At 41.5% G+C, this 72,089-nt stretch overlaps 1 protein-coding gene, 1 long non-coding RNA gene and 1 pseudogene across 2 annotated transcripts; 2 read left to right on the top strand and 1 right to left on the bottom strand.

The window, feature by feature from the left end:
- Window positions 1-18,479: 18,479 nt before the first annotated feature.
- Window positions 18,480-20,695, top strand: LOC108384365 (lysine-specific demethylase 4D-like). Its single transcript, XM_037021379.2, has one exon. It carries the CDS (start codon window positions 18,628-18,630, stop codon window positions 20,197-20,199), a length of 1,572 nt encoding a protein of 523 aa, XP_036877274.2. The 5' UTR covers window positions 18,480-18,627; the 3' UTR covers window positions 20,200-20,695.
- Window positions 20,696-30,196: 9,501 nt separating this feature from the next.
- Window positions 30,197-31,712, top strand: LOC140850116 (uncharacterized). The gene is made up of 3 exons (XR_012132871.1): window positions 30,197-30,362; window positions 30,824-30,927; window positions 31,266-31,712. It is a non-coding gene; the product is annotated as an uncharacterized lncRNA (long non-coding RNA).
- A 20,842-nt stretch (window positions 31,713-52,554) lies between these two features.
- Window positions 52,555-60,702, bottom strand: LOC140850263 (matrilysin-like; annotated as a pseudogene).
- Between the last annotated feature and the right edge of the window lie 11,387 nt (window positions 60,703-72,089).

Raw genomic sequence — 72,089 nt, 5'->3', positions numbered from 1 at the left:
TCCATTATTACTAAGACAATTAAAAATAAGCTTGTTAGAAAAACAGTTAAAATAAAAGAACTAAAATATAGAAAATAAAGGTATAGAAAAAGATGTATCAGGGAAATACTAAAAAACAACAAAAAACTTTGTATAGAAAATTAATTATCAAAAGTATTCTTTGAGTAGCATTAACAAGGACATTTGTGGGGCATCTTATTGCATTCCAAAGAAAAATCTAGGAAAACATTAAATCATGAACATGTTTGTAACTAATTGCATGGTCTGGAAATTTTGAAACAATAATAAAGAATTAAAAGGTAAAACTGACAAATCTGTAATGGTGGGAATTTTTTTTAATGGCAGTCTCTCCCAGATTAAACAAATTAACAACATTGATGCATTATGTGCATAGATACATATGCTTACTGTATTTATATTTGCATATATATTTATATGTCGCATTTATGTATGTATATAAAATCCTTCAATGAAAACAAAAGAAATATACATTCTTTTAAAAAAATGTTGGACATTCATAAAATTAACTGTAAAGCCCTCAAATAAACTTCAGTAAATGCCTGTGTACTCATTTCTAAATGATATATAGTCTTTCTAATTTTTGAACTTTATATAAATGTTAAAAATGTTTATGTAAATGAATCATGTAAAATGTTCAAAATGTTTATGTAAATCATATGCTTTCTTTTATGTTTTACTTTTATATAGCTGTTGTATACTTTATAGAATTTAATTGGGTAAAAGTACACAGTATACTGAGCTGTTTATACTCTGCACCCTGATTCCCAACCCCAAGCTACCCCCATGAGGACATCTGGGCCCAACAGCTTGGGAGGAAGAATGATTATTTATTAATTTAAAAAGTTATTTCCAGTTTATTCCATAGTTGTTACTTTTTTCAATGATGTCAATTAAAATATTTTAAAATTATTTAGCTTCCTTTTAATATCATGTATTTTCCTAAAATATTATGTTACTGTGCCTTTTTTCTTATTCCTACTTTTTCACTTATTCCTACCTCATATGCTTTTTTCCCCTCTTGACTAGCTTTACTTTTGCAGAGGTCTATCTTTTTGGATCTATTTATCATTAACCTTTTACAAATACTAACCAATTCATTAATTTCTAATATTAATGTCATTTATTACTTCCACCAGCTTTTCTTAGATTTATATTATTTGTTCTTCTTTCTAATTCTACAATAAAGTGCTCAATTAAAAAATACACAGTATAATTTATTCTAATAATTATGTTTCCAGTATTGTGATATTACAAATAATGCCACTATGTACATTTTTGTAAATGTGTAGAGGTGCGTGGGTATACATTTCATTTATATACCCCATCAGCAGGTTGAGTTCTCCTTGTCCTGTAATCTCACCACACTTGATATTGTCCAACTTTTCAATTCTAGGTAATCTGGTAGGTTTATAGTGATATCTTATGGAAGTCTTAATTTGCTTTTCCTTCATTGCTAATCACTTTACTTATGTTTATTGTTCACTTGACTTTCTTCTTTTGTGGGATATCTGTTTAAGTCTTTCTACTGAATTATCTTCTTTTTAGATTGATTTGTATGAGTTCTTAATATGTTGAGCACCAGTTCTCTGTCACTTATTTGTTCTACATATATATTTTCCACTTCTTCTCTTTTCTTTTTGGTATATTTTGATCTACAAAACCATTAATATTAGGGTAATTCAGTTCATCAGTCTTTTCCTTTTTGCTTAGCGCATGGTATTTCTTAAGAAATTCTTCCCTACTTTGAGGTTACATTGGTATTGTCAGATACTATCTTCTGAAGGGTTTATAGTCATGCCTTTCACAGATGCATCAGAAATTCATTCTATGTGTTGTGTGCTAGAGGCTCTTGAAATAATCCTGTGAAGCAAGCCTGGCCTTGTCCCTCTGCTCTGAGTGCTGGGCTGTTCTTGGCCCTTTGTATTTAAATATAAAATCTTAAATGTAATGTTTTACAAAATTCCTTTTGGGATAACTGAATCTCAAGAAGAAATTAACAGTTCTACAATATTGAGTCTAAATCTGTTAACAGGTTATGTCTTTCCATTTATTTAGGTCTTCTTTAATTGCTTCTAAGTAAATTTATATTATTGTTTCCATAGCAATCTTGTAAATATTTGTTAGCTTTAGCCTTAGGTGCTGCTCAATTTTTAATACTTTAATAAGTGGCCTCTTTCATAATTCGTCCAATTGTTTGTTGCTGGTATATGTAAGTATAATTGCTTTTTATATATTGTACTTTAAATGTAGAGACCTTGCTAAACCCTCTTATTAATTAAAATAGTTAACTCATAACTCTTTGGGATTTTTTATGTAGACAGTCATATCTATGAATAAGGATAGCTCTGTCTCTCCTTCCCAGTCTTTTTCCAACTCCTTTTTTCCCCCTGCTGCCTTATGTCAGGTCGGACATCCAGTGAGATCATAGGCTTCCTTGTCTTCTTCCTGATCTTAACGGGAAAGCTCTCAAATTTTCATTGTTAAGGATGATTTTTACTGAAGGTTTTGGGTCAGTGCATTTTATTCAATTAAAATTTCCCCCCACAAATTTTAGTTTGCTAAATGGATAATGAATTTTATCAAACACTTGCTGGCATCTAATGAGATGTATTAGTATATTAATTTATTTAACTGTCAACTAACCTTTCATTCCTGAAATAAACCCATCTTGATCATGATGAATATTTTGCAGGAATCTGTTTACTCAGATTCTATTTAGGACTTTTGCACCTATGTTCCTAACTGAGATTGGCCCATTATTTTCCTTTCTCATAGTATCTTTATTTGAGACTTCTTTAATAACGTTTATATTATAGAACATGTTGGAAAATACTTTCTCTTCTATGGGAAAATTTGTCTAAGCTTGGAAGTACTTCTTCCTTGAATGTTTGGTAAAATTTTCTGGGCCTAGGTTTTTTTGTTTAAAGAGTTTTGACTAGCACTTCAGTTTCTTTGATGTTTATAGATATAGTCAGTGTTCTGTTTTTTCATTTGTCAATTTTGCTGTTATTTTTCCCAAGAATTTCTTTCACCTGAACTTTAAAATATATTCGGTTAAACTTGTCACAATATACTTACTAAATTTTTGTTTACATGTGCAGCATCCGTAGTGATGACTGCTTTATCTTTTCTGGTATTGGTGTGACTTTGATCTCTGGTCTTCCCCATTTTCACCAGAAGTTTGTCAATTTTCACTTTTCAAAAAGCCAACTTTTACTTTTGTTTCTCTATTTCATCAATCCTGGTATTATTTTTATTGTTTTCTTTCTTCTACTTTCTTTGCTGTATTCTTTTTCTAACTTCCAGAGGCATTAGATGCTTAGCTCATTTAATTTTCCAGCCTCCTATCTTTTCTTAGATATTTATTTAAGCCTATAAATCTCCCATTTACTATTGCATACCAACATCTCACAGGTTTCATAACAGAATATTCACTCTCATTTAAAGTATTTCCTAATTTCCATTTTTACTTGTTTCTAGTTAAAGTTTTATTTAAAATGCATTTTTAATATTATAAAATTGGGGATTTTTCTAGTTATCTTTTTAAAAGTAATTTATAACTTTATTTTATGGTCAGAGAACCTGCTTTCTATCCTCTTTCATTTGTTAAAACTTGTTTTATGGCCACAGTTTTATAGTCAATTTTGTGAAATTTATGAAGTACATGAAAAAAATTCAATACTGCAGTTTGGGAGTACAGAAGTTCAATCTATGCCCATTCGGTCAATTTTTAGGTTGCATTGCTCAAATATTCTATGTTGTTTTTGAACTACTTGATTAGTTAGTAGAGTCCTGATTTATGTCTGAATTCCACTGGTCCCTTTTAGTCTCAAAAGTGTGTCTTAAGGTGATAATTGATAGGATATAACTTAATGTTAAAGTTTAGAGTCACTCTTGTTTAAGTCTGAAATGAGGGTATAATTTCTAAGTCAACATTCAACATTTTACTGGAGATTGTATCTAATTATATAAGACTGCCATTCCTGCCCAGCTACAAAAAAAGAAAGAAAGAAAGAATGAAAGAAAAAGAATAAGAGATATGACTATTGGAAAAGAAGAGGTAATAATTTTTGTATTTTTTTCAGAAAATACCATGTGTATGAAAAACTTTAGAATCATGGTCAAGCTAGCAAACTAATAGGAGATAAGTATAAGGTTTGAAAAGAGATATAAGATCAATAAATAAGAAAAATTAAAAGAAAATTGTCCATTTACAAAGCACTCAAAAATTATAAAATTCCTAAGAATGTATCTAAAGAAAAATACATTATCATTAGGGTAAAATTCTGAAACTTTATAAATACATATAAGATCTGAATAAATGGAGGACTATACCAATTAATTGATGGGAATGCCCAATATGGGAGCTATGTCCACCACCAAATTTATTTTAACTTCATGCAAATTCAGTTTAGATCAATAGGATTTTTATGGAACTTGAGAAGCTTATTCTAAAATGAATACTGCCGTTTAGCTCTAGTAATTTTAAAGATGAATAAAGACATGGGGACTTGCCTTACCAAGTATCAATACTAAGTGTAAAGCTACTTAATTAAATTAAAACTATAGTTTTGGCAAAGAAATGGGCAAATTAGTGGATTTAAATGGAGAGTCTACAAAGAGATCCATGCTTATATTTGAACTTGGAATATAAGACTGGAGTATTCCAACTTGGTGGGGAAAATGGTGGTAGACAATTAGATTTCTACCAAAAATCCTAACAATAACCATACAGATCCCTACCTCCCAACAACAACACAATTCTAAATGGGTGAAACAAAGATGAAAAACAAAGAAAACTATGAAAATGAATCTTTGTGACTTCATGGAAGAATGGATTACTTAAACAGTAAGGGAACAAACCACAATGGAAAAGATCAATAAATGATTATGCTTAATTTTCAAAATAATTAAGACACCATAAATTCAAGTGAAGATAGCGGTGTCAGATGATATATTTGCTACAATACAATAGATAGAGAATCAGTATCCCAAATATTTAGAAAATTTTATAAATCAGAAAAAAAACTATTTAACTGAAAAAATGAAGTATATAACCAATAATTTACAAAACTGAAACCCACAAAAGGCCATTAAATCTATGAAAATGCACATCACCAAGAAACAGGCAACATACTAATATAAAGAGAGATAAATTATTTTGCCAATCAAATCACCAACAACTAAATATTTGACATCAAGTACATCTGGGGGTGTGGAGAAAGAAACTCTCCTTCTCTCTTAGTGAATGTGTTAATTAGGAAAATCAGTAGGTAAATCAACTTGACATTGCATAACAATATACAAAATGTTACTTGTATTATTTCTACACTACCTAAAACTACGGTGGTATAATTTCTATGCCATATAAAAATAACACTTAGGAAGATCTACCCTAGGTAAATTATCACATATAATTACAAGGACACATATTAAAGGTTTTTAATGCAGCATTGTTATAGCAAAACACTGGAACTAATCCAAATGCTACCCAATAGAGAAATACATCAATAAAATATATTCTTATGAGAGACTACATATGTAGGTATATATAGATACATATAAATATATCTTGAATCTGTTAGTGTTGAATTTAAAAATTGCAGAAGTGTTAGCATATTTGGTATAAAATCATTTATATAAAATAAAAATAGATGCACAAAACAATACTCTGGATTAGTATATAATGCACATGCACACACAAAAACATCCACAGAAAATGCACTAAATCCACGATGCTAGGGAGGAGAAAGAAATTACGATTTGGGGTTTGAATCTGAAAGGGACTTCTTCACTTGAAGTATTTATTTCTTCTATTTAGAAGTACTTGCTGCAGGGACAAGACCCTTCAGGATGTCTGTTCTCACTAGTTCTATTAAGCATTACACTGGAGCTTCTAGTCAGGGCTGTTAGGCAACAAAAAGAAATAAAAGGCATCCAAATTAGAAGGATAAAACTATACTGATACATGAAATGATTTTATGTAGAGAAAATCTTAAGGAACCACAAACAAACTACTAGACCTAATAAACAAGTTCAGTAAGGTTGCAGGATACAAGATCATTATTCAAAAATCAATTGCTTTCTATACACAATGAAAATTCTGCAAAGTTAATTCCATTCACAATAGCATCAAAAAGAATAGGAATAAACAAAAAAATATAACACTTCTGTAGAAATTATGAAACATTGTTAAAGAAGAGCTAAATGAATGGGAAAGCATTCCATATTCATGGATCAGAAGACTTAATATTGTTAAGATGTCAATACTCACCAAATTGATCTATGGATTTGTGTAATCTCTATGTTTCCTCTGACTCTCCACCCCTAACCTCCAGAAATTAAAAGCTGATCTTAAATTGATATGTAAACATAAAGGACCCAGAATAACCATAACAGTCTTGAAAAAGAATTTTTAAATGTGGATGACTCACACTTCTCCATTTCAAAACTTTAATATGCAAAACTATACAAAGCTATAATAAGACACTGGTATAAGGATAGCTATGTAGTTGAATGGAATAAAATTGAGTCTCTATCCATTTCCTGCTCCTCACAGCCCTGCAGCAGCTCGGGGAGTGGACTGTCTCAGGGGAATTTATTGCCTACAATTTTTTTTTTTTAGAGAAGGATGCAAACATGTTTCTCCTTAAAATGAAAAAAAAAAAAATTGAGAGTCTCAAATAAACCCTTATATTTGTGGTCAATTGATTTTAACAAAGGTTTCAAGACAACAGTGAAATAACAGTCTTTTCAATGAATGTTGCTGTAACAATGGATATCTACCTACAGAAGAAGGAACATGGATCTCTACCTCATGCCATTCACAAAAATGAAGCCAAAATTGGTTATAGACCCAAATGTAAGCTAAAACCAGAAAACTCTTAGAAGAAAACACAGGAGTATATCTCCATGACCTTGAGCTAGGCAATAATTTCTTAGATAAAACACCAATCTTGGTGTTTTTCTCTCCCAAATATATGCACAAGCAATAAAGAAAATTGATAAATTGGACTTCACCAAAATTTAAAACTTGTGCATTGCAAAAGACATAAGAAAGTGAAAAGATTACCCACAGACTGAGAGAAAATATTTGCACATTATATATTCAACAGAGGACTTGTAACCAGGACATATAAACACTTCTTGCAACTCAAAAAGTTGAACAAAGTATTGGAATAGAAATTTCTTCAAAAAATATATATAGCTAATAAACATAGGGAAAAATGCTCAGCCTCATTAGTCATTAAGGAAATGCAAATCAAAACCATGAGATAAGACTTCATGCTGACTAGAAGTGCTATTAAAAAAAAAGACAAAAGACAAGTGTTCGTGAGGACATTGAGAAATTGGAACCCTCATATATATTTGCTGGTGGAAATTTAAAACATTGCAGGCACTTTGGGAAAATGCATAACAGTTTCTCAAAACATTAACATAGGGCTGCTAAATAACACAATTCCATTCCTAGGTATCTACACAGGAAAAATAAATGTCCACTTAGAGATTTGTACATGAATGTTCATAACAGCATCATTCATAATAGCCAAAAGATTGAAACAAACCAAATATTATCAGCTGATGGGTGCATAAATAAAATGTGACCTATTCATAAAAATGAAAAATTATTCAACCACAAAAAGAAACAAAATGCTGATATATGCTACAATATGGATGAACTCCAAAACATGCTGAGTGAAATAAACAGACACAAAAGACTGTATATTGTATGATCCCTTTTATATGAACTGTCCAGAATAGGCAAATCAAGACAAAGTAGATTAATGGTTGTCTGGAGCTGAGAATGGAAATGGACTGTGACTGCAAATGGCATGAGGTTTCTTTTTGGAATGATGAAAATGTTCTAAAATTAGGTAATGGTGATGGTTGCACAACTCTAAATATACCAAAAATTACTGAATTGTACACTTAAAGTGGGTGATATTCTTGTTATATAAGTTACATTTCAATAAAGCTATTTTTAAAAACCATTAACCAGATGTTAATTCTGGGCTGGTTGGAATGCAGGTTTTTGCTATATATTCTATTTTCTCTATTTTTAGTGTATCTGAAGAACAAGAAATTAAGACAGCATAAATTCCTGGGCCCTAATTTCAAATGATACAGATGTATAAATTTAAAGTCTTTTTTATTATACTCTTCCCTCTAAATACTGACAGTTGCCCCCAGCCACAAAAGAAATGACTGGCTCCTTGTCAGAGCTCTCTCTCTGTGAAGCCTACCAGTCTTACATAGGAAACGCAACTCTATAATGCTTGACTCTTAAACACACACTAAGAATAACTAGACATATGAGGAAAACATTTAACATAAAAGAAAACAAAATATCCTGGAAGGGTAGATTCAGAGGAAACAGACACAACATAGAGCACAAATGAATCTTTTTTAAAAATCCCTAAAATTTACACATCTAGAGAGAGAGAAAAAAAAAGCTGCAGCCATGGGAAAATGTCAGAAATCTATAATAAAAGGAATATCCAGAGAACAAAAGAATTTCTGGAAATGAACTGCTAGAAAGCTTGGAAAATAAAATATAATGAACAAAAAGATGGAAAATAGAGCAAAGATAACAAAATTAGATGATCAGTCAAAGAGGTTTAATATCCAAATGTATTTCCACAGAGCAAGAACTGAAAATAGTGAAAAGGAATATACAAAAAAATTATTTAAGAAAATTTCTCAGCCATGAAGAACATGAGTTTCTGCATCAGAAGTTCTAGAACAATTGTTGACAAATAGGACCAATCATCTTGATTGAATCTGAGAAAATAAAGAGCAAAAGAATATCCTAAATGTATGCAGAGAGTAAAAGTGTGTTGCACAAAAAGGATCAGAAAACAAATTGGTTTTGGATTTTAGGAGCTAGAATTCAGTGAAACAATGTCATCAAAATCCCAAAAGAAAAGTGTAAAATTAGAACAAAGACACTTCAGAGATGCAAACTTTGCTAGAGAGTGGTTATACTTGTGACCAGCCAATAACTCTGAATTCCCTTTTTATATTGGGAAATCCCCACATTATGACCCTTGCCTTGACAAGGTTGAAGCCAGAACTCAATTGTCCAGCATCTATTGCAGCAAATATGTAGGCATGTGACCTGGGCTCCTCCAGTCAGATACTTCTATGGAGACCTCAATTGGAGGAAATGTGAGGGAATTGATTTTATACAGGATCTGTTCCTGGAGAGGGTGGTGAGAGATTGGGCTTTTAGAGGCAATAGTGGCATAAGTTCCAGTTGGTAGTGTCCCTTGCTCAAGGTCTTTGGTGCCTTAGCCCACAGGAGGTATAGGAATACCTTAATATAGATTGTTGGATAATTTGGATATTGTTTCTGGAAGCAGTCTCAAAACCCTATTCCCCCATCCTCTTGGAGATTCTGTGAGCTACTTCATAATCTCTAATGAAGCTTCCGAAGATGCATCTGGTGGATGTGCTCACTGACACAAGGGCATAAACTAGGGAAGAAGAGAGATGGGTGGAATCAAGGATCTAACATACTATTGAGGGAAAGGGAATCCCCAGGATTATGGTTAACAAACCCCAGGATGCAGGCTCTGCAACAGTCTAAAGACTAGCCAATCCAGGTTTAAGAAAGCATATGGAAAGCTCCAGGCAGAACATTTTTAAAAGAGAAATCTGATTTAGTATCTGGTGTGGTTTATGTAGTTAGAAGAGGTGTACACTAGAGGAAATGAATTTGGGAATGAGTTAATGTGTATTAAGCCAAGCAAATGACATAATAAGAAAATTATTAACTATAGGATAGATACAATTTTGTACATGAAAGGCAGTGTAATCATAGCTCACTACATGAGTCAGCTGAGACTAATTTTACATGGTAAAAATTCAGACTTGATTTAACCAAAAAGTTTTTGTACCTACATGACAGGCTGGGGCAGGGGAAGTCTCTGTGTTAGGATGAAACATAAGAGAACTTAACCCATGCCTTTTGTGGTACGAATGCCCACAATCTCTAAAACTGAAAAGTCTACAAATACTAGAAAAACGAAAGAAACAGCTAAAATATGTAAGAGTGATTTAGGAATGGGAATGAGGGAGACAGTGTATTGGTCAGGATTCTTTAGTTGCATACTATAGAATTCACTACTTTAAGGCAAAGAAGTTTTTTTTTAAGCATTAAAGTAATTTACATAATCTCTTGGAGAATCAAAGAACGAGGCTTATGTGCTACTCAAGCAATGTCTTCAAAATGTATTGACAATTCAAAGAAGCATATATTAGATGTTGCCTCCAAACTCAATAGCATGGCTGTGTCTTGGCGATAAGGGGCTCAGGAAGGCTTCTGGCTCCTGCTGCTCTCTGCTCCAGGTACCACTGTGACTGCTAAGTGCCCCTGTAACAGAGGAAAGCAAATAGAGAAGACTAATGAGGTTCATATTACCATGCTCAACTTACTTCATGTCACAATGAAGTCATAATGTGATATTTAAGTTGCTAATTTAAAGGATATGTCCTCCTGGCAAGTAAAAATAGAGGTCAAGTTCCTATCTTTGTCATGATTTAATCTGTGCTCTTCCAACTATGTCACAATTTAGTCTATGCTGTTCATACCTGATACTTCCTGCCAGGAGTGTTTATATCTACATTCCTGGATGTTCCTAAATAGGAAATCTACACCAAATATTGGACTTTGGGGAACAAAGTATACAGAAAAAGTCACATTTTCATCTTAACTTTTCCATGTAGCTTATCAAGAAGGGAATATGGAAGCTTGTGAGGCAGAAACATGAAACTATTTTGGAGAGAGAGAAGCAGGCACATCTCATGGAAGGAATTTATTACTTTTAATAAGTGCCCATTAGAGATGAAAGGAATATTCTGTAGAGCTCCCACCTCAGCAATTTGTATTAAGCACCAAATAAATGGCCCAAGCAAATAGTACTCATGGAATGTGGAAGACAGAATCCTCACTAAGGTCTAGGATAGGTAGGGAAGGGTCCCTTAAGTAGGACCTATATCAGGAAGGCAGGGGTTATAACTTAGAAAAGAGAAGTGAGAGAGAGAGAGAGCATTGAGTCAGAGACAATGGCTAGGAGCATTTGCAGCCAAGGGTTTGTGGAAGGAGATTTTGAGAGATACATTTGGGAAAACAAAGAGAAAAAGATGGTGACATAATCATTTACTTTGCTCCCCCCAAACTCCACTGAAGTGACAGTACTAGGATCTAGATAGTAGTAAAATTTGAAAACAGATGGACACATAGAAACCGATTTCTCAAACCCGAGAAAGTTGAATCTTAAACTGGCAGTGAGAAAAGCTAAGCAGGAACACAACTGGCCACAGACTCCAAAAGGCTTGGGATTTCCCGGCACTGGCTTCCTCTGGATGTGGACGGAGGCTAAGGAAGATTCGCTGAAAGTCTATGAAGTAGCTGGAGCCTCAGACTCCCTCGCATTCTCTGGTAGCAGGATAAACTCCTCTCTCATCTTGATGGAAAACCAAGTTTCATTTTCCAGAGCAAGTGGAAAAGGTAGTCTCTGAACTGAGAACTTCCAGGAACCATCGGCAGTGTAGTTATCATCGGGAAAACAAATTGATTTGGTGACCTTGACAAGTTGGGTATTGGAAATTTCAGGATCTTTTTCCATGTAGTGGGGAAGCAGGCCTGTCCCTCCCAGGAAGAAGATTGGAAGAGCCTTCACTGTTGCATATGACCAGCTCTTAGAGATGCCGGTGTCAGAGCTTCACCCAGACCCAGCCCCGCCAGATCACCATTCAGGGAAGCACAATCACCAAACCTATCCATACACCCAGTTTTGAATCAGGTTCTTCTTGTGCTATACTCATATATGAGCCAACTACTAAGGATCATCAGACATTTGAGGAAAGCCTTACACCTGAAAGATAGAAAACAAAACAAAAAAAATGTAAAAAGAAATTTCAAAGAAACAGACCATGCATGGGGAAAAAAACACTTCAAAGCCATTGACATTTTAGTATTTTCAGAGAGATTGAGGAAGAGCACCTGTGACACAAGAACAGGACAATAAGGCTGGTGGGGGAAGGGTGGGGAAGGTACATATACACACAAAAACTAAGGGATCAGAAATGACCTGTTGGAAATTAAAATTTTGATAGGGGAAATGAAAAAGACACAATTGAAGGAGTTTGGGGAGGTAAAGATGAAGGGATTTTTCAAAAGAGAGTATAGTGATAAAGGGATAGAAAAGTGGGAGAAGAAAAGATACAAAAATTAAGGTCCAATCCATGAGGTCCAATATCCAAATAACAGGAGTTAGAGTTAATGTGCATAGGAAAAATGTAGAGGAAGTCATCAAAGAAATAACTTTAAAAATGTCTTAAAACCAAAGCACCTGAATTTTGAGATTGAAAGAATTTAAGAACACTGGGACAGTGAAAAACTTCTATAAACAGAGGAAACACACAGCAAACAGGTCATATATAGGGGCCTGTGGACCAGTTCCATCTTCCTTATTCCTCACACCATACACACAAGACAATAAAATAAACCAGTTAGAATGAAAGGTATAATTAAAATCAGAATTAAAGGTAAAATTGATTTACAAAAAGGAAAAAACCATGAGGTAATACTTATCTGCCTCTGGACAGGGAAGTAACTCACTGAATATAAAAGACATGAAAGACATTACAAAGGAAAAGATAAACAGCACCATAAGACATTGAAATGTATGTCAAAAACACTTTAAGTGAAATACAATTCAAGTTATAAACTAAGTGGCAAACTGGGAAAAACCTATGAGCATACATAACAAAGGGCTTATTTTAATATGTAAAATATTCATATGAGCAATATTTAAATTGTTAATTATGTAAAATAATATGTGAAATATGCATATAAGTAATATGTAAAATGTTAGTATAAGTAGATGAGAAAAAAAGCACTAGAAGCCTATTAGAGAAAAATGGGTAAACCATATGAACCAATGCATATGATGGAATCCGATGACTGATAATCATGAAAGAAAAAATAGTATCCTTCATGGTATCCCAAGAAAGGTAAATTAAAACTTGAGCTACACTTTTTCACTTACCAAATTAGCAAAGCTTTTTTGTTTTTCCTCTAAGTGAAGTTACTCAGTGGTTAGAATATGAAATGACATATTCTTTCTGAAAAGTTTTGGCAATATGTGTTAGGATCTTAAAATATTTAAATACTAAAATTCAGTAATTCCATTCCTAATAGCTAGTCTAAGGAATTTCATTCATTCAACCAATATTTTACTGTATATACTGTTTTAGGTACTGAAATATTGAGCCATTTGCCTTAATAAAATAGAATTTATTCAGCCATCAAATATTATGGGTATAAATTATTTTCAATCAATGGTTAAGTAGATTCTCTAACTCAAGAAGAAAGTTTTTCTTGAACACACTTTAGATAATGTCAGCAGAAACAGTGGCCAATGCCTGAGGCATTTTGTCAAACAGTCCCCATTTGAGATAACAGCTTTGAAATATGTATGCTGCTATCCTGAAATTGGTGTGCAATCTGGACACTGGCTGAAGTGAAAGGGACTTTTAAATTTACTCATTTCACTCCTCACCTTCTCTAGCTGAAAACACACACATACACACACACACACATGTACACTCCCACACACACATACATACACATACACCCACCACCATGGACACATACACATACACCCCCCCACACACACACATACACACAAGGAAAGGTTGGAGGAGTTATTTTTAAAAGACACAGAGGAAAGACTAAGTAATTTCCAGAGATCCATTAAGTTTAAGAGACCAGGTATTATTTTTTAATCATTCTGATAAGACAATACCTTTCCTCCATTCTAAGAACTGTCAAGTTTCCTTAGATAAAGAATTTCTGTGTTACTGTGGATACCATGGATAAGGATATAATGTGTATCTGAAGTGAAAGTGTATTTATTTATTCTCAACCAGTACCTGTAGCCCAGCTTGAAAGAAGCAAGCAGGCAGTCTCATGGTTACAGCGAGCAGCTGAGATCATAGAGAAGTGAAGCATTTGCCTGGAATACTGAAGGATTACTGTCTTTGCACTTGGCAAATTCTGAGCAATTTTGTTTTGAGTGCAGTTATATTATTATATATAATATATACTTATATATGTTATATATACTAGCTATTATATATATATTTATATTATAACACAAAATATTATTACCTTTTGTTGCTCAATAGCTGAGACTAATATTTATAAATATATACACACACATATAATAGATATGACAGCCCTGCCTCATTCTTCCTAGAATCCTTAGAAATGCACAAAGGAAATAATTTAGTTTATAAAACAGATACAAAGTGCTCAACTCAAAGATTTTTTCAATTGTATAGTCGATATTTCAATAAGAAATGAGGGTCTTGTGTAATATTCATAGCAGCATTTATTATTTCTTAAAGGAAAGGCCCTTAGCATGGTGTTTAAGCTTTTGATATTTATTTCTTCTAAATTGTTCATTTTTCCCATTTCCTTAGAGCAAGTTTTCAAATAGAATGGAAAATTTGATTATATGTTCCCAAGAAATATTTAAAGAATTTATAAAACATCATTATAAAAGAATTTTAAGATTGTAAAATTAGGATGAGTAGGGAGCCTATGCCATGATACTATCACAAGGCGATCCTGGCGCAAAGCAGCCAAGGCCTGGCTTGGCTGGTGACAGTAAGTAGGAGAGGAAAGCAAACTGGGCCCTTGGGATCTTATACAGGGAAGGAAAGGAGAGCACAGAAGCCTCCCTGTGCTGTGAGAGTGTTCTTGGGGGTCTCCCAGTAGACACTCATGGGATCCCCTGACAACTACTGCCTATAGGCTGGGCAGGGAGATGTAATGGTTGATGAAGGTGAGTAGGATAACTGTTTTACCATTTGTAGAAATAAAGACATCTAAAGGAGGAAATTAGTTTCAGAAGAAAGATGATCAATTTGTACTAAAGTTAATTTCAGAGGCTTAGTGGACCTACCTAAGATAAAGAAGGAACGCAGAAGCTTAGGAGAAAGTCAGTATTAAGGAAAGCAGTAACAACAAATAATACTTGTAAAGAGAGAAAGTGCAGTACTAAAGAAAGCTATCAACATAAATAGGAAATTTAAAGGGAGAAAGAAAAAGAATTCAGAAGAGTGATGTTCCTTGAGCTTCGGGATAAGTTTGCATCTGTGTGTGGCAGGGAAAGGAAGTGGAACTAAGGAGGAAGAGGAAGAACCAGGAAGTTAAGGGCAGCATCAGGGAGGTCAGAGACCCTTTAGGAGCAAGAAGGTGTCTGTGAACCAGACAGAGATAAAGTGTAACCCCTGGAGCGGCATTTGGGAGGGAACAGCTTGATCTGTACCCATCAGTTTCAGCAGAGAAGTGGGGGCAGAACCAGAAGGTGAAAGAGGGGAGGAAATGCGTTTGTGGATGCAAACTATTTTCATGTATGTTTTCAACATGTTAGGTATTGAAATGAAGGTGAGAGTGAAGATGGTAGCTTAAGTCAGGAAAGAGACTGATAACTGATGATTTAAGAGAGACAAAGATGACTGTGATATTTAATTGACTGTGTCCTGGAATAAGGGGGAGGTGTTGATTTAAGGAATTTAACAGAAGAGATAACCATGGAGAGAACAGAAGAAGTTCTAGAGTTGGAGACACAAGCTGTTGAACTAAATATACACTTTTCTACATTTCATTTTCTACTCCACTGATTTGGGGTAATAATAGTGCCAACTTCATAAACAAGCTGTGAGGTTTCAATGAGATATTATATAGAAAGTGCTTAATAAAGGGCCTGGCAAAGTGAAGTGCTAAGTAAAGGTGACTCTTGCTGTTCGTATTATATAAGGTATAAATTATAAGTGCTAAACAAGAACTACAAGAGGTGTAAGAAGAGATGGTGCTTTGTGGGTCAGTAAGGGAAGATATGGGATCAAGTTGATGTACTTGAGAAAGGATGGAATTTAAGGACAAAGACGGAAGGGAAATATGGGAGAAATAATGGTGGAAGAGGAGGGCAGTTTAAAGTTGAATAACATAAAGTAAAAGGGAAAATTTGAAGACATCAATAAGATAGTTAAAAAATATCCTGAGTTAAAAAATCTGTTTCAAGCATCCCATTCTCTTTCTAGCTTACATTTCCGATTATTTGACCTAATGGAGAAATTCAGCCCACAAATCAAAGACTCTTTCATTCTCTATCTCTACCCTCATGTTCTCATTTTCCTTTTTACCCAGGATAAATTTAATTATCCATGCTTATGATCACCATTTTATCCCTCCATCCAATCATCAGTACTCTTGTTTCTCTCTCCCTGAAATATACCTGCCTGGAAAAACCCTAACTCTTCTGGAAGCTTATTATTTAAATGCTCCTACTCTATGGGGAATAATTCTGTCATTGCTCCTTGTGGAATTGCCAATACTTGTGCAAAGTATAAGAATAAATACCTCAAAGTTATATAGTATGAGTTAAGGACTTAATACACTTGTAAGAGTGTGTCAAAACAAGGCACACAGTCTTCCCATTTCTTCAGAATTCCACAGAGAGGTATCCCTTTTTTTGGGAAGAATCCTGGGTGTGTCTTGGGTTTTGTTCTAAGGGAGGGACCCCTTCCCCCATTGCTCCTCCTTCATATAGGGCTTTGATGACAGCAACTTTATCAGGAAAGAGACATACAGACTTGGGGAATCAAGCAGCCTAGAAGTCATGCCAACCACATACAGGAGCTGTCTGGGAAGGCCAGCAGCCCTCTGCTTTAGGAGGCATTTGGGGACCTCAAGTTCCTTTGGACAGTACAGTCCCCAGCCATGGGAAGGAAGCCACTGTTCCCACAGGAATCTGAACTTGAGCATTTTCCATCCAGCTGGGGGAATACCTAGGGTCATTTTTGGACAAGCTGCCCCTTTATAACAACCTATCCCCAAGCTCTGAGTGTTCATTAGGTATATCTGGAATAGGAAGAGGGAGATGTTGTTCTTTAGAGTCTAAATAAATAGCATTTTTCATACTCCCTAAGAATGAGCCAGATTGTCATCAACTCCCCCCACCCCCATTTATTACAATATGTCCTACATAGCCCTGGAGATAGTTTCACCAGCTGGACCCTCCTTCCGTCCTCTGATGTTCAAGTTGGAAAAGGAGAAGAGTGTATTGATCCTCCTTATCCCACTTTTTGCAGATTCTTTGGTGCATGAGGGTCCAGCTAAGGCAGGTGTCACTTACTGCTCACTTCAAGGGTCCCTGCCATTTGTATTTATGTCTGCAGCAAACACTAGTTTGACACACACTTACAAAAGCCACCAGCAGCTGTCGCAGAGAGAAAGTCCTTCCCTTGCTATATTTGCCCCAAATCTAGACCCAAAGGAAGAAGGGATTATATTTAGTCAGAGAAGCCAAAAATGGCAACCCCCCTGGGGGAGGTAGTAGTAGTGGAATGGGCCCCAGCCCCAGCTTCCCCTTATCTGAATGGACCTCCAATAAGGAAAGACAGATGCTTGGGGACCAAAGGAGGTATAGGGAGTGTTACTATTTTACACTGTGGCAGGCAAGCTGATCTTTTGAAGTCTTATTGGGGACACTACAGGGTGAGGAAGATTAAACGCCTGGACCTCATGTTCCCACTCACAACCTCTATTTCTCAATGGTAGCCACTGCTCTGACTTCTAACATAGATTACTTTACCTCCTTCTTTATATATAGTTATAGAAAAAGATGAAATTTTATGTAAAATTGGAATAATGGATTTGATATTCTTTTAGGTTTGGATAATATTGCCCTGTATTATGTTTGCAAAATTATCCCTATATGTTCACGTAATTTTCAGTGCTCTATTGTATTCCATTGTAGGACTGTACCACAATGTATTTGTCCATTCTACTGTTGATGGACATTTGGGTTGTCTCCAGTATTTGCTACTAGAAATAATATTGTTATGAGCATTATTGGAGGTGACTTTCCATGAACAGCTGTAAAGATTACCTAGACAGGTGGTAACAGTTGAATAATAGCACATGCATATGTCCAGTCTTACACATGCAAAAGTACAATTTTAGTAGATACTGTCCAAATAGTTTCCCAAAGTATGATTTCCATTCCCTCTATGAGGGCATGAGAATTCCCATTGTTCTACATCAACACCACATCCTATATTGTCAATCTTATAAAATTTTAGCCTTTCTTTGAGTGTGGGATAATATCCCATGGTAGGATCCCACGGTATTTTATTTGTAGCTCCTGAATAAATTTCTCCAAACATTAATGTTCAAGTTTTTGTATTCTTTCTTCTAGGTTTTGTTTTAAACACTGTCCTGGAGACACTGTATTTGGAACACCGTACACCCAGGACTGAGTGAGTCAGGAGGCCTCAGAGAACAAACCCCAGTGCCAGCTGAGGAACATCACAGAGTTGCACGTTCAGTCTCCTGTATCAGCTTCTGCCCAGAGGGCCGTCTCCTGGTGAATCAGCAAGCCCCAAAACATCATCTCATTTGCATCAGAGTCCACGGGTGGTTCCTGCTGACTCAAAGACACTCAAACCAATTTTGGAATAATAGCATTTTCCACCATGCTCAATTATCCAGACCACACCTGAAGACTTGAGGGTTTGTTCTTCGTTATGGAAGCCATGATGTCTCAGGCAAACTGTACCCAGAACCCAAGTTGTAGAATCATGACCTTCTACCCAACTGAAGAAGAGTTTAAAGATTTTGAGAAATATATTATTTACATGGAATCTCAAGGTGCACACCGAGCAGGTGTGGCCAAGATAATCCCCCCCAAGGGGTGGGAAGCCAGGAAGACCTATGATGACATCAGTGACATCCTAATCCCCACTCCCCTCCAGCAGGCTGTCTCAGGCAGGGCTGGTGTGTTCACTCAGTACTCCAAGAAAAAGAAGGCCATGACGGTCGGGGAGTATCATCACCTGGCGAACAGTGCTAAATATCGGACACCACTGCACTCAGATGTAGATGATTTGGAGCGAAAATTCTGGAAAACCCGGCTCTATAGTTCACCAATCTATGGCGCTGATGTCAACGGCTCCTTATTTGATGAGAACACCAAGCAGTGGAACCTCAGACACCTGGGAACCATTCAGGATCTGCTGGAGCAGGAGTGTGGGGTGGTCATCGAAGGCGTCAACACACCCTACCTGTACTTTGGTATGTGGAAGACCACGTTCGCATGGCACACGGAGGACATGGACTTGTACAGTATCAACTATGTGCACTTCGGGGAGCCCAAAACGTGGTACGCGGTGCCCCCAGAGTATGGCTGGCGCCTGGAACACCTGGCAAAGGAGCTCTTCCCGGCCAGTGCCTATGGCTGCGGAGCCTTCCTGCGGCACAAGGTGGCCCTCATGTCTCCCAGTGTCCTCAGAGACAACGGGATCCCCTTCAGTCGGGTCACGCAGGAGGCTGGCGAGTTCATAGTGACATTTCCGTACGGGTACCACGCTGGCTTCAACCACGGCTTCAACTGCGCGGAGGCCATCAACTTCGCCATGCCGCGCTGGATCGACTATGGCAAAGTGGCCTCTCAGTGCAGCTGCGGAGAGGCCAGGGTCAGCTTTCCCATTGATGTCTTCGTGCGCACCCTGCAGCCCGAGCGCTATGAGCTCTGGAAGCGCGGGCAGGACCGTGAGGCAGTGAACCACGTGGTGCCTGTGGCCATGGGTAGCCAGGAGCTGGGTGCCTGGAAGGAGGTGTGGGCCACCAGGAGAGCTGCTCTGGGCCTCCGGGACCTGCCTCCCCGCCGCTCACTGAGCCCTGCCAGGCAGGTGGCCATGGGGCAAGGGGGCCACCGCCGTGTCCCTAGGCTGCCCGTGTCTCAGCACCACTTGCGGGCCTCTGCTCCTGCCTCTGCGGCTCAGGGCAGGGTCACCTCTTCTCAGTCTCCAGAACACAGCTCAGCCCTGCTGACAACTGAGGGCCCATCTGACCTGGTTCTCCACCCAACTGGCAGGCGTGGTCCTGGCCGTCGTCCTCGGGAGCAGGGGACTCAGGAGCTGACTGACCAGGCCCCGGCCAAGAGGCGCCTCTTGCTCAGCACTTCATGCGCAGCTCAGGATCCTGATGCTCAGGCCCTTTCTTTGGATGGACCCTCACTGGACAACACTGCACCGCCGAGGCCTGCGTCCCCGCATTCTGCTAAGGCTTCTGGGTGCTGCAGTGTCCCTGCACCCTAAGCCCAGGGGACGTTTTGGTAGCCCGCCTCTCTTACACGTGGAGGCTCCCTAAGACTGGGCACATGTACACCTCAGAGCCTTCACAACATGCGGTGCTGCCATGGGACCTGCTGAGTCCACATTATTTTCAACCTACAGCTTATTCTTCCTTCCAGACACCATTACCTCTTTTGACACTGCTGATTTCTCTGTTACCTATGAGGTTTCATCCACTGGATGCTGGTCTCTGCAAATGAGGCCCCACAGACATTGCCAAAGCCTGACTGCACCTAAACCCCCATTCCCTCGGCCAGCTCTGGGTGCTGCTGCGATTTGGATGAATCCTGGACTTTGGTTCCCCTCTGATCTCTTCCCTTCCCTCTTTCCCTCTCCTCCCCACTTTCTTAGAAGACCAGGCCCTTTTGATCAGTTAGGTCTATAGAGGCTCAGAAAATAATTATGTTTCTGAGTCATTGGTGCCTTTAAAATGTATCACCAGTAATTTTTTCAAAAATATATTAAAGGTAACCAAAATGTTGAAATCTGATTTTATTTCTAATGTCGTCCATTCAGCCAATTGAAAAATGAGGGTTATTCTTTTCTGCACTCTTCTTAATAGTTATATCAAAACATTTCAAACAAAATTTATTTTTACGGGCTGGTTATATTGTGTGATATTGTTGAATGACTTGGGGGGATGCCTGTTGGGTTCTGGCTGGAGGGGGGGTTTGCTTTGCCAGCCATATCTAAGGATGACTTGGTGGAAACCACCTGGGAAACTGTGTACCTGGCCGGGCAGTGCACCCCAAGTTGCCGGGAGAGATGAGCAAGCACAGAACAGAAGAGCCATTGTCTTGCTGAGTCTCCACTTCCTTTTCAACACTATATATTTCACATGGTTAATTCATTGATTCATCCCAATAAGCAAGTCCACTACTAAATGAATATGACAACACCAATGGCAACATGGGCTGTGAAGAAGTAAAGGGGATGGGACGATAGAGCAGAACGGGCAGGCTGGCCTGTAGGTGGCCCGGGAAAGCGTCCTGGAGCAGGAGGCCTTCCTGAGACCCAGTCGGCGAGAAGGAAGGTCTGGAGCTGACTCTCACTTAAAGGAAACAGCAAGTATAATAGACCTAATGTGAGACTTGATGGTTTTGTTTCCAATGGAATAGAAAGGAAGCTCATTCGTGTCAGGGGCAAAGGAAGAGGGAGGGAGGCAGGGTCTGAGGCATTTAGGCGCTTGTGGTTCATGTGAAATATTTGAAAAGCATAAACTAGCCCCACCCTTAGGCTTCTGGCTGGTTTCATTCATACTGAAACCCGTGGGACCAGACCCACACAGTGGGTCCCTGGGACCAGGAGTGCAAGTAGAATCTGGAGGGGCTTGCTACTGCACTTTCCTTGGGCATCTCTGAGAACTGGGCTGCTGCCCACCTGACCAAGGGGAAAGGCCATGTTGAGAAACAGACAGACATGGACGAGTCCAGAAGGCCCCGGGACCCAAGGACTCACCTGCGTGTCAGTGCAGGGAGGAGCTTGATATCCAGCCCATGGTGGTCCTGCAGCTCCTGAGGAGGCAGGTCCCTCAGGTTTGGTCTGGTCCCCAGGATTCCATGGGGGGAGGATCGCTTTCAAACAATGACAAGGCTGAGTGCATTGTTTTGGGAGGAGAGAGCAGACCTCGGCAACCAGGGAACCAAGAAGCCTCTCATGGCAAGGAGTCCTGGAGGAAGGGACAGGGAAAGGGCAAAGGGTGAGGCCTGCCAGGCCTTCATGGGAACCAGAGATGGACACTTCTGTCTCTCCAGGGTAAGAGTTTGCAGGCCAGAGAAGTCCTTCAGGCTGGACATGGGAGGTCTAACTGGGAAGGTGCGTGTGTGCATGTGTGTAGGTGTCTGTAAGCGGGGGTGTGGGGGAGTGGGCAAAGATGGGCTTTGCTCCTGAGGAATTTACCGTCTGGTCTGAGGGGTCATCCAGAAAGAGAACAATAAGCCCACAGGCCTGTGGGGTGCTTCTGGATGGGACAGGCAGGGGTGGTCAGGTGCGTGGCTGGCATAACCACCCGTAAGGGTGGCCACCTGTGTTAGGGACCTCTCAGGGTCAAGGATTTCACTTGCCCAGAAATGCACCTGCATCCTGTCTGAGAGTGGCAGCTGGGCTCTCACCCAGAGCTCAGGATGACTGCTGAATCCTGTGCCCCTTGGCCTGTGGCCGCCTTTTCCTGCCCTCAGCGCAGCCCTCTCTGTGCCCTCAGGCAGGCCTGGTGCTCCTGTCTGGGGAGGAGGATGCCCCTGATGCTTGGCACATGCCCAGAGCCTTAGTGTACCCTTAGTCCGGTGGGCAGGTATGCCCTCAGGCTTTGCTCCATGACCCCCTGGTCATCCTCCCCCCTGGCTTTCTCTCCGCTCCTGAGCTCAAGGTCTTGGTCCATGCTTTGGGGTACTTGGTAGTGAACCTGGGAGTAAATACTTCCCAACAGCCCAGCCCAGATGAGGTGTGGCCCTGGGGCAGGGGTGGGGAGCCTGGATCTGTGAGAGGCCCCCTAGGTTCCTGGGGCTATGCTCACTCTGCTCTGCACTGTAATGCTTGAGGGACAGATTCTCACCATTTCCCGGGGAAGCAGATTCTAATTTCAGTGTGAGAGTGTGCCTCCTTTCAGTAAGTCAATCAATATCTGTCTTCCTGAGTCTGCCAACAGTTGGCTATTTTTCTGTCTCCTGGAGTCCCACAGAAAAAAAAATTGCTGCTCCTCCCAGGGACCCTGGAGGAGGACCATATAAAGCTTGGGCTCAGGGCTCAAGGTGCTCCCATTTCTTGCCCACCCTGGCCAGGCAGTCTGCTCTGACCCCAACCCAGCCCCCAGCCTTCCCTCACCTACTGCGGGTCACTAGCCCTGCACCTCATTAGCTTCTTCCTCCGGAGTAGATGGCAGTTGTCAGAGGTGATGTCTGCAGGTGGCAGAGAAGGCTTTGGTTCAAGGGCTGCCAGGGCCTCACCAGAAGGTTTTCAGTTCACCTGGCCCTCTGATGAGAGCAGAAGACTCTTATTCCCCAGGGCTTCTGAGATGCCAGTGCTCAGGAAAGCAGCTTGGTGCCAACCTTAGCCAGCCAGGAGTCCACTCCAAGCAAATGGCACTGCCCTGGTGCCTTCTGGCATCCCACCCCTGGGATGGTGGGAGGGAGAATGCCTCTGGTCCTTCCCTCTGCAGGCTGCCCACAGTGTCTTCCCAGAAACTGATGCCTCAGGCAGGGGAGTGGGCCTGGGTGAAAGGGCAGGAGGAAGGGCAAGGGCAGCTCTTCTGGCTCTCTCCTTCCAGGGCTGGCCCCAAGCTGCCTCTCTGCACATGCGGTGCCGGGAGGGAGGGAGTGCGCGGGCCAAGTCGGTGCAGATCCTTGGCAGGGAGGAGCCCCAGGACAGCAAGGTGCTGCCGAGAGTCCTTGTCATCTTCCCACACAAGCGTCTGCCTGGTCCTCTGCTGCCAGCCAGTCCCTGCCTATATCCCCTCTTCATGCCCCCACCCCCCCACCCACCACACACCCCAGAAGAATAAGGATGCCCTTGCAGGCCTGGGTGCATATTAATATTAGGGAGAATGCCATAGCAACTCAAAGGCAACAAAACCAGTTTGTGACAGAGGCTCTGGGAAGCCCCCACCCCCACCCCCACCGTGGGAGTGTGTTTGAACCTGGTAGATGGCGGGACCCCATGAGACAGTGGTGGGGCCCCAAGGAGGGTAAAACAGAACTGCAGCTGGCAGATGAGCAGATTGGGAATCTTTTACTCCATCCTGCTTCTGAGTTGTATATTCTTTGGAAACGTCCCCTGTTCTCTGAGGTTAAAGGCAAAGAGGGCAGTAACACACGTGCATAGAGACTGATCAACAGTGTGCTCTGCATTTCTAAGGGGGAGGCTGGGGGCACTAGGTGGTATCAGCCCCCATGATGGCTTTAGTTGGAGATGGGCTTCCTGCTCGGTATTTGCTAGTGAACAGGAACCTGGCATAGGAGACTAGAGGCCTAGGGTCTGACCTGACTCCCTCTGAAGTCAGATGGCCTTGGGTTTGCACCTGCTGATGTGACTTGTCCTCTTTGGACCATAAGTGAAATGAGGGATAGTAGCACCTGCCTCAGGAGGCTGGGTAGGACACAGGCTCTGGGTTCAACCTAAGACTGCACTGTTTTCTGTGATGCAATTTGGGGCACATACTCTCATCTCTCTGTGCCTGGGTTCCTGTTCCTACCTTACAGGACAGATGTGAGGATGAAATGATATTACAAGTTTAGCACTAAGGACTTGTTAGGTCTAGAGTGTATATCTGATCGATGCCAGTTGTGAAGAGCAACTTGAAGGCTTGTGTGAGGATTCAGTACACATAAGAAGTGCTGGGTGATGAATGGCTGTTCGTGGTAGTAGCACTTGTATAGTTGTGGGCTGTACAGGAACCTTCTGACCTTCAATTCCCCATATATAAAATGGGGGCAGCATCTCACACCCCTCTCTTGTCTCTCAGGCACGATGTAAATATATGCCCATCCAAAAGTGTGTATATGTTTTTGGGAAAAGCAATCCCAGAGACATAAGATATTTCTGGTAATAGGCATCTGCCCTCCACAAAATTAATAGCAAATCTTTCAAACATATTTAAATAAGGCATAATTTTTATTCTGCCTCCAGGAGAGGAATGTAAAGAAGAAGGAAAACATGCCAAGAATGCTTCCCCATTTGGAGGAAATCAGGTATTTTTAAGAATGAAGAAGGAATGGTTGAAGGGAGAGCTAGGTCCAAGTACAGAGCACCCACCCCCCAGGGCTCCTGGGCTTCAGGGATGCCTGGTCATGAAGCCCTTGTCTCCCCAGAAATACTCTGTCCAGACAGCAGAATCGTAAAATGGGACTCCACCACCATCTGGTCTCCAGTGTACAAAGGGCTTGAATTTTGGTGCTGGACAAACTTGAACTCAACTCTCAATTCAGCTTCTTGCTATTTGTGTGACTTGGGGAAGTTGGTTCCTCGTTTTGTTATGTAAATTGGGTAAGTGATACCCCATCCTGTGGGTCATTGTAAGGTTTAGAAGCAAGGCATGGGAGGAACCCTCCCCATGCTCACCTCTTCACTCCACTCTTTTCCCAGAACTTGATTAATGTTCTGGACTGAATGTTGTATCTCCCCAAATTCATACGTTGACATCCTAGTCCCCAGAGTGATGCCCGGAAGGTGGGGCCTTGGGAGATGAGAGGTCATGAGGGTAGGGCCCCAAGGGAGTTAGTACCTAGCAAAAGAGACAGAGATGATCTCTCTCTGCCCAGTAAGGACACAGCAACAAGATGCCATCTGCAAACCTGCGAAAGAGCTCCTTCTAGACACTGAATCTGCCAGCACCCCTGTCGCGACCCTTCAGGGGCCGAGGCAACACGCCCAAGGTCTTGATTCTTCTCTAGGCTTTATTGTCTAATCTCTCGTGGCAGTTACAGCAGTTGTCGGGAAGCTCTTTCTCCCTCCCAGCGGGGTCCCTTATATTCAGTCACCCAACCAATCCGGGACAGTATCATGCGTGACCTTTAAGCGGATAGGTGTCACGCACCACTCTAAGCGGGCAGCATGAGCTGTGCATGGGTACAGAAGTCTGCTGGGCCAATCCCCAACAGGGAAGAGGGGAAAGGGTGGTGAGCAGGAAGCAGGCGCCATCTTTAGGGCGTTGTCCAGCTAGAGTGGGGCTCAGCCTCGGCCGGCCGTAGGCCGGGCCCCCACAACCCTGAGTGCAGATGCCCAGCCTTCAGATCTGTGAGAAATGAATGTCTGTTTTTTAAGCCCCCAGCCCATGGTGTTCTGTTATAGCAGCCTGCGCTGATTGAGGCAATTGATATGTAAATAAAATTGCCTGGAAGCATTTTGGGCACTTACCATCTGCAGCTCATTCCCAGGGACGGTCCTTGTCTGCCCCACTTACCTCAGTGGACACTGAGAATAGTGATAGGCTGGGAGGTGCAGAGAACATAATTCGAAAGATGAAAATCTGGACAACCTCTAAGGGATTGCCAGTTTCTGGCCCCATTTCATTTCCTTAACCTAATGCAGATTTGCCCAGAAACATCTAACACTTTCCTAAAATGTATTTTCTATTCTTCTTCCAATCCAACCATCCCATCCCCATCCTGCAAAAACCAAAGCAAACCAAACAAACTCGAGTGCAGAAGGAAATGCCCACTGGCCCCTGATGGTGAGGCTGGATGGAAGCACTTAGCTCGAGCGCCTGGCCCTGAGCAGGAGCCAAAGCAAAATGAGCCAAGGGCATTTTCATTCCTGCTTTCAGCTCCACACTGGGTGCAGAACACCAAGTGGACGAAGACTATCAATACATGCCAGGCTGTGAGGGAAAGTGCAACTCACTTAGCTGCCTGAACATTGATTTTCACCTGCTTTTGTTGACGAAGCTGCGTTCGTAAGTAGTGATAAATCCATTAGACAAACATGACGCTTCATTATTCACAGAGTCTGCAGTGGTCAGGCCTGGGCACTGGACAGGCTGACATGACAAGGCCCTGCCTGCAGCTGGGGAGCTGGCTGAGCTGGCATGAGGATGAATGGACAGAGCCTGCCTGGGGCTGGTTAGTGAGGGGAGAGGAGGGGACCCAGGGCTCCTGCTGACCCCACATTGCACATGCCTGGGCATGGCCAGCAGGTCTTGATTTGAATCTCAGGTCTTCTATTCAACTTTGGGACGTCAGACAAGGTGTTTGTCTTTAAGGCTTAGGGGTTCAGGAATGCAGAGCAAATTTTCTGCTTAGTGAACCTCTCCTCAAAGCCCCACTGAGGTGGACAGGATGGCAAGCCCTCCCCTTGTATAGACAGGGAACTCGCATTCAGAGATGTTAAGTGACTTGTATAAGGCCTCACCAAAGCGTCAGAGTCAGCACTAGAACCTAAGAACACAGACCCACTCCTTCGGGTTCCAGGACTCCGCTTGCACAGCATGCTGCCTCTCTGCTCCTGTGTTGTGAGAATAATACTGTCATTTCATCACAAATTGGAATAGGAACCTGGCTGAGAAGCTTATGGGTCCCAGAAAACACAGAGGGGCAGTAGTTTGGGGTTGACCTGAGACACAAATGCAGGTCACAGAGTTCCATGACCCCAGAGATGGGTGTAGAGGTTGGCGGGCCCATAGGCAGGTGACCCCAACTCAGACAAATCTTTAGTGAGTTTGAGACAGGTGGTAAGATGCAGGCAGATAAAGCTCAGGACCTTGTAAGTTTCAAAAAGCCCCAATCCAACTCAGCCACTTAGCTGGACCTCCGCTGCTCTGATTGGTTGTACCCTATGGCAGATAAAACTCAGCCATTCAAAAGTTCACTTAGTTAGATAGGCCTAAACTGCTCTGATTGGTTGTGCCCTGTGCAAATGAAGCACTGTACTTTCAGCTAATCAGAAGTGAGTTGTGATTCATTAGTTCAGTTCTCTATTAGGTCTGGGTGGGGGTGAGACTTCCTCCTCTCAGGAGGCAATGGAAGCCTCAGATACCACAGCCTGACAGCATCCTCCTTAGTCCCTCCTGGCTGGAAGGAGTTCTTGCTTTCTCTTTTCAGTCATTAAAAGAGCTTTGCTGGTTGCTCCATGCTCTTGTCTGCTGGCTTCATCCTTCATTGCCTATGAGACATGATCCTGGGAAAAAGCAGCATTCTAGCCAGTAATATGGTGGTGTTGGGTTTCCAATGAGGAGCATGACAGAGTGGTGGGACACCAATAGAGGACTGACTCTGGGATGGCCCTGGGTCAGACAGACAGAACAGTAGTGCAAAGGTCCCCAAGAGCAGGTGCTGGGTGCTGCAGGCACCTCTACAGCCCTGGTGACATCCCATCTCTCCATCTGGGGACCTGAGTTCAGATATTCACACAGCTGTCTGGACAGAGTGGAACAGGAACCTAGTGCTCCCCAACTTCCACACCCTGCCTGGGGGCAGAGGGACAGGGGGCCAAGCAGGTGATTCTAACCCTTCTCCTGCTGGGTCCTGGTGGAAGGATCCAGAAAGCTGAGCAGCTGGTCCACAGCTGCCTTCCAGGCTCAGAAGCAGGGTGGGTGCTGGGTAGGAGTCAGGGACATCTCTGGACCCAGCAGTGAGGCCCACGGAAGCTCGGACCCAGGGAGGGCTGAGCTTGCTGGGCAAGGCCCTGCCTCCAGGAAGCCCCTCCTGGCTCACTCGGTGTCCCAGTTGCTCATGTCCCTGCAGCGCTGTGGGCACACACTGCGTCACACTGACCTGAGTTTTCTCCATGTGCCCTTTCTCCTTAGCTTGAGAGTTAGCATTTCAGGGTACAAAGCCTGGGCTACACCTCCATCCCCTGCCTCTGTCCAGCTGTGCCTGTGCTTCAGGGCTGGTGGCTGCCCTCCCCACCTGGAGGGGATCTTAACCCTGCATCTAACAGGAATTGCAAGCAGCACCTCCACACAATGAAGAAAACGGTACAGGTAGGAGAGCACATTCTGGTGGTGACATGGACATTCCTTCCCTGCTTTCACAAATCCTCAGTGATGATGGATCATCACAGCCTAGCTCTGAGGAATATCTGGAACTCACCAATGTCTGACTTCCTTCCTCCCTGACCATACAGGAGACCAGCTTCCCACCTTCTTGCAGATGGGCAGGGCCACTTGTCTGGTTCTGCCCAGTGAAATGCTTTGCAGAGGTGAGGCATCTGGCTGGGCTAAGTCCATGGGAAACTGTGGCTTTGCTCCAGCCTGTGTCTTCTCTGGCCACAGCAAATGTAGAGCCTTATGTGGGGAGGGAAGGAGTACCCTCACCTGGCACAGCATGGATCGTTGAGCCACTGCATGGGGAAGCTGCCCTGGAGAGCAGCTCAGATGCATGGTGGCTCTGCTGTAAGTGAGAACCACATGTTTGCTGCACTGAGCCTCTGAGGCTTTGGAGCTGTGTAAAGGCAGCATTGTCTGGCCTGCCCTAACTAGTACTGGTGTACACAACTGACTTTACAGTGAAGGAGGTTGAAGCTTGGTGAGGCTGAGTAGCGTGCCCAAAGTCACAGAGCTCAGGAGTCCAAGCACCAAATCCTGAACCCATATCTTCTGACTCAGGCATGGGCCCCAGTCCTGAGCTGTTTCTCAGGACCTCCAAGCCAGGCCGTTTCTAGTAGAGAACAGCATGACTACCCGGGGAGCGATGTGCCCTCCAGGGTCCCCCAGACCTTCCAGCCCATCTTGGAAGTCACAGTACATGCCAGGTGGGGAGCTCCCAGCCTTGCCAAGCCCCCAGTCCACACAGAGAAGACACCCTTGGAGGTGGAGGGCCTGCCTGTACATCAGGTGAGACCTGGTGAGGGAATGCCAAAGCTCCTGCCTTCCACAGACCCAGAAACTAGGCCGAGGTTTACCTGGCCAGGTCCTACTTCACACAAGGTAATTACGACCTGAGAAGCCTGCGTGCTAATTGCTTTTGCTATTTCTGGCCCCTGCCCCCTCCTGATCTGTCCTCCTGCAAGAGACAGAAATAACCTGGCACTTGGAGGGTAATTACCGAGGAGCACTTCCGGTGTCAGCAGACTCTCGGCAGCACCGAGCAGGGCGCTGACTCAGCATGTGGGTCTTGGCCTGGGACCACGAGGAGGTGCCCGTTAGCTGGCTGGGGGAGCTGCCTGCTCCCCTCCGTCCTGGCAGGAGTGGGACCTGCTGGAGCCCTCCTTCCCAGCCCTCCTTGCCTCACTCCCACGTCATCCTTCTCCACGTCCTCACCTTAGGGAAAGGAACGTGAGCATGATAATGGCCCACCAACAGTTTCCACGTCTAGTTCCCCCTAGCAGTTGATTCCCAATTGTGTCTCTTTTTTCTTTCTCTTAGTCCCTACCACCGGTGGAAAGGAAATAGAAAAAGTCAGAATAATGTGGTTAATATTTGCAAGTATGCCTCTAATGTTAAGAACAGAAGAATGACCGAGTTAGTGGCCGGAGAGGAAGCCCTGGGTGTTTGGGAAGTGGGGGGAGCCTCCTGACTGCACTCAGGAGCAAACAGCTAGAGCAAAGCTAGTGTTTGGGCCTGTCCAGAGACTGCCTCTGTCTTCAAGAATGCTAATCAGGGACAATTTTTATCCAGGTGCTTTCCCAAGACTGCTCTGCTCCCAAGACCAGGATTAAGGAAGGCACAGTGAATGAACACTGTTGTTAAGTGTTAGAAGGTAAGGCTTCTGAACTCATTTCTGCCACTTCTGTTTGTGGAATTCAAGTCACGAATTTATAGACCCAATTTCCTTGTGGTAAAAGAGGGAGGACTCGTTTGACAAAGAAGTTTCTAATGTCACATTCAGTTGCTAAAAACAATTGCCACATGGAACCAAACCAGACGCACAAGTCTGAGGCCAGGTAAGAGCAGAGAGCATACAAGGTCACCGCCCAGATGTGTCTTTGAAAATCAGTGCCACCCTTCCTAGTCTAGCTTGCACCCAGGCTCCCTTAGCCTCCATCCCAGTCAGAGAGCTGTTCCCTGGGAGGTTATCCACACATGCCCAGAACCCTCAGCAATTCAAACAAGAAAAGACACCCTGTCATTTTAAGGCCCAGGGTCCTCGTCTGCTCTGGTGGGTCATTCATCATTCACCCTTTGGAACCGGCAGTCGCTGCCTCTCAGACTTACTTACAGGCTGGAGACTGTGTTCAGGGGAGGAGCCAGAGCTGGGAGAGGACAGGACGTTTTTCTTCCTAGGAAGACAGTAACTGCAAATTTGTCACCAGTGGTGACATGTGGTAAGCAATTAATTCTGGGGGACTCCCTGCCTGTCACCATTCCTGGCTCCTGCACTAAGCGCCTGCCTCACTCAGAAGGCCTATATCCTACCTTTCAGAAGACCAGCTAATTTGTTGTGTATCTTGCTCCTCGGGGACAGTGGTGGCTCTTGCAGCTAAGAGATAGGCATACAAAGGGTCCCATTTTGGTGACATCTCTGTGTGAGGTCAGGGTATGGATGGAGAAAATGCTGGCAGGGCTAACACTTGTACAGAGCTTACGACACGCCACTCATGCTTCCCAACGTAGAGTTATTATAATTCCCTATGAGGCAGGTACTCTGATTATACCCCACCAGGAGAGAAGCGTGTCCAGATCCGCACCAGTTCGAGGACCTCCTGATCTTCGCACCTGTCCATGAGGGCTCGCCTTGCTGTTCGGGGCTGCCAGGTGGCCTGCTGTGCCTGAGACTAAGGGGATCGTGAGATGAGCTGATTTGTATTAAGGAAGTCCTGGTTTTGATTTCTATTGTATTTCGCTATATCTGTTCATAGAAGATGAATATGCTTCAGTGGAAGGAGGAAGTTTAGCTGAGGCTTAACCAGTTGGCTCACATGACCCTCCTGCATGTTAGAAGGTTATGTGGATCTAATGATGGTGGCATCATAATCTAATCCAATTAAATACCTGTTACTTCTTTGAAGTTACTTTTGTTCAGATTGCTTGGTTTTGTATTATTTTGTTGGTTGCTGTAAGTTATAAATTATAAATTCCTATATTAATAAAATAATTTATATTTCCCCTATATCAACTTAATCAGTTGGCTTATTTATAAAAAACCAGTATAAAATAGTCTGACTCCAGGATTAAGGAAGGCACAGTGAATGAACACTGTTGTTAAGTGTTAGAAGGTAGGGCTTCTGAAGTCATTTCTGCCACTTCTGTCTGTGGAATTCAAGTCACGAAGTTATAGACCCAATTTCCTTGTGGTAAAAGAGGGAGGACTCATTTGACAAAGAAGTTTCTAATGGCCCATTCAGTTGCCAAAAACAATTGCCACATGGAACCAAACCCATGAATTCAGGGGACATGAGTACGTGCTGACCCCAGCGATGCATAGCTGCCCCCTTCCTGATAAAACGTGTTCACTCTGCCGCCCAACAGCCCAGCTTTGGATCTGTCCCTTCCTCCATCCACAAGCCTCAGTAATTCCCTCAGCTTCTCAGAACTCCCACTTCTTCAACTGTAATGTGGAGGTAATAATAGTACTTACGTCAAAGTGAGGTTAGAAAGAAGAAATGAGGTAATTCATAGAAATCCTTACTGTTGTGCCCAAGATGTAAGTATTTAGTATTAATTCTCTCTTTATATAACATACTTAGGTCTAGTTTCCCTAGGATTGACATGGACATGGCCTTCATATGGTTTCTCAGCCAGTGAAGTACGAGACTTCATTGTACTTCTAGGATTCTAGAATTATGTGAAAAATAGTTGCTGATTATATGTACACAATGGAATAATACTCAGCTTTAAAAAATAAATGAAATCCTGGCGTTTGTCACAACATGGGTGGACATAGAGGGTATTATGTTAAGTGAAAAAGTCAGAGAAAGGCAAGTACCACATGATTTCACTTATATTTGGAATCTTGGAAAATAAAACAAATGAACAAAACAAAACAGAAACAGACTCATAAATACAAAGAACAAACTGGTGTTTGCCATAAGGGAAGGGGGTAGAGGATGAGAAAAATAGGTGAAGGCGATAAAGGGGTACAAACTTGTAATTATAAAATAAATATCTTAGGGATAAAATGTGCAACATAGGGATTATAGTCAGTAATGTTGTAATAACTTTAATGGTATAAACACAATATAGCACTTACTTTGTGCTATTTAGTCAGGCTGTGTTCTAAGGGCCTTACACATGTAGTTAATTCCATCTCTAACAAGGAGGATACTAGTATTATCACGCCCATTTTATGCATGAGGAAGTTCAAGGCACAGGGCAAACAGCTAAGCAGCAATGATCATTTGAACCCAGGAAGTCTGATCCAGAACTCATGGTCTTAACTACTCTGCTTTACTGATTATTTTATTAAAGTCACATATAATCCTGCACTTACTTGTTTTAATCCAAGGGTAGAAAGTTTTGCAAAGTCTGGGAAACTTTAGACAAATTAACTATGAAATATGAGAAGAAGGATCAAATACACTAAAAGCATTAAAATATTCTATAATAGAGAAAACAGTAGATAAAGGAAGCATTTTGAAATGAAAACAGTGAAACTCCATAAGAACAGCAAATACAACTACCAATCAGACAATTGCAATATGGCAGCCAATCTTGGGGGACTCTCATAAGGAAAGCACATAGAAGTTCTGGATAAAACCCTCCTACACTGCTGGTGGGAATGTAAACTAGTTCAACCATTGTGGAAAGCAGTATGGAGGTTCCTCAAAAAGCTCAAAATAGAAATACCATTTGACCCAGGAATTCCACTTCTAGGAATTTACCCTAAGAATGCAGCAGCCCAGTTTGAAAAAGACAGATGCACCCTATGTTTATCGCAGCACTATTTACAATAGCCAAGAAATGGAAGCAACCTAAGTGTCCATCAGTAGATGAATGGATAAAGAAGATATGGTACATGTACACAATGGAATATTACTCAGCCATAAGAAGAAAACAAATCCTACCATTTGCAACAACATGGATGGAGCTAGAGGGTATTATGCTCAGTGAAATAAGCCAGGTGGAGAAAGACAAGTACCAAATGATTTCACTCATATGTGGAGTGTAAGAACAAAGAAAAAACTGAAGGAACAAAACAAGAGCAGAAACACAGAACCCAAGAATGGATTAACAGTTACCAAAGGGAAAGGGACTGGGGAGGATGGGTGGGAAGGGAAGGATAAGGGTGGGGGGGGAGAAAGGAAGCTTTACAATTAGCATGTATAATGTGGGGGGGCATGGGGAGGGCTGTGCAACACAGAGAAGAGAAGTAATGAATTTACAGCATCTTACTACACTGATGGACAGTGACTGTAATGGGGTTTGTGATGGGGACTTGGTGATGGGGGAAATCTAGTAAACATAATGTTCCTCAGAAAAAAAAATTCTGGATAAAGGATAAAAGGACATCTAGAAAATAAGACTGCAGTAAATTGATGAGAAAGTTAGGAATTTTCCGAGACTAAAAAATCAGTGAAGGCAGAAACACAAAAAGGTCAGAGTTAGCTTTCACCATCGAGGCATTTGCCAAACCAAGTTCTGATTTTTCAAGTGATGGGGTTCAGGACATGCTACCCTAAAATATGACATCTTGGAATATTGTGTATTTTAAACTGAAGGAGTTTTAGAAAATGTCAGAAACAGGAAACCCTTCAACCCAGAGGAAAGACTCTCTGACCTCCCCCTTCTGCCCTGAAGCAGGTCATGTGACCCTCATCTGAGGGATGACCTCCCTACACCCGAGGAAAGAGGCACCCTCGTCTCCAAGGTGGAGGGAGAGGAATCTGAGCAGGTCTTGCTAGGTCTCCTCATACCCTTCAGCCTATCACGTTTCTCCATCACTGTTCACTCATCAAGCCCCCCATAAAAACATTCAGGTTTAGCCATTTCCTCAGGTCTTCATTTCCTTATGCAAGCTCTTATGTTATGGAAAACTGGTATTAAATAAATCATTGTGTTTTGCTCCTGATAATCTGTCTTTGTCAGTTTAATTTCCAGATCCAGCCAGAGACCCTAAGAGGGCCAAGGAAAACTTTTTTCCTCCATTCCGCAAGTCCTTAAGGGACCCAGGCGGCCAGGTACCAAAGCCACCTGAGATGAGGGGCCTAATAGCCAACTCCTGCCAACCCCGGGAAACCAAAAGACTAGAATTCCTGGTGTCCTCTCAGATTAATTCTCTCTTTCCTTCTGGAAGCCACTCACTCACTAGGTCCTATCCATTCTATATCCCAATCGTGACTCCCGGCCTTCAGCCCTACAGCCATTGACTTTGTCACCAATAATCGCAATCATCAATAATCAGTAGTCTAACAACCTTGGGTCTCCTCCCCACCGCCAACTCTGGGCTGCAGGCCCCTCCGTCCCTGAACCACCGCAAGGCAAGTCAGCCTCTTCCTGTCTATGCCTTTGCTCTTGCTGTCTGTCCCCTGACTTTGATGATCTTACCACGTCTACCCTTCAAGTTCAGCTCAAATGTTACTCTGCCGTGATGTCCCCTCTTACTTAATTTATTCATCATTCTTATATTAAGCATCCTCATCCCAGGTATTGTGTTAGTGGGAAAAGGTAAGTAAGATGGGTTTTTAGTGGTGGTAGACAAACACATTCAGTAGACAAATTCTGGAAAGAGATTCTTCTCTGTCTTCACATGGACGAGATGGTGAGCATCTACGATGTGTTATCCATTGTACTAGGAAGATTAGAGTGATTTTATTTAATCTCCTAATTTATTCTTTCATTTGTTGTTTTTTTCAGTACATACTTGTTTAGTGCCCTAATTTGTGACAATTGTTTAAGAAAGATAGACATATTTCCTTCCCTTCCAAAGCCGGTAGTGTCGCTCTGGAAGCAGGCTGTTCTTACCCCCAGACTGCACACAAGGCAAATGAAGCTCGGAGAGGCTGAGTAGCTAATGGTCACACAACTCCATGGAAAAATGTGTGTTTGTCTCTATCTTTAGTCCTTGCCCTTCCCACCACACCAGCCCACTTATTGAAGATGTGTGTTAGTGAAGGCTGTGGAGTTTCAAGTGAGAGAAAAGTAGCTCAAACTACCTTAACCCAGAAAAGGAAGTTTGTTGGTTTAGGAAAAAGGAGCTCTAGATAGGGAAGAGAAGGTCCTGCCTTCAGGGATGGCATGGCCCCAGGCAAGCCCACAGTGCTGAGAATCCTTCCCTTGCACTCCTGTTCTCATTCTTGTTTTCTGTACATCTCTCTGCATTTTGGATTTTTTTTTCCTACATCAAATAGATTTTTCTCCAAGTACTGGGGAACACAGCTACTGGCAATCTATGCCATATCCTAAGGACACACAGCTAAGGAAAAAGGGCAACTTCCCTACTACTTAGAACAAGTTTGGGAAAAACTGATTTATTCTACATGGGTCATGAGCACCCTTCTGGGTCTGCCACTGAGGCCAGAGGGGTGAGGTGTTCTCATTGGCTCTACCGGTGTCACCTACCTACTTCTGACACAGCAGCTTTGCATCCATACTTACTAATGATAATGCACTTTAATTTTGAAATGCTATATTTATCAGGCTTGGTCTACTATGATGGCTTCTAAAAAAATTAGGAAACCTGTCCTGTTTTATTCTTATCTATATAACATTTGATATATATGTTCTTATTCATTTAAAAAATTGACCCATAAAAACACTGGGGCCTTGTAGTTTTTGTGGAATAGATTTTGTAGTAGGATGCTAATATTTACTTAAAATTCTTTCCTGGGTATTGGATATACTTAAATTTGCATAACTAATAGCATACAGTAGGCACTGAAAATTTGTTACTTTCCTCTCTCTTTGACTAGAAAACAAGGAAGATTATACTGTGGAAGATATTTGAGAAACAGCGTAATATACTGGAAGCAGAATTTTAAGAAGATCAATGTGATAGCAGTGCTGAAAAATAAAGTATTAGAGAAGTTCTTTAGGGCGGTGCTGCTCAAGCAATTTGTGCTGAAGAACCAGTTTCTTTTTCTGTTTCTAAAATCTACTGCAGCTCATTTTAAAGACACAATTATGAATTACTAGAGAAGTAAAATGTAAACAACTGGAATATAAAATATAAGTTTGATGTTCTATTTTTAGATTCAACAAAGATTACTGTAGGGAAAAAGGAAGTTACCATGGCCAGGATCCTGTTCTGACCCTAATCTACTTGCCCAGCACATGCAGTGTTCACAGGTGATGCTTGCACATGTGTTGGCAATGAGCTATTATTCACCATGTTGCTGTATAAAGAGCTCCACCCAGTGCTTCAAACCCCACCCCCACCTTGCAGTGGAGAGACCCGGAGCTGGTGTGGTTCCAGAGGCCAAGGCTGAGACAGGCTTGCTGCAGGCAGACTCGCTGGAGGCAGAGGTCATTCTAGCACTCAACCTGCCATCATGAGAATAAAGCTTGCCATAAACCCTTTACCTCCCCCAGCGTTCTGTTGTCATTTTTCAGCCTTATGGAATCCAGAGTAAACTTGCCCAAAGCTGGGAAACCCCTCCAAACCAGAGCTACAATTACTCTCTCAAATTATTGTAAATGATTGTGAACAGTTACTCCCAATTTCTATACTTACCTGGAGTTGGACTGGAAATAAACTTTTCATGGAAGGATCCTGGTCCCCTTTGACTAGGAGGTTGTACAATAATTCCTGTTGTTAGGGTCCAGGCTTCCGAGGCTTCCCCAGAGAACAAACTACACAGGCATAGAGATGTAAATTCAAGCAAAGTCTTTATTCAGCCAACTAGTTGGGGTCCAAGTCAGCCCGAAGCAGCGGGTCTCAACAAGGATCCCGAGCACTCAGAGCCAAGGGTTTATATAGCAATTTCAAAGCACTTAACTCATAGCAATTTTCTATAACTATACATTATTCTTGCAAGACATATATCCTGGGGTTAAGCAAGGGCAGGGTAAGACTACTCCTCAATGGTTAGGGAGGTTCTGCACGATAAGCTTGGTATGTAAGATTTACTGACCAAGGTTAGCTGACCAAGGGTCACAGCTGCCCACCACCCGGTGCTCATGATTAACTTGTTTTTCAAGGCCTTACCAAGTTCCAGTTTTTCTTTCTAAGTCACATACTCAGAAAATGGCTTCTAGGCCTTTAAGATGGCTATGCTTATGCCAACCTATTTCTATTCTTACATTCCCCTCTTCTTCTTGTATCTATTTCAATCATGAAATTAGGGGTCATCTGTTTGGTTAACACTCTGATAGTTCTGTCTCAACACTATGATTTGCACGATGCTAATGCGTTCTTTGATAAAGGTAACACATGGAGTGACTCCAGTTTGGCGGGCCTACTACTTGTTAGAATAAGCTGGGGTGGTGCTGATTACTTCTGTCTTGTTGTAGAGGGAGGTGTAAGTTTTAGGAACTCTCTCAATGCAGGTTCTTTGCCTACTTGCAGAGGATAAAGTGAGTCTCGGTCTTTGTCTTCTACAGATAGGGACTCTAGCTGCTGCTAGGGAAAAGGGGCGATGACCGCTCTGGCTGCTTCGTGCTGAGAAGGGGGTGCAGTAAAGGGTGCAGCTAGGTCTCTATTACTGGTCAGTTGAGAGGGCTTCAGAAGGCTGGCGCTTCTATTACTATTTGCAGTTTTGTGGCTTCTAGGCAAGATAAAACAAATTGTGTTATTAGGTTATGTAGCAACATCTGGAGTTGGATTTTCTATTCTGGAGGCTGCAGTTATTGAAACAATACTTTTCTCTAAAATCACCCTCATTTTTATTAGAAGTAACCAGGTTAAGAAAATAATTAACAGCTGGCTTGATCATTTGCACAAGTGCAGCAAGAAGAGCAATTGATTACACAGGCTCTTTTAAATATGCTTTGCTGGAACTTTTTGTAAGGAATTTCAGATTGAACTTTTAAAGGCCTCTTGAGGCCAGACAGCCAAGCTAGACTTGCCATCAGGCTTTGCCTGCAGTACCTGTAGATTTGGATGAATTCTTCTCTTCTCGAGGTCTCTGAACCTGCCAGGAAGTGACCTTCTTTACTCACCTGGTAAGGCTGCTGGGAACTCTGTAAGCAAGGTACCAGGCCAGTTCTTCCAAGGGGCTTTGTTGGCTTTATAAAGTCAATCTTAGTTCCTTAAAGTTGTTCACATCTGAGTCCATGCACATGTCTCTCAGGTATGACATTCCAGTCAAAGCCCTGGCAGTATAACCAGTGTTCTTAAGTAGTCTTCTCACAAGGAAAGCAGATTCTTATTGAACTCATGCAAATAAACATACTGCCATAGAATACAAAAACAGTCACTGAAAGTTTTTAAACTCTGGAGGGATCAGGTAGAGAGAAGGAAGTTTCAATTCTGCTCATAAAGATAGTCATTTACTAAACTGTTGTCAGTTTAAGAGAACAAGGTTAAAACACTTTATCAGCAACATTTGAAACAAAAAGACACAAAATCATTTTCTTTAGTTTATGTAATCTTATGTAACTAATACCTGTTCTGCTGAAATCTAGTTCTTTACCAGTTTAGGGATAATACTATAAATGACAAAAGACTTACAAATGACAATGGTTAAAGATCTGATGAGAGCTTACTGTAAGACAGTTGACATAAGGAAATTCTGATATTTCTGTAATACAAAACATTTAGTAACAAAGTTTAGCATCATTCTCTTTGACAGTGCTTTCCTGGTAAATAAATAAATATATATCAGATAAATAAGCCAAATTAGTCAAATACTTTCTCTAATGAGAAAAAATTCTTCTGACATGTTCCAGGGGCCCTCTGGAAAATATCAGAGTTAACTAGAGGTAAAAGCACTTTTTTTTGAACTTAGCATAAGTGTCCAAGACCAGATACAAAAAAAGCAGAGAAAGTGCTTAAGTCTACAGGTCTTCTCTGAAAGCTTCAAGAATGTTTTACTCTTTAATAGTAGATATAAGCTGCTATGCAAATTCTATTAAAAGCTCTAAGATCATTTGCATTAAAAAAATATGAAGAGTCCTCTGAAGGACTACTACTAGTAAGATGGCAAACTTCCGGCTTCTCTTCGGGGTCCTTGGTTTCCGCCGGCGCCACCTGAAGCCCAATCACCTCTCGCTCCCCTCCCAATCCCAGCACCTAGCCAACAGCCACCAGCTCCGTAGAAGTGACACCTCAATCAATTCATGCCCCTTCTTATATAACCCAACACCTTTCCCTAATAAAGCGGAACTCTCCGGTTAATTGCTGCTATGTGTCGCTCCTTTCCTTTCATCCCCCATGTTTTTTTTTTTTTTTTTTAAAAACATACAGCATATAAATTAAACAAGACCTGGTGGTTGTCAAAAAAATCTATTACAACCTTTCTCAAAAGTGGTCACACGTTTGTCCATTTAAACTTTTACAGTGAAACTTGTTTTTCTGGGAGAAACATAATCTTGTCTAGATTCTAGTTTAATTTTTAAGAATAAATTTTGGTTTGTTAACTAAGTGCATTTAATCAGCTGAAAAAAGCTTTGTTACCATTCTGCTTAGGAGGATAAATTAAGAAAACAAATAATCAGTAACAACTTTAATCATTTGTTGGTTAGAGATTTTTCCACTTATAAAAATATATGGAATAAATAATTCAATTTCTCAGGCCATGCAATCGTTTTCAATAACAAAATATTTCAAAGGCAAATAAAGCTTATACAGTTGTTAACAAACTTTAGCTTTTAGTCTTTTTAATATTACGATTTCATTTTTTTTTTTTTTTAATATTCTGGCAACTCACTGAGACTTTAAGCATGAGAAACTGCTTTGATCTTTCAACATTAAGAGCAGACTAACAGTTAAAGAAAACTGTTTAACTAGAAACGAGATTCTAATTTTGCTGTGCACTTGATATCAAGACTCACTTGCTTTAATTTCACTAGGCACGACTTTATCTGTAAGAATATAGTAATTTATTCTTCATTTGCCCTATGGTCCCAAGCACATAAGCCGGTGAGAATTAGCCTGGGCTTGCCTGCGGCTTGACTGGGTTTATCTCACTTAATCTCTAAACATCCTGACCCTCCCCCCCAAAGCAACAGGCTGAGCGGGTCTTCCACAACAAAAGGCACCACGCTGTTTTCTCTCTTTAAACAAATAGCTGTACTTTAGAACAAAGTTACTTTCTTTATCACAAAACACATTCTTTAGCATGCAGAAGACTTTTCATTCTTCATACTTTTTCTTATTAAAACATACATTTTTTAGCATAGAGAAATGTTTTATTACTTTAAATAGTTTTAATTAAAACTTAAAACCATTAGAAACTTTAATTTCCAGTGAACACCGAGAAGCAGGCCATTGTAAACTGTTAAACTAACATTCTTTAGATTGACAAATTTATGAACACATTTTATAATTTCTGTAACCATGAGCTTTACAGCACAATCTCTCATAGACTATATCTTCTTAATTTAGCGAAACTTTAAGGTTTTAGGTTTCTACAAAGATTCTCAGGCAGTAGGTAGGTATACACACTGTAACACACAATTAAAAAGAGGTTCACTTGCTTCAGTCATTTAGTTCACTCATTCGTAACAACTATTCTAGATTACTTACAAGACCTTTACTGAATATTAGACAAAGCCAAGCCTTTAAGCATTTTATTTTTAAAAGATTTAGCAGATAACATGACTTAAATGACCTCAGGTAAATTTAGGCAGCTGATAACTACAAGGACATGCCCGCCTCAGGCAAACTCAAATTAGCATTAATGCTAATGCTTAACACTTTTTATCAGGTTTTCTGGAAGTTTTAGAATACCCAATTTTCACAAGCGCTGGTCTTTAAATCAATTTCATTAATACCATCCGGAGGTAGAAAGATATATTCATTTACACACTTAGGGGGTCGTCTGAGTCTGTCTCATGGTGAGAAAGAAGGAAAAAGAATATGAGGGAGACAAAGGCGAAGGATGAAGATGCCACTTCAAACAAAATGACTGTTGTATGTGCTTGTGAACGAGTGCCTGTCGTTGCACAGTTTTCCTTCCACGGGGGACGCGAATTTATCTGGGATTCGCGGCTGTGACCCCCTTATCCTGTCACGGGAGTCTTCTAGTGGCGGGCGCCCTAATGGCTCTTAATTGCCCGACCCGTGCCCGTGGGGAATGATGTAGTGGCAGAAAGGAGGAACGGAGAGAGCAGGAGAACCTTAGAACAAGGAAACTTAAAATGAGAAGCGCAAAAAAATATAAACCGAAACCAAAACACAGTAAAACAGTCAATGATAACACTAAGCACACACACACCACATCTGATCGCACTCGTTCGGACCGGTCCTTCTCTCACTCTGGTGCGCACCACACTCACCACTTTCAGGGTCTTCAAAAACTCTCGTAATTCTCCTGAAGGGCGTCCACTCGGACTGCCGCAGGGTGACGAGCTCGATCTTTTCCTCCTCGGGCGCCAGTTTTCTGCCGATCGGATTTGCCTTCCTAAGGCCGAATCACTCGGACCCTAGGGCCAGGATTGGTTACCTGGGCTTCACCCAGGGTCGCTAACCTGGGGGCCGGGACTACCAGCCCGGACTTCCTCACTCGGGACCACTAACCCGAGACCATACACGGGATGGCGACTCCCGCTTTATAATGGATTTATGCAGACACGAGGGGGCGACCCTCGAATTACACTGCCCCGTCCGGACAATTAGACCTTGCCTCCAGCTGTCCTTTGTTCTCAGGGAAGCTGCTCGTATCCCGGACGAGCCCCCAAATGTTAGGGTCCAGGCTTCCGAGGCTTCCCCAGAGAACAAACTACACAGGCATAGAGATGTAAATTCAAGCAAAGTCTTTATTCAGCCAACTAGTTGGGGTCCAAGTCAGCCCGAAGCAGCGGGTCTCAACAAGGACCCCGAGCACTCAGAGCCAAGGGTTTATATAGCAATTTCAAAGCACTTAACTCATAGCAATTTTCTATAACTATACATTATTCTTGCAAGACATATATCCTGGGGTTAAGCAAGGGCAGGGTAAGACTACTCCTCAATGGTTAGGGAGGTTCTGCACGATAAGCTTGGTATGTAAGATTTACTGACCAAGGTTAGCTGACCAAGGGTCACAGCTGCCCACCACCCGGTGCTCATGATTAACTTGTTTTTCAAGGCCTTACCCAGTTCCAGTTTTTCTTTCTAAGTCACATACTCAGAAAATGGCTTCTAGGCCTTTAAGATGGCTATGCTTATGCCAACCTATTTCTATTCTTACACTGTGTCAATGCTATCTAATCAAAGACCCCCAAGAACACATCTATTCCTGAGCAAACTGGGTTATCACTCATTGTAGAGAGGGAGACGGCACACCCTGCAGCATCTTAGTAATAACTACTTAGAAAGGACTTATTTTAGGATTTGGGCTTTTGTTATATAACACTGAAACACAGGACTGGGTCCAGGATTGGCTGCTGTCAGGAAGTGGGGGCCGTTGTATGACTGGATATCTTAATAATTGGAAAGACGTGAGAATAAACAGATTCTAAAGCTTTAACTGGCAAAGAGGCAATGGCCACTCATATAGCTGGGATGGAACATATTTTGTTTCCTTTTGTGGTCTGAACATTTTCCTGTTTTTGCCTCTGTTCAGTCATCATTACAGAGTGCTCTTGTTTGTGTCATGATCACAGAATAGCCTGATCTGATAATGTGCTGGTGAAACTGTTTTCTTCTACACCAAGGGGTAGCTGTGGGTGTCAGGCCAGCTCCCAGAAGTCAGGGACTACTTTTCCCTTTCTCACCTCTATAAGGTGACACAGGCCTGTATAGGGGTAAAAACATTTGAAAAATAAGGGAACAGGATGTGGTGAGTTGCAGTCACAGTTCAGTGTCAACCCTCAAAATTTAATATGCATCAGAATCCCTTGGCAGGCTAGTTAAGACACATGTGCTTTCCCCACTGTCCTTGTTTCTGATTCGGTAGGTCTGGGGTGGGACTTGAGAATTTGCATTTCTAACAAGTTTCCAGGTGTTGCTGGTACTGCCAGACCACACTTTGAAAACCACTTGAGTTGATGGAAGTATCAAAGGTGACACTGATTACAGCAGAAGGTGTATTGTAGTTAGATGTAACCCCTAAGATAAAAATCTAGAGCATTCACCTGCAATACTCTGATGCAATTCTAACACCAGACTACACTGTGCATTTTCCTGTTTTATAGTACTGGATTTTGAAGAGGAAGTTCACAGAGGAAGAGTATCTCCAAAATAATTTGTGCAAATTAACTGATAAAATTTATAATTAGCCTGAAAATGCAACTTATGTTTATTGTCCATTTTCCAGGAAGTTCCCAGTTATGAGTAGGCAGTTCCATTTTAGGAAAATGGGTTAGAAAACCAGCTCTTTGCCTGGCTTATTTGCAAATAGACATTGTACCTACCGAATGCAAAGCATTCTTTACAATCCCCTACTTAACCAATCTACTCTGCCAATATTAAGATAGAATTGCTTAAAAGGTATGTAACTGTCCAGGTGTTTGAAATATTTAAATAATTTATTCTTACTAAAAATCTAACATTTTCTACTTGATTTTGATTATTCTTTTCCGGGACATTTGGTGAAAAGAGGAAGCGGTAAATAGGTGTGGGAATGGGTGATCCCTTCTTCTGAAAATGTTGGCTTCAACTTGATTTCCTCCACATTTGCCTGCATATGGGAAAAAAGCAAAGAAGGGTGATGTGAAACTTTTGTGGTTCAACTGGATTGCCTGCCTTGTAATTTACAGTGAGATTCAGTTAATTATTTTTTTTGAAATTAAAATATCGTTAACATACAATCTTATGTTGGTTTCAAATATACATCACATTGGTTCAACAGTCCCCATGATCAACACTTATATTGTGATGGTGAATTATTGTGCCCTTTTACCCCCCACTCCCTGCACCCAGCATAACCCCTCCCTTTTGGTAATCACCAGTCACTTCACTATATCTATGAGTCTCAGATTCAGTTAATTCCTGATTTTAAAAAATGTAAGTATCACACAGGAGTCTGTATAAGAACTTATTACTATGGTTTTATAAAGCTCTTTTAACAAGTGATAAGCTATTTTATTAACTTCCTATTTAAAAGACTAGACTACCAGCAATCTGGAAATTCATAAAAACAGCTAAATGACCATAAATTACTGTATACAAGTAGGAAACTTGGCCTTCTTTCTAAAATAATTTCATCATTTCTCTAGAGAGAACAGTCTTTGGTAGGGAGCTCGACCTTGCAAATCTAGTAGAAGTTTTTCAGTTTAGAGGCAGAATAAGAATTCAAATAGATTAAGATGATTAACCTTGGGGCTGAGGTGAGTCTACCCTTGTTTAGTTGCTGGACCAGGGGCAATCAACAAACATTTAATTAGTCAACATTTACTTATTAAACAATTTCTAAGTGCCAGGTATAGCTCTGGTCACTGGAAATGCAAAAATGCATAGACAGATCTTGTCTTCAAGGAGCTCACAATTTTGTTGGGGAGAAAGATTTAAGGAATTTGGAAGTTTGGTAATAGAAACAAGAGCACACCCAGGTGGAAGAGCAAACTCATCCTGAAGAGGGGAAGAGGGGAAACCTGAAGTCAGTTTCAAGTGAGGAGGACTTCACCAGGCAAAGAATACCTCACAGTCTTGGAGGCTGTAAACAGAATGGTGCATACGGAAAACTGCAGATGGTTGTATGATCTAGTTTTGATTCTAATCCCCTATGGATAAAAATAGGATGGAGACCATAGTCACTTGGTATATACAAGTACCCATGGCCTTTGATGGTGGATCCCAGATTTGACAAGGCTGACTGATCATATATATTCATGAATTCATGCATCCTTTCAAAAATAATTGAGTACACATTATGTATTAGATACTCCATTACACTGACTGGATTACAGAAATAATTAGACCAACTCTGTCCTCAAGGAAGGTCCAGTGTAATGGAAGGAAACAGATACAATAAACTAGATAGAATAAAGGGTCAAAGGTACCATGACAGATGTTTGTGTAAGGGCATTGAGACCACAAAGACTAAATTAGGAGAAAGGACAGGAGATGAGAGAAGAGAGTAGACAAAGCTTCATAGAGGAGCTGCCCATGGAATTGAGTTTTGACAATGAGAGGATTTCACTGGAGGATGGGCCGTGAAAAGGAGACATGTCCATGGGAGCTGGTAAAATAGCAGAGTGCACTAAGTCTGCCCAGTTAGTGCTTGTCCTGACTTTGAGTGCAGGGGTGCCGTGGAAGGAGGAGCCTTACCATGCTAGGGAATTCTAAGTATATCCTGAGCACGCCTGTGCTAACATGGGTGGGGCTCAGGGCCAGAGCACAAGCACAGTTTCCTGGCTGGGTCCCTCCTTTCCCTCTTCTGCAGCTCATAGGTCCTCACACAGATGTGTGAACAGCCCAGACTACATGTCTCGGCTCTGTTCCATCTCCCTGAAAACATCTGCCTTTGCCCATCTCTAAGGCCTAACTGAATCCTAGGCAGTGGGCTCAGGACCTTTGGGTTGGGAATTCCAGAAGTATTGTCTAGAAGAGAGAAGGACACAAGTTCTGGGTGGCACAGCCCTTTGCACAGATGGGGACTCATGGCCCTCCCTGAGTGGGTAGGGGTTTGGTTGGAGGAAGTTCATAGTGGAGTCTTCTAAACCTGATGGGGGCAGCCAGCCTCTTCTGTCAAGGGCTAGATGAGTAAATATTTTGAGCTTTGCAGGTCACATATGGCCAACATGTTCTTCATTGTTTTCTTTGGTTAAAACCCTTAAAAAAAGTAAAACTCATTCTTAGCTCATACAGAAGGTCCATATAGAAATAGGCTGCAAGCAGAATTTGGCTAGGGGCCATAGTTTGTAAGACATAGGACAGCAGAGAAGTGAGGCATCACTGAAGGATGCTAAAAAGGGGAGGGACACTCACTTTGGGTTTTAGTAAGATCCATCTGGCTTTGTGGATCTTTGCAGATATTGAAGTTGGACAAGCTAGGAGGCTGTTGTAATAATACAGGCAGGAGGTGAAGTTCTGAGCAAAACAAAAGTAATGGGACAAGAGAAGGTGGAGAATGAAGAACATTTTAAAAGAATTGCTGACTTTGGATTTCTGATTAAGGCAACTGGGTGGTGGTTTAATTACTGAGATGGGGACATCAACGGGCAGGGTGCCACAAGCTTATGGGTTCTGTTTTAGCATCTGGAACTTTTCTATGTAGTGTACTCAAGGGGTATCAATAAGCTGTCCCCCATATGAGCTGTTACTCTTCAGGGAGGACAGGGCTGTAGATAGATTGGAACGTCACCAGGGGACAGATGGCCACCCCCTACAGACCACATATGTGAGGGTTTATTTCTGGATGCTGTTCTAATTGGTCCCTGTCTGTCTTTATGCCAGTACCATACTGTTTTGATTACTGTAGGTTTGTAGTAAGTTTTAAAATCAGGAAATGTGGCTCTGCAGCTTTGTTCTTCTTTTTGAAGATTGTTTTGGCTATTCAGGGTCCTTTGAAATTCCATATGGGTTTTTCTATTTCTGCAAAAAACATCATTGGGATTTTGATAGGTATTGCATTAAATCTGTAGATCGATTTGGGTAGTATTGACATTTTAACAATATTAAGTTCTCCAAACCATGAACATGGGATCTTCCCATTTATTTATGCCTTCTTTAATTTCTTTCAGAAATATTTTATGGTTTTTACTGTACAAATCTTTCACTTCCTTAGTTGATTCCTAAGTATTTTAGTCTTTTTGCTACTACCGTAAATGGAATTGTTTTACAATAAATTGTTTTCTTAGTTTCATTATTAGTGTACAGAAATACAACAGATTTTTGTGTGTTGACTTTCCTGCTGCTCTGCTGAATTTGTTTATTAGTTTGAACAGATTGTGTGTGTGTGTGTGTGTGTGTAAAGTAATCTTGAGGGTTTCCACATATAAGATTATATCATCTGTGAACAGAGATAATTTTACTTATTCCTTCTCAATTTGTATGCCTTTTACTTATTTTTGTCTAATTGCTGTGGTTAGGAATTAGAGTATTATATTGAATATAAGTGGCAAAAGCAGGTATCTTTGTGCTTTTCCTAATCCTAAAGGAAGTGTTCCTTCCTCTTCAGTTTTTTGGGAAAGTTTGAGAAGTACTGATGTTTGTTCTTTAAATGTTTGGCAGAATTTACAGGTGAAGCCATCAGGACTAAGGCTTTTTTTTTGTCAGGATATTTCTGATTACTGATTCAATCTCCTTACTAGTTATTGGTTTATTCAGATTTTGCTATTTATTCATGGGTTAATCTTTGTAGTTTTTGTCTCAGAATTTGTCCATTTAGCTTAGGTTATCCTATTTATTGGCTACAGCTGCTTATAGTGTTCTCTTTTATTTCTGTAGAAAAAGTAGTACTATCCCCACTTTTATTGCTGATTTCAGTAATTTGAGTCTTCTCTTTATTTTCTTTATTTTTCTTAGCTCATAACTGAAGGTTTGTCAATTTTGCTGATTCTTAAAAAAAATCCAGATTTTAATTTTATTTTTAATCCATAGAGTTTTTAAAAGTAAGACCTTATTTTTTAGAGAATTTTTAAGTTCATAGCACAGTTGAGTGGATGGTACAGAAATTTCCCATATATGCCCTAAGGATACTGCTTAGCATCACACAAGACACAGGACAGCCTCTAACAAAGAATTATCCAGTTGAAATGCCAACAACACTAAGGTTAAGAACCTTAACTCTTGTACAACGATTTGAAAATACCTAATACTAAAAGATACACTAAAATGGTTAAGGTGGCACCTTTCATGTTATCTGTATTTCACCACAATTTAAAAAAAACATGGATCTTTATTTTCTAGCGTTACTTTCTATTACAACTTAGCTTTATGCTATTTGGATAGGAATAAGAAAACTCAAGTCTGTGCTCAGTTAGAGTTTCATTTCATTGTTACGACTGCAGTATGTGGCGAGATAATAATGGAGTTCGTACGACAGATACCATATGGGAGCCAGTCAAGCTACTGTGTTAGGGATTTGCAATCAACAGACATAAAGGGACCAATTTAAGCAATAGACAACATTTATTGGAAGGCAATGCAGTCAGTAGCAAAATCTGAAGAGAAGCCCTGTACCTAAGTTGTTCATAGACTAGGACACAGGGCAGCTTCAGAAATCTGTCTGGGTGTAGGAATTAAGAGGCAGTGTTTCCAGAACTCACTGCTGAATGAATCAGCATCTGCTGTTTTCAGGGGAGTGTCTGATAGACCAAATTTGGGTCCTCTCAGCCCTGGCAGTGTGTGGCATATGAAATGGTGTCCCACTAAGACTGTACACACAGGGAAGAGGCAGTCCCTGTCCACCAAAACAGGGTGAAGTATAAAAGCAATTGATGTCCAAAGGGGCCATGGATATACAATGGGGAAATGACAGTCTCTTCAACAGATGGTGCTGGAAAAACTGGACAGCTAGATGTAAGAGAATGAAACTGGATCACTGTCTAACCCCATACACAAAAGTAAATTTGAAATGGATCAAAGACTTGAATGTAAGTCATGAAACCATAAAACTCTTAAAAAAAAATAGGCAAAAATCTCTTAGACATAAACATGAGTGACCTCTTCTTGAACATATCTCCCCAGGCAAGGGAAACAAAAGCAAAAATGAACTACATCAAGCTGAAAAGCTTCTGTACAGCAAAGGATACCATCAATAGAACAAAAAGGTATCCTACAGTATGCAAGAATATATTCATAAATGACAGATCCGATAAAGGGTTGACATCCAAAATATATAAGGAGCTCATACACCTCAACAAACAAAAAGCAAATATATAATCCAATTAAAAAAATGGGCAGAGGAGCTGAATAGACAGTTCTCTAAAGAAGAAATTCAGATGGCCAACAGACACATGAAAAGATGCTCCACATCACTTGTCATCAGAGAAATGCAAATTAAAACCACAATGAGATATCATCTCACACCAGTAAAGATGGCTGCCATCCAAAAGACAAATAACAACAAATGTTGGCGAGGTTGTGGAGAAAGGGGACCCCTCCTACACTGCTGGTGGGAATGTAAACTAGTTCAACCATTGTGGAAAGCAGTATGGAGCTTCCTCAAAATGCTCAAAATAGAAATACCATTTGACCCAGGAATTCCACTTTTAGGAATTTACCCCAAGAATGCAGCACTCCAGTTTGAAAAAGACAGATGCACCCCTATGCTTATCGCTGCACTATTTACAATAGCCAAGATATGGAAGCAACCTAAATGTCCATCAGTAGATGAATAGATAAAGAAGATGTGGTACATATACACAATGGAATACTACTCAGCCATATGAAAAAAACAGATCCTACCATTCGCAACAACATGGATGGAGCTGGAGGGTATTATGCTCAGTGAAATAAGCCAGGCGGAGAAACACAAGTACCAAATAATTTCACTCATCTGTGGAGTGTAAGAACAAAAGAAAACTGAAGGAACAAAACAGCAGCAGAAGCACAGAACCCAAGAATGGACTAACAGGTACCAAAGGGAAAGGGACTGGGGAGGATGGGTAGGAAAAGAGGGATAAGGGCGGGGAAAAAAGAAAGGGGGCATTACGATTAACATGTATAGTGGGGGCGGGGGCACGGGGAGGACTGTGCAACACAGAGAAGACAAGTAGTGATTTTACAGCATCTTACTATGCTGATGGACAGTGACTGTGAATGGGGATGTGGGGGGGACTTGGTGAAGAGGGGAGCCTAGTAAACATAATGTCCTTCATGTAATTGTAGATTAATGATACCAAAATAAAATTTTTAAAAATAATTAAACAAGCCTGAGAAATCCTACAAAAAGAAAGCAAATTGATGTCCATTTCAGCTGCAAGGTAGGAACTGCCTTCTGCTGCCTCAATCAAAATGCAAACAGGAAAACACACAAAAATATGCTTTAATCCATTCTATATTTGCTTACTGTGAACCTTTTAAAAATTTAACCTCTCTTGGTCTGTTTTGTTGACTACAAAATGAGGAACTTGAATTTAATGACTTCTAACTTCCTCTCATTCAGGTAATATAGACCTTATGTTTAAAAAGGGTCTGTGAATTCCTTTTCATATATACTTCATATTTTGTCTAGATTGTAGATTCCACCCTCGTCTTATCTGTGGGATGGGCTTCCTAATGGAAGGCAATATGTCTGAGTTTTGGGTTATTGATGTGTTTTGGGTGAAAAATACCTTTACATGAAATATTTAAAAACAAGTGCATCTTTTAAGAGTGTGTATGTATGGCATAATTTATATCAGTAAGAAAGTTGCGGTGTGTTCCTTTCCTACATATATATACAAGAGCATTATGCACAGTAGGAATAGTAGTACAACTCTTTCTGGGTTCCTGGTCCTGATTCCAATGTGTGCAAGTATGTGGGGGGAGGATCTTCCCACACATAACACCAAGCAATTCTCGAACATCAGCAGGGGTCTGAGAACTCAGCTATCCACCCAGAGACAGCACCAGATTCCCAGGTTAAGGGTTCCGTCCTACAAGACTACCCTCCACCTCCCACTCCAGATGCTGGTTGCAAGCCTCAGGCAGTTAACCTGTGCTTGTGACCTACCAGCTACAGATTGGAAGTTCCAACCACTTCCTCCTTAGGTTCAATTAATTTGCTAGAGTGGCTCAGGAACTCAGGAAAACACTCACGTTTACCAGTTTAATAAAGAACAGCATGAAGGATGCAAGTTAACAGCTAGATGAAGAGATACATAGGGCAAAGTGCCAAACAAAGGAGTTTCTCTCCTTGTTGAGCTTGGGGTCTGGCTTGGTGGCATGTGGAGGTGTGTTCTGGTTCTTCAAGCATAGAATCTCTGACAGGGAAGCAGGGTCTGAGAGAGCACAGAGGGATAGGCACTTCTCAGGGGTTTTTCAGAGAGCTTCACTGCATCGTCATGATTGACTACATTATTGGCCATTGGCTGCTTCAGCCTCCAGGCCCTGCCCTTGGGTGGGGGTCCAAAAGTCTCTAATTAACATGACAAGACACCCATTTCACCTTCAAGACTCTGCAGTGTTTTCGTGAACTGTAGATGAAGACCAAATATACCTGAGAAATATGTATTTGGTCATTCAAATACATATATGACGCATTATATTGCAAAAGTAAATTCCAATTATTTGTCCATTTATAGAGAAAACCATACATGCATGGGGGGCATGGAAGAGGAAGAAAGCCTGAAATGTTAAGGCCTTTGCCAGCTCTGTGTCTTGCTGATGGGTTAAGCCCTGCATATAGATAGAGTGCTTCTTCCACAGAAACACATCAGTGAGTCTGTGCACGGACAGGGAGGGCTGTGTGATAGGCAACTGGAGTCTGCAGAGGTAGGTGGCCAGTGAGAAATTGTGGACACTGGGATAGGTATTGGATTTGAATGATGGGGATAATATTCAATTTTACTTTTGCTCAATTTCATTGTATGTGCAATGTAAAATCTCATGGTTGATGCAAATCATCACCAAGGCAATAGTCGCATAAAAGCCTTGTAGGACTGGTTTGGAAAAAGTTTAAGAAAAGAGGGTGAGACTTATCTGGGTTGGCCCAGGCAAAGGAAAGGAACACAAAGCAGTTGTGCAGGAGACACGCAGTGAAATCAGGCCAGGGGTAGGAACCTCGAGCCAGGGGTGACTGTGAGTATGTAAATCCTTGGGAAGTCACATACATTTTGTGGGAAGAATTGGACCTTCTAGAATAGTCATAGTGAGAGGTTGGGTCAAAAAAATAAAGAGAACTTGGTGTACCTTTGGGCTGCATCAGTGTCAATAAAGGGTTGGAGCTCCCACCTTACACACCTGGTGACAGTGTGTGAGGTGGAACTGAAGACCCAAGATAATGGGGTGGAATTTTTTTTTGTCTTGGTCTTTGTTTTCTTTGCATAGTATGTCTTCTCTTGACATAGAAATAGTGCTCCCAAATAGAAATCATTTTACCATGGAATAAAAGTTTTATTTGTGTATTTAACATTTATTAAATCTACCAAATGCAAGTTGCTTGAGGAGAGTCAAAGATCATAAGGACTCAGTCATGGCACAAAGTTCGTCCCTAGAAGGGGAGAGAGACTTGTAAAAACTAACCGCAACGTAAGGAAGGATGAAGCGTGTGCAATGTGCAGTGCGGAAACTGTGCTCACTTATTCTGGTTGTGCAACAATGACATTGAATCCAATGAATGAGTATGTGTTCCCATGAAGTTTCTAATTTTTTTTTGAATTACTGTTCCTTCCTGTTGAGAGAAAAAAAGAATATTCTGACATGTATAAAATACATAAAACTGTCCTAAGACTATAAAAACACAAGAAATGTGGCAGTACATACAATCTATCATGTGCCCAGCCCAGTTTTCTGTGCCAGGGACAAAGGTTCTGAAGAAAACCCCCTGAAGGCTAAGGCGGCAGAATTGTGTAGAGAGCGGGTGCTGAGTGCCAGATATCTTTACATCCTGTCCCTACCATTTCACCAGCAGTGTGGTCTTAGGTAAATTAGTACTTGGTCTTTCTTAATGTTAGATTACCAATCGGTAAAATAAGGATACAACTCATTGTTGGCTTAAATGAGTAAATGCACATGAAATGCTTGGCACACTGTAAGTATATGATGCCTTTTAATGATTACTTTTATTATTCTGAATAGAATACTGAGAATTTTACATCCATGAGTCTAATCACATTCTTCCAAATTCATATTTTTTGTTCATATAACTTTTTGGATTAATGAGATCTCTTAAGTTTAAAACCCATATAATTAAATATTACTATTATTTGTTCAGAAGTCACCTCTTTTCAGCTTTGACTAGGGGCACCTCATATGTTTACTACTTCAGGATTTAATGCATCAGTCTGCCTTCCTCATGTTAAATCTAATTGGTCTGCCTCAGAATCTTTTTTAGTCCCTTTCTAATTTTCTTAAGGTTTTAAGTTACTTATACATGCCATAGACTTCCAGAATTCTGTAGTTTTGTGTATAGGGAGGCACTACTTTCTGTGTTGGTGGTAACTTAACCAAGGACTGTCAGTGTTCTGTGAACTGTTTTGACAGTAGCTCTTTGATGGCAACATTCAGGCAGTTATTACCTGGTATTTTCCAAAACATATTCTCTGACAGGCTATTCTGAGGGCTCAGTGTGTGCTCCATAAAAAGGACTGTAATTTTGGAAGCACTGAGTTAAACAAGAGTTTGTTGGGTCCTTTTTAATATCCCCTTTACCTGAAATATAGTAGGTAGTGCTTCTTGAACCAATTTCTCCACAGCATCCTTTTTTGAGAATTGCTTTGTAGGACTCATGTTCTTGGAACACAATTTGAGAAAAGCTGACTGATAGCAAATTCTGGGTTCAACTGAGAGCCTAAATCTGTGATCCTATAGGAATAGTTTTCCCCTAAGGATGTTACTTTATTACATGGGAGCACAGGCATCGCTCATGTGACCACTCAAAGACTTTTCAGGAATCCTTTTGCAGTGTATTCTTATCATTCTGACATTTTGCTGGAAAAGTTCACTTGTATCTGTGGGCTTAAGGGTTTCGTTCTGTCTCCTCTTTTCCAAATTCTTTCTAAAAGCTTACTAAGCAGGGGGTAGGCATAGATCTCTGTGGTAGGAAGAGCATGAAATCATGCAGCTCTGGCTGGGAATCCTTGTTCAACAACGACGACACGAGACTCGGCAGCCACCTGACGTGGGACAATTCATTTAGCTTCTTTGGAGATCACTTTTCTCACCTTTACCTAGAAACATGGCTTTTTATCCTCCTCCTTTGATTCCTTCCTCACATTGCTATTTCTGACTAACTTGATCAAGAAAACACAAATCAGTTGAATTTTGAATTTGATTAAAACAAAAAAGTGTAAATTGGGACATGGGTATTCAGAAGTATCATGACCAGCAATTCTAAGCAGCTCTTGGCTACGATTAACTCTGTTCCCCACACATAAATGCAAACAGGAAAAATTACAAACAGGAACACTTTTAATCACTGAAGGCCAAATCCTTGTGAGTGTTTAGCTCAGGAGTTAGGTACCATGTTCCTCGTCCAACCCTATGTGGGGTGAGTCTCCTAAAGTATTGGAACTGAGCAAGAAACAACAGTGAATAGCAGCTGGAAAAAAATAAAACCTTGATGGTATCATTTTCATGATTTCATCAAATGATATTATATTAGGGAAAACTTAAAATCAGTATCCTCATAGTATAAAATATCCTAGTTAAATTTTGAGTATCTAAGACCCCAAATTTCTCCCCTCAATAGGGTTTGAGATATAAGTTCTAGTTTGTTTTTCCAAGTAAATGTCCATTTTCCAGTCTTTTTTGTTCAAGCCTATCCTAAGAAGACAATGTGAAATTCTCCAAATTTGAAATCATAAACATTACCATATAATTTCTGAATTCCTTTGATATCATCCTGTGAAAGTCTGAGATTCTTGGAATCTCCATTTTGGTAGGTTGGATACATCATGGCAGTAGGATCAGATGAATGGCCCAGCCCCAAAGAATGGCCAAGTTCGTGAGCTGCAGCGTACAGGAAATCAATTCCTATAATTGAACAGTGACATACAGTAACTATAAAATAACTGTATAATATATAATAAAAATAACGTAACTATAAAAATACCCAATTCTCCAAATACTTTGTAGTTTACTTGTTTCTAGGTCTTCACAAGTGGGGAGGGTTTAGAAAGAGAATTGAGTGACAAGTGCTTTAATCTCATCACCACTTGCTGGTGTAAAAATGTAATCTTTTTCTATCTCTTTGCTTCTTTTATTATCCCTCAGACAGCAGTATTCTGCAGTGGAAAACAAAGGCTTTCAAAGCATTAAGGCCGAGGTTTGAAATCCAGCTCTGCTACTTACTAGCTGGAGGACCCTGGACAAATTAGTTGATATGGCTAGGTCTCAGTTCCTCATTTGTTACAGATGATAATTCCTACCTTGTAGATTTCTCATAATAATTAGGAGTTTCCCAACGTCAGGAAAACAATGGCCATTCAATAAATGATAGCGACTTCGAATATCAGGGGAAAGGTAGTTTTAAGGCCAAGATGGAAAGACAGGATCTCCAGGCAATGCTCGTTTGTTTTTGATGCATTTAATGGTGTTACATACATCCTGTTCTCTCCCTTAGACATACAGAAAGGCTTTGCAAACAAGGGAGAAGGTGTGAGACTATGAGTTTAAGGAGAGGCCAGAGTTGCAACTGTGGTGCATTAGACTGAAGGAAGTTGTCTGTAGTCTACCATGAGTGGGAAGAAAGGAGAATGGAAAAGACATGCACTAAAAAGATAGAGCGTGTCACCATTTTACAAAGTTTAGATATGGACAGCAAGGTATCACAGTGGTGGAAAAGTGTACTTACACATGAACTCCCATTGGCAAATATGAGGACTGTTTTTCTTTCAGGGCAGTTAGTAGTTTTTTTTTATTTTTTAAAGAATTGTTTCCAGTTAGGATTATCTACACCAGGGCTTTTTTTCCATTAGTTTTTTTCTTTGATGTGTCTATAATCTCTTACTTTGTAAGGCTATGAATCTAGTGTGGGTTCTTCCTGTACAATAATGAATAATCTCAGAATTGTATATTTCTTAAATATATGGTCTCACCTCCTTTTCCTCCTCCAATTAAAAAACTTATTTTTGGGAAGTATAAAGAACTACAATCTACTGAATTATGAACATAGTCTAAGCACTGTGCTAAGGACTGTATAAGCATTATCTCATTTAATTGAAACAACAGTCCTGTGAGGTGGGAATTATAGTCCCATTTCATAAATGAAACTGAAGTTCAGAGAAGTTAATAGACATACGTCGCTTGACTCCATAGCCTGAGCTTCCGTCTGCTGCATATATAGCATTGTGATCTTATTAAATGAGATAACGTGTTTAAAGCAGTGGTTGACAGCAGGGACTCACTAATTATTAATTAAAGCAATTTTCAAATCGAAAACTGGTATAAGAAGCTCAAGATTTTAAGGGGACATGCAGTAACAGACCGGTGAGACGCTGTATCTATGCTGCTGCCATCAGTCCAGCATTCATCCTCATCGAAATGGGCGTCTCCTCCCAAGCCTGGCCCAGGTGAAAAGGCATGAGCCAGTGTTTCCTGGCCTATCAAAAGGGTAGAAGTCCCCATGAGCTGAAAGAAAATAGGACTGCCCTTAGTGACTGAGTTTATCTCCAGTCATATCTTTCAGTTGACATGACCATGGAGGCTGGAAAGAGCAGCCCAGCCAAGCAGTCAGCACCGTTAGCCAGCAGCCAGCTGCGTGCACAGGGTGGGCTGGCTGGCTGTTTGCCACAGGAACTTTTCCTTTTACAGAACCACTGCTCACCACTGATAACCACCCCAGACTGAAAGCTGACTGGGCGGGGACTTTAAGTACATTCACAACTAACTTATGGTGGCATTAAAGTCACAGTTGATCACTGTGCTTGGCAGGATGGTGACCCGATGGAGAATGAGGGTGAGTACCTCATTCAGCAAGTAACTTGTGTACCATTTAGTATAATTTTTCCTAAAAACCCAGCTTATTTGGGTGTATTACAGTCTCTTGGAGAACCAGGCTCAAGGTGTCATAAATGGAACCTGATAGTGCTTTTGTGATGTAGAGCTATTCATTTTCCACCTGGTATCAGGCCACATTCAGTTTGCCTAGTGCCATGATCAGTTCTTTCTGTAACATTTTCTCTGGTATTGTCAATATTGTGACTGTAGTTCAAATTGCAGCTAAATTCACAGCACCCAGGGAATTTAATATTCGAACAGAATAGGAAGAATATTTTCCTCTAAATCTCCAAACAGCAGTTCATGTATATGGGCTATACCTCCTTAAGTCCTTTAATATGAAAGTTCTCTATTATCTTTCTTTGAACCTGGAAGGTGTTGGCAACAGGCCATAGGGGCTGTCCCACTTCCTGGAGACCACCTAAGGCCTTTGGAAATCACTTCTCTTGGTTTTAGGTTGATGCTAGATATATTTTAAACTGTCCTGTGTATGTATTTGTATATATACACACACACACACACACACAAACACACACATATACATATATTTCCCTATTCATGATTTCATGATTCATCTATATCACGACTCACGCAACAAAACGGGGGTTTGCAAACTTTTCCTGTAAAGGGCCAGATAATAAGTAATTTAGGATTTGTGGGCTTGATGGTCTGTTACAGTTCCTGAAGTCTGCCATTATAGCCCCAAGCAGTCAGACAATAGGTAAATGAAGGACGTTGGCTGTGTTCTAATAAATACTTATTTATAAAGGCAGATGGTGGGGCAGATTTGGCTCACGATCATAGCTTGCCATCCTCTACTATAAAAAGTTGTTCTAAATTAATGAACTGAAAGTGCAGCAACAATGATACACACACACACATCATTAGGACGCTGACATATACAAGCAAAACAGCACGCCCAATTAGCCTACAGGAACCTTCCCTACCTCCTCTTGCAAAGCCCATCATGATATCAGCAGTTCCTGTTCTAACCTTCTTGAAGCTCAGCGGGATCTCTTTGCTCCATAGCTGTAAGGCCTTTGCCACTAACTGGTTCACTATGAGGTGACAAGTCTTGAGTATATGATACAACCCTGGTAGCAAATGAAAAAATGTTTGACCTGTTAGAAAAAGGGCTTTATTTTTGCCAAAATGAACCAAGGTAAAACTAACCTGTTAAGTGACTACTTTGGAAGTCCATTTTGGGCTACCTGGGAACAGGGAATATTCTGCCACATCTGGGCTTCTGCATTATTTCTATGATGCGGGAGTTTAATATTCCAGTTATAGGGAGGCAAAAGAATTTTTCCATCTCCTTAAGTCTGGCTTCTAAACTGTTGGCCTCCTTTGTTTTAGTCAGTTGGATAAAATCTCTTGAGTTCTATTGGAAAGAGAGTAATTGACCTGTAATTCTTGCTTTGTCTTTTTATCTCTCAGAAGTTGGCACATCTTTGCTTAGATTCCTGTAGTTCAGACAGAATAGTCACATAGCCCCCAAGTATGATAAATGTGCATTAATGAGAAAATTTAATATAATGAAGCATTGTCACTGCATATCATGAGCAAAGAGTGCCCCCATTTCTCTTTCATGCCATTAAATGTTTTGCGGAGAAACCCACTGTACACTTTATAAAACATAGTCCAGTGCTCTTTCTGCTGTTAAATGTCTAGTAAACCCCACTTCATGAAGCTGCAGGATAAAACATTTCTCCCAGGTGTGTTCAATGCACAATTGGTTCCCTAGGAATTTCTTTAAGGACCCTAGTGTCTGTACATGAGGATGAGTCTGGCAGCTTAAATAGGAAGAAATTTCAAAAAGAATGAAACAGTGGGAGCCTCACAAGAACTTCTATTAAGTACTTACTAGTGGCAGGGAGTGTACCTGGAACTTCACATCCTTATCTCATTTAAACCTCATAACCGCCCAGTGAGGCAGGCACATCATGATTCCTACTTTACTTACGAAGAACCACAGCTCAGAGAAGTGAAATAACTTGCCCAAGTTCACCCCATGAGTAACTGAAGGAGCCAGTTTTTGAACTTGTGTTCTGATCCCAAAGCCCATTCCATTAGAAAAATGTAGAGGCCTCTATGTAGCTCATGATGTTATTGAAATGATTCAAACATTGGCTCAGTGTAATTTGGAGTAGGTGGAGAGACTCACTTGTCTCAGACCCTCTTCAGAGTATGCACTTTATCTAAGTAACTTTAGTAATACTGTGCTCTCTCTCTTCCTGTTACCAATGATCGTGTTTCATTCAATACAACAAATGCTAATTATTCATCTGTGACAATTAGGACTTAATCCCTTATTGAAAACCACATAACTCATTTTATCCCTTCCAGAGCTACAGGCTTTACAAAGACACCCTTTGGGAGAAATCTCTCTACTTCTTTCCTGCCTTCCATTAAACCTAGCTAACCTCCATCTTATTAGCAACCTACCCTCTAAGTAAAGGGACACAGGACTCATGCAGATATGTTCCTTCTGGGGTCTCCATTAGAAGCCATTTGAAGCCATTTGAAACTGCTGTCTTGGAGGTAAAAAACAAGTCAAATGTGTAATTTGATAAGTAATTTCATATGGTTCAGTGTAACGTACTACTTTTTAAAAAAGTCAAAGTTAATGTAAAATAAAAATGGACTTACTGCATTTAAAGCTTAAGTATATACACAATACTTAGGAGTAAACTTCCCACTATTTTACCAAATCATTCTGTACATTAGTCTTCTTAAGTAATATATTGGAAAGAATATGATTTTCAAACCAGAAAAACTTGTTGGTAGAGATATCCCCATCTCTACCAACAAGTATGTGCATCAAGTCAACATTTGTTTCTTTTTCCTAGAATACAGCTGAGGATTCAATGACATAATGTATATGAAGAGCTCCATAATCTGTAATTGTTACATACATAATAGTTGGTATTGTTACTACCTCATTTATTCACTAGAATACTCCTGTGAGGTAGAAAGCACATAGTATATTATTTCCATTGGACACAGAAGTTCATGCCTCGCCTTTCATTATCAGCTTGTAAGTGGGAGAGTTATAAGTTCTACACTTGTTTTCTGATTTTGAGTCTCTCCATCATTAGTCTCCCTCTTAAAAGGCAACATTCTGCTCTTTATGAAAATGATTTGAAGTTATGATAAATAATTCAATTTACTGTGCATGAGCAATGTTTCAGGTACTGCTAAGTGTTTCATTCCTTCCCTCCCCAGTTTGGTTCATACCATTATAATCTCCAACTTTCAAGTCAAAAACGCTCAGTCAAAAAAGCTCAGTCCATTGACATTCCTATGTTCACTACATAGTGAGTGGGGGAGCTGGAGTTTGAACCAGCTTAGGTAGGCACTGAAGCCTGCTCTCAGTTACTTGATAAAAACATGTATTGCTTCTGTAATCACAAAAATTGCCAAAATTGAAAACCATGCTTCCTAATGCTGATGGGAAGACCCTGGAGTCCCAGGTGAATGGGCAGCGACCTACCTGAGCCTGTTCCCACTGCAGCTCACTCATGCCTTCTGCCTCCCGGGGACGCGGTGGGGCCAGGCTGCCGGGCAGCAGAGTAATGTTCACAGCAAAGCTGCTGTCCAAAGAGGATTGGTTTCAAATCTATGGTTGATTTGGTGCTTTCTGCCACAAGGGAGAGATTTATACAGCTTCTCATCCCTGAATGTGGAAACAGGTGACTCATTGGAGTGTTTTCTTTCTTTTTAGTGTCTACAAAACTTCGAAGTGTGTGTTATTTTTCATTAATAATGAAGTATTACATTCTTATTGGCAGGAAACAGTGTATTTGTCTTTCAAAGGATTTTTACCCCCGTCTGCTGCATAAAATTTAATCCATGAGAAAACATTTAATTTGCCAGAATCAAATTGCTACTCAGACATGCCTTCTCAATTTAAAATTTTGGGGTGCTTCATTCAGGAATATTGTACCACATATTTTAAAACAAAAAAATTGAAATGCATAGAAAAGTGCATAAAACATACAAATAATTAGTAAGTAAACATTCTGTCACCAAAGTCAAGAAACAGAACACCTCCGACATCCTGTGGCAGGACCCCTCATCAAAGGGAATGACGGCAAGAGGCGTAGGTGGAGACGCTGGGCTGCCACTGGGTCTGTGGCCACCAGGGAGCCTGCGCTCCATCCCTCACCCCCCAAGTACTTAGTGGAGCGCGGAGGATTCCCTTCTGCAAGTCTCCTTTTAGTCAATTATTTCTTCTCACAGTGGTCAACATTACTCTGAATTCCTCTTGAATTACATGAAAAAAGCATCAAATATTTTTCAAGCCTGGGCTTGACTGTTCATCTACCAGACTTACCATGCTTCACAACCTGTTGTATCGCGCCCGCTTCCCGTGGATCGAGTCGACACAATCACAGGAGACCTGCTTCGGTTTCAATCAGCTTTAATTTCTTCTCACAGGCGGTGTTACAGAAAGATTGCAGCTTGCACACAGGAAGTACAAGTTAGAGCTCTTTTAGTTTCGCTCTAATCTCTGGGCGCTACCTCCCTAGCTTCTGGTTCTGCGGGCTTCTCTTTCCTACCACTGACTACCGCTATATATATGTTCCCTACACCAATCAAAGGGGAGAGCATGCGTGACCTTTAACTCTATTGGCGACAGGGCGGAAATCATGCAGTGTGCATGAGCACGGAACTACTTATAAGGTCTCGGCAGAGCGGATGCGTGGGATGTGCCATTACCGGATGTGAGCACCATCTTAGAAGGGTTGGGGTCCAACCTCGGCCGTGGCTCAGACCTCTACTCTCCAAAGGCGGACCTTTGACTTGGAAACCACTTTATCCATCTTTCCCTTCCAATCACCCGGAAGGTGCTAATGGCTGCTAATCAGCCCCTGGTAGGGCTGGTTTTGTCCTTGCTATACATAATGGTCATTCTATGTATAGCAAGTAAGGACCCATAATCTAGACATTCTAGCCCAATTTCTTCATTTTTACCAAAGGTAAAATCGCAGCCAAGATGACAGATGAACTTATTTCCTTGAGGTCACACAGCTAGTTAATAGAGGTCATGACTCCCAGTCCAGGACTTTTCCTATCACAACACATTCATTTGGTTGTTATACTATACATTTCATGGGAAAGTGTCATCTTTGACATCATGGCAAACACCCCAAATATGGTGGAGCTTAAAATTTTAACTATTCAAATATCTTCTAAGTCATCTGGTAACTGGCTGTTGTGTGTTAGCAAAGGCAAAAATTCCAGCTCAATTCATTAAATAGATGCTTTAATTCTGTGTGGTCACAGTTCAACTACATTTGAAGACCTGGTATCTTTATAATCAGTGTCTGGAGTATAACAGGTGTATAGTAAATGTTTATAGAATAAATAGTTATGGACTTGGATCAGCTAATACATGTTTTATGAGACTTTCCTTGATCTTTGCATTAAAATAAAACCTAAAGGCATTCCCTGGATTTTATATTTTATATTTCTGCTTATCTTTAGTGATTCAAAGAGCATTAAATATTACATTGAAATGAATTTTAGTAGCCCTCTTAATATTCACTCTTGGATAGGGAGAAAGTAGTCTTTTTCTGTTCTGTTCTTCTAAATTACAATAATGAAGAAATGAATGAATGAGTGAGATCATGCCCCAGTCCCTTTGGAAGCTTATGCTCACTGGTGGGGATATAGGGAGGTAAATACTCTTAAAACAATGTGACAAATGCTTACAATAACATAACATTACCTATGAGAAGGGAACAGCGAATACTTTCTATGGGAATTGAGGACTGATCCACAGGAGAGTTATGGCTCCACACCACACTGGAGATAATTTAAAATTTAGAGCTAAGCTTCCCTGCTTTTAAAAAACTCTCACCAACTAGATCTCGTGCTTCCTACCCTGGCACTGGCCTTTCCCTATTTATACTTGCTTCCAATCCTAAACTTTTGTTTTATTATTATTTTTAAAATTAGGGACCTCTTAGGAATCTCCAGGTTGTCTCCTTACAATCTCGGGTCTCAGGGCCTCCCTTTCCACCACCAAGCACCTCATCAAGGTATTTTTCTAAACAAAGACAGTTATTTCTCTAGAGGAACTCTGTGCTTACTAGTAGAATAAGAACTAGCTACATCAGATAACGTGAATTGAGAGTATTTGTAGAGGTAGTTCATATTTATGACCATATAGCTTTTGTGATTTAAAAAATGATAAAGAGAAGAGAATAATGTACCTCAGATTGAGTCAATGACTGCAATGGCAAAACATCCCCTCTCTGAGTCAGCTTTTCTCTGATTTCTCTGTACACAGGGCAGCCCCGGGGTTCTGGCTGGACCTTGTCTCTCATTCTCTGAGGCCAATCTGTGGGTCACCACGGGTGGCGTCTTCTCCCAGTTTCCTCGTGTGGTTATGGGCGTGGGAATTTGCTGGCTTAAGTGGAGACTCAGTGCGGAGCCAGTTCCATGGTCAACCAGGGGTCACCGCTTCTTTCAGCCCCTCCCTCCAGTGCACCATCACTACTCTTACCACAGCCTCTTTGGACTCTGAGCTTCCTAATACTTGTTCTTCCTTCACATCAACTCTTAGGATTTTATGTAGGTCACCGGTGTGATCTTGAACCTCCATTAATGGTCTGCAGATCATTTGCATTTTAAGCATATGTCTGTAACTGAGGACAGTCACTTCCATTTCAAGAAATTCCAGACATCAGTGAATAAGTAAGGGTGATTTTGGAGGAGTCTGTCAATGTCTGCTTCTGGGATTTTATCACCTGAAAAGAGTTTTGTCGCTAGTTCCTTGTGTGCTTTTCAAACCTCTCTATTCAGGTACCCCTGGGGGTTCCACAGGTGTGGTTCAAAGTAGTTCACCGTGGTTGGGGAAATTTCTTTGCTATCTTATGTTTCATTTTTTGCCTATTTGGTTACATACTTGCCAAGCCCACCATAGTCTACTGCCAGATTTAGGAACTGATCCATCAGTTTTTCCCAAGAACATAAGCTACAGGACATTAACACATGTTAGATGGAAACACCCTATGGCAAAATAATTATTTGGAAATAATATGTTAAACAAGTTAGCCATTTTACTTATTCCAGGTAGTTTTAGAGTTTTCATTATACAAATGTGTATTTTGAATCTGTTATTTTAGATTTTTTTTTTTTGCATTTCTCAAAACTAGTTGACCAAGGATCCTCCTCTATTATTCAGACAGTTCTAAGATTCTAGGTTCCACTGAAGACGGTTTGGGAAAGGATAAAGGTTTCCTGCTGAGCAGGGCTCTTTTTCTTTGTCTTCACAGGGGAGAGGCTCAGTAAGGCAGAGAAGCAATCATCCCACTTCACTCCGTCAGCAAGCTTCCTTCAGTTCTCCTGTCTTCTTGCCATCTGAAGCCATCAAGTCTTCTCAAAGATTTCCTCAGTATTTTGCCATTTTGACTCCTTATTTTGAATGGCCTTTTCACTAGGACTATCATTTTGCTGATGCAACATCACTGTGATGAGTAGGTGAGAAGATAAGATCATTCCTAGAATTACAACATGGTCCAAAGTTGTTGCATCATTTGCCCACAGTCTAAACCATTATTTTGCCCTTAGGATACAACTGCTATCATTGAGCTGGAGCCATAGCTTTAGATGACTTTTTAAAAAAAGAATGTCACATAGACTAGGGGAATATTGGTGAGGGCAAAGGGCAATGGGGGAGGGGACTTCTCCTAAAACTAGCTGGGAATGCTTCCTAAATTGTTTTGATAATTTATTCTTTGTAGATATCTTTTATTCATCATGATAGCTGTCTCACTTGTCTACAAGACTTCATCTAGGAGAGGAAACCCTTTCCTGATCCCTCATTAAGCTGGATATATTTAGCACCTTTAAGAAGCACATATCTATGTCCTCACAATTATTCCTTTATAAAATGAAAACATTAATTTATCCATTATATGTGCTTGGTCCTAGGAATAAAGGACTGAACAGACATACACTTCAACCTCAAATGTCTTACAGGAGACAGAATGGAGGCATCTTACAGAGTTTGAGCTAAGCAATAGAGTGTAAGTATGTAATGACAGGCTAGAATGGGGAACTTCTTTGTTGCTAAATCTGGAGGACTCTTCTCAGTCCTTATTGAATTTGATCCATCTGAGGCAACTGGCTGACAACTGTCTTCATTCATGAAAGATTCTCTTTCCTGGGATTCTGTAATAATATACTAATAATAAACTCTCCCCACTTTTCTCCTACTCGCTCCCCATTCTCCTGTTTAAAACCCTCCTCTGTTCATCTCTTAGGCCTTGGTGATCCCACGGTTCTGTCTATGGCCTTTTCTTCTTGTTCTATGGATGTTCCTTGGGTGACCTCATATACTCTGCAGTTTCATTCACTGCCCATAGGAGGATCGGTTCCAGGCTTGTCCAGTGGTTAAGTGTAGGAGTTTGAAAACCTTTTCCTTGAATTTTGACTGATTCCTATCAGCTGTGTGACCTCAGTCAAGTATTAACTACTGCAAACCTCATTTTCTTGGGCATAATAATAACTCATGACTTGCTTGCTGTTGGGATAAAGAAAATGTTTATAAAGCACTTACCTCATTCTTTTCTATAAATTTAGTCTAAATCTGTCCCCTACAAATTTGTACTTCCTATTGCCTTCTAGAAATATACATTTGGACATTTCATAGGAACTGCATGTCCTAAACTGAAGTTGTGATCTTTCTCACCAATTCTCTTTTCGTCTGTGGTTTTTATATCAGTGAATGTTACCACAATTCTCATTTGCTTTTGTGGCTCTATAGGCATATGTCGTTCAGGAGACGAGAGTTCTGACTGTGGCTTTCCGATCCTTGGGTAGCAGCTAAGGTAGTAGATTCCTAGGACCGTCGCTCCAGAGAGCAGATTCTTGATTTACTAAGTCCCAGGAAGGAGGTTTTTTTTTGACTGGTCAGTGTTGTGATGTTGTTCTGGAAGTCCTTCCTGAAGGCCTAGCTTTTCTATGGTTTTTGTTAACAGGTAATTCCTTGTATTCCTCCCCTAAAACCAGCTAAGCTAGTTTCTGCCATTCTCATCTGAACCCTAACTGACTCATTATGTCATTGGGTTATTTTAACTGTTAAATGATATAATACACACGGTACATTTAAAACCATGCCTGAAACATAATAAGAGCTCATTAATTGGTCTTTTAATTACCATTAAGTTACAATCATTAATACTGTTGAAATTTGATTGCTTTTGGCTTTTCTGCTCCATGCTATTTATTTTTGTACTTTCTAATATAACCATAATAATAAACATTCTTATAAAGTTTACCATGTATTCAGCTCTGGGCTGAGTGTTTTACATGTTGTTAAACCCTCTAAATAACCCTGTAATAGGTAGTATTAATATCATCCCCTTTTACAGATGAAGACACCAAGGTGCAGAGTGTAAGTAACTTATTAAATATCACACAGCTATTAAGTGGCAGAGAGAGGCAGTTTGTTCCCTTAATCGCTGTGTAGCGCTGCTTCTGTCATGGGATGAAATATTGTTTCATACATTATTTCAAGGTCATTTCCTGTCTCAGCAGGACTGGAAGGTCCTCCAGAGCAGGGATTTGTCTTCCTTTGTGTGTCTGCCCCACTTTGCAGGTCCTCCAAGGACTTTGCTCTTTCGATATTTGCCTTAAAGGAAGCTTTTTAGTTTAAAACAATTTTAGTTTACAGAAAGTTTCCAAAGACAGGACAGAGAGTTACATAATACCTGGCTTTCTCAAATGTTATCATCTTATATAACCAGAATTAATTTTTCAAAATGAAATTAATATTGGAATATCACTATTAACTAATCTACAGACTTTATTTGAATTTCACTAGTTTTTGCACTAATGTCCTTTTCTGTTCTGTAGTCTAGTCTGGCATAATAAATTGCATTTCGTTTCTTTTTTTTAATCAGCAAATAAGCAAGAGAGGAAAGCGAACTATAGAAGCCAATTTGATAATGATATCAAATTTCTCAGGGACTATTTCCATAAGGCATGATGACCTAACTCTAAGTATTACGAATTTGTAACTACTAAGTTCTCCTCCTTAGTTTTCACTGATACCAGTACAATTTTCTGTTCTTTAAATTAGGGCAGTATGATGTACAAAATCCAACATGTAAAAAGAAATGATTTTTTTTTGGCATTTGAATAAGGATAAAATTCAAATTGAATGTGTAATTCTTATAATTACATTGGCCTCCATTCCCCTTAAAAGCGTTGTTATTAGTAATAGTTACTATTTATTGGGTGCCTATTATTATTTAGTACGTGCTTTACATGTGATTTTGCTGTTAGTCATCAATTAATGCTGAAAGATAATCACAGTGGAAGTATATTACTTTTTTGCCTGCTGGGCAACTTTCCCTTTTGTGAAGTACCTCTCTCCAACTTAGGTAACTCTTCAGGGCCTTCACCAGCCCCGGCACCCCTCACCAGGGGTTGGGCACAGTGATTAGTCCAGAAGGGGGCAGGTGACCCCAGAAGTAGCAGTAAGAAGCCTTTTCTGGGTTTGATATCAACAACTGCTGAGACATGGTCTTGTTCTTTTTTGGAAGATGAATTATAAGAATCATGCAACCTTGAAGCATCTGTGGCCATATTGCTACCACATGGAGAAAAGTTGTCTGAAAATAAGAGCTAAGCAGAGGTCTTTAGATTTTCAATCATATAATTTGATTCCTTGACTTTAACTAGAGCTGAAGAGATTCTCACTCAGGGAGCAGGCACCAGAGCCTGTCTCCCCATGGACCCCCAGGGAGGTGTGGACTCTGCTCAGGCAGGTGGAGCAAACTGGGCACAGGCCCACAGGCAGCGGGCACTCAGACTGACATTCAAAGCCTTGTTCGGGCCCTCTGCTGCTAAGTAGGGTCCCACCCTTTCTGCATGACTAAGTCAGAGCCCTCCACACCCCTTCCTGACTGTGTTTATCTCTTTATCCTTTTATTTTCCAAAAGCCACCTTTTAGTTTGCAAATATGGCTCTCCCCAAAAGGGCAAGAAACTCTACCATGTCCCTTTTCTCCCCTGAGGCAGCGCTCCTTAGAGAAACCTGGTCCTGGGGCTCTGTGACTTGAAGTAGGGCTGTCAGGGATGTGAGCATTTGCAGGCACAGGGCTGTGTTCACTTGACACTGGCAAACTGGTCTCCCCAGGCTGCACTGCACCATGCAGGGTATAGCCCTGGGCAGGGAGGCCTGTCTCCCACTAATTCCAGACATTCGTTCCCTGCCCTGGGACACTGTGCCCTAGTGATGGGCCCTGGTTGGGGCCCCACGGCAGGTGAGCCATACCTGCTCCCCTGGTCCATGGGCTCTGTACTCACCTGGGTTGGGCTTCCCTCACAGCCTAGTGCCAGGTAAGATGCCCTCTTCTGGGAGGAACTCCATTGGCATCCCCTTGGTGACTGGCAGATGCCAGACCAATTACATACCAGGAATGGAAGGGAAGAGAGAACGGCTATTTTCTCTCCACCCCTTGCCCAAGACTGACAGGAGGCTCTGCAGTGGTGAACACCTACTGATATGTAAATGCACTAAGGCTACATTGGAGATTCTGAAAATTTAGCCATTTACCCCACAATCTGACCCTCCAGAATTCTCCCCTCACAATCTGCATGCTCCCAGTCCTCTGCAGTGGTCCCTGTGTTTAGAAAGCCAGAGTACTGTAGCCAGACTGATAACATACAATAACAACAGAAATACAGGTAGCAGTAAAATCACAATAATCCTCAAGCCTGAAGACCCAACTGGGTTCAAAATTGTACTCAGATTAAGTCTATAGCTCACCCATTCTGTAAGAGGCCAGACGCTGAACTAACAGGAAGCTCCATGCTGTGGAGCAGCAGCTGCGGCTAGGATGAGGCCCAATCTGCCAGGATAAGGGTGATAAGATACATGTTCCAATGACACCAGCACAGGCAAATCCTGTCCATTAGGTAGGGTGCATGCAAGAGAGTGGTCCTATGATAGCCCAGGGGAAGGAATGGGGTCTCCTCCTGGTTAGCATGCCAGACCTTCACCCCCCTCCCTGTGGGAGTTATGGATGGGTCAGTATGTAGGGCTATGGGAGACACATGCACTGGCCGTAAAGACAAGACAAAATTCCCCTTGAGATGTTCTTACCTCCTGGCCATTTGGGGTACACTACCATGATCTTTGGGGGCCACTCTACTGTTACTACAGGAACATGCAGGAGGTCAGCCTCTAGGCCTTGTTCTCAAGGTGCCAGAAGGACCAATTATCACTGGTCCATGTGTCGAAATGTCCAGAGCCACATCCACTCAACAGAGTCTCCAGGGTTTAGCATGGTCGGTGCTGACAGCAGGATGTTGCTCCTCTAACCATATCCTGGCTTCAGTAACCCCTCCTTGGTTTGCATATGCAGTTGCATAGGGGAGGCAGCAATGAGTGTTAGCATGTTCACAGGGCTCAGCGCCCCCTTCCAGGGCTTCTCATTCAAACACTGTAGGACTGACCAGCCCCAGTCTATTAGTACCTGACTTCAGGCCAGATTTTAACAAACCATGTTCCTCTCTATCATGCCTGCCCTGGTAGGCTTACATGGTACATAAAATTTTCACTTTATTCCTATTTGCTGCACCCAATCTTGTAATGTATGTCCAGTAAAGTGGGTGTCTTGATTACTCTCAATCGCCTGAAGCCAGCCAAAGACTGCAAAAAGACACTCTGAGCCACTTTTAGTGGTTTGCTGATCTGCATGATGTGCAGGAAAAGCAACCAACAGTCCAGTTGCTGTGTCCACACAAGTCATGGCATACCGATATCCTTCTGATGTGGGCAGAAGCCCAATATAGTCTGTCTGCCAACTGACAAGGAGTACCAGCCCCTTTACTATTGTCCCATGTTGCTGTGGGACTCAGCGTAAGTCCCTATTAGAGTACACACATACAAGGCACTCTTTCTGGGCTCTGCTGCTGACTTCTGTGCAGGTCAGATGTAAGCCCCACCGATGGGCTACAGCCCACATGGTCTTTTGTCCTGTGTGCAACAAACACTGATGCAACTCCATTGGCCGTAATTGCCTTATTCCCAAAGGGATCTGGGCTTTCCTCACTCTAATTGCCTTACCCCCATATCCATCTATCACAGCAGGGGTCGCAGGAAACCACCCGAGGTTGCCCGAAATCAGGGAACATGCAGCTCCTGTGTCCGCCAGTGCTGGGGACCAGTGAATTGCTAATTCTACCTGTGGCCTCTGGTCCCCACCACATCCCCCAAGGTGGGGGGCTTGTCTCCCCCCTCAGTTAAATCACTATGTCCAGTTGCCTTCCTGTGGGGGCAGAGGCCCAGCTGAGGTCTTAGTACTCTATCCCAGGAAGTCCTGAAGACACGCAGGCTGGACATGGGGCCTTGCCTCTGGCTTCCGTGTCCTGGACTCAGCAGCTGGAATCACTGCTCTGGCTTTAATTGCTTCCACAGCTCTAGCAAGGTTCTACTGGGCTGTCCATCAAGTTTGTCTTTCACTGACCCCACTATTATCAAATCAGCCCACATCTGCGTCCTGGAGACCTTCACGGGGCCCTTTGAACCTCTTCTTTCAGTCACAAACTGTATTTCCATCTATGCTCTTATTATTTCAACTTCCTGCAGATCTGCTATAATATGAGTCACCTCACTTATGGGTTGTCATATGTTGGAGGCAAGAATGGTCACCAGGGACCCAAAGAGGGGTGGGGGAGCTGTATGGAGCACCAGATATTTCATTCCCATGGTGAACGACTCCTCATCGGGGCCCTGGGGGTCCGTATTACAGATGATGTTGCTAATGTCCCGTTCCCATAGAACCCACTGGAGCTCTGCATACATTTTCTAACTAAGGGGGAAGTTGGGTAAATCACCCTGATTAGGCCAGACTGCCCTAAGGGTTGCAGTCAGCCAATCAAAAAGCGTATGATTCCCTAGGGTCTGATAGGGTCTGATGGGCATTTTGTATCCTCTGCCAAACAGAGGGTCATCAGGGAAGCCAGTTTATCCATTTCCTACCCATGCAGAACAAAGTCGTCTACTCCTAAATCTCAAAGGCACAAAAGCTGTGTATGCAGAGGCTCTGAGTGCTTCTGTCAAAACCAGGTGCTGGAATCCACGAGCTCACCTGGGTGATGGGGTGGGACACGGAGGCTCTACAGGATGGGGAGGGGGTGGCCCCCCCACCGCCCCCGAGGAAACCACGGTTGTTGCGTCTCTATTTTCTTAGCTACCACCAGGCGGGCTTTCAGTACAGGAGGGGTTGCTGTCTCCAGCGGTGGCCTCGCAGCAGCCCCCTCCCCGGCCCCAGCTCTCTACCATCTCCAGGGTGAAGCCACCACTCTTTCCTCCTCTTTGCAGCTTGCATTTTTCTGCTGCCTCCTCCCGTGTCTCTAGCGTGTCTCAGCAGCACAACCTCAGTTGTCCGCACCTTTCCTCCCCTTTTCAGAGCATCCCACAACTCGTCTTCCTGTTCTTCCAGTCAGTTCTGAGCTGAGTCCCTCTGGTCGGTGACCCTTTCCAAGGCCACAGAAAACAGCCACCCCACATACTCCTGCAACCCCGTGACCACTCAGTTCCCCTGAGGAGCTCCCCTATGTTGCGGAGGGCCAACTCTGCCGCCTCTGGTGTCCCCACTGCTCCCCAGGTGTGGGGAGGGCCCATGAAGCACTTTACCTGGGACCAGATACCCCCTGGGGAGTCCCCAGGTGAATCCCCACCAACCACTATGGGGATCCCTGGGTGAGGCCCCACCATCAACAGCCGGGCTTCCCAGCTGTCTCACCACCACCCGAAGGGGGTTCAAGGGTATTTCCCTACCATCCATAGGGGCATCCCACCCGCACATTGTGCCCATAAAGACAGATTCCAGGTTTACAGATCCTGCCGACCCACGCTCGAGGCAGCTTTGGGGGAAGACTCGGGGTAAGTCTCCTATGAAATACGGGAAACTGAAGTAAGTCAAGGTTAGAGCAGGTTGGGAGAAACCATTTTTATTGCTCGCAGAGTGCT

This window comes from Manis javanica, chromosome 6 (genome assembly GCF_040802235.1).
Source record: "Manis javanica isolate MJ-LG chromosome 6, MJ_LKY, whole genome shotgun sequence".
Classification (NCBI taxonomy): Eukaryota; Metazoa; Chordata; class Mammalia; order Pholidota; family Manidae; genus Manis; species Manis javanica.
Note: the sequence above shows the minus strand (reverse complement) of the source record. Positions and strands in the feature narration are given on the sequence as shown.

Coding starts and splice junctions, on each gene's coding strand:
- LOC108384365 (XM_037021379.2), top strand. CDS start 18,628: ATGGAAGCCATGATGTCTCAGGCAAACTGTACCCAGAACCCAAGTTGT.